Source organism: Leptopilina heterotoma, unplaced genomic scaffold, assembly GCF_015476425.1.
Source record: "Leptopilina heterotoma isolate Lh14 unplaced genomic scaffold, ASM1547642v1 Lhet_132, whole genome shotgun sequence".
Lineage (NCBI taxonomy): Eukaryota > Metazoa > Arthropoda > Insecta > Hymenoptera > Figitidae > Leptopilina > Leptopilina heterotoma.
In genome coordinates this window covers 693,401-765,489 of record NW_025110851.1, presented here as the reverse complement: position 1 = coordinate 765,489, position 72,089 = coordinate 693,401, and the positions used below count along the sequence as shown (strand labels likewise).

Genomic DNA, 72,089 nt, shown 5'->3' with positions numbered 1-72,089 from the left:
CCTTCGGAACAAAATTCAAGCCAAAAAAAAAGACTAAATCAAAAGGGTGTTCAGCGCCAGGTTCACGGGTGAACCACGTCAGCATCAAAATCTTTGCAAAACAATATTTGAAGCATTACTTCAATGGAACGAGACCACCAGGTTAATCCACTGACAATAATCGCAATTCAAATCAAATTTAACATTAACCAAATCATATTCAATCAAGATTCTATAAAACTCATAACTAAATATCTACAGAATTAGGCTTGAAAATTGTTTACCGGAATAAACTCACAACATCATAATTCGACTAGCAAATCATAAAGAACATTTGGGTTAGGGTTTTTTTTGAGAGAGTATTTTTAGCAAACAAAAAAACATTCTATTATTAACAACTAAATTTATTCAACTATTTATCGTGAATTTCCAAGAAACATTGTGACAAATAAAACATAAATAAAATCTTCAAATTTTACTACGCGACATTATATCGAGATTAATAGAAATTACAAAATAAAAAAATAACTCATAAGAAATCGACTAAATTTTAATTTCAAAACTTAGAAATCTCTGCTACTCGACAAAATTTAAATCATACGCAAAGTAATCTAAATTTAACTATAACTAACTCAATTTAAATTCGCTCATTTACCACACTAGAAATCCTAATCTAATTCATTATATCGCGACATTTTGAATTTTTCCTCTAATGAAAATGATAACGAGAGAAAAACGCAAGGCACTACGAAATTTTACAAACTCATCGGAAATACATGGTAAAATCACAAAATTGAAACATAGATTCGCTATGAAGCCTTTGTAATTGGACTTTGAATTAAACATTAATTGACAAAACCGAAAATTGTCGCAAAGAAAAGACCACGAGGTCGAAAAGTGGCGTCATATTGAAAAGAAAGAAAGAAAGAATTCATATTCTCTACGCAAAATAATCTAAATCGAAACAATCAAAACAAACGAAAGATCGAGAATATGTATTCTTTGAATATTACTGACGACTCACCAAATTATAAGAAACGAAGTGTTGACGGGAAGCGTCTCGGCAAAGGGTCGTCCTCTCGTTCGGAACACTTTTTACAATTATTTTGGAAAACGCAACGATCGGGTGCTCGGAAGCAATTGCCGGTGCTTGTCACGTTTCCTCATTAATTCGCCGGTAGCGTCGTGTTCCCTATCTAACCTGACCTACGGCGGTCGCGCGCGCCATTGTTTCGAGGCAGCGCCGCGGCGGCAAATTCATTCAAATTTAAAATTACAATTTTTAACAAAGTTATAAATAATTAACTTTCATTCTACAAAATATTCGCACAGCAAGCTAAATTTCTAAAATAGCATAGAAAATCTTATTTTCGATGAAATAACGTAACAATAATAGCGATAATAAAATTCAAAGCAATACTTAAAATAAGCGATATCAAAATCTCAACAATTAATATAATTAATGCCAAATTAACAATTTTACTAAAATAATTGGCAAAATTAGGTTAACGCGAAATTAAATTATCAAAATAGCAAAACATATTGAAACTAAGCAAAATACAAAACGAAAGCAAAATTAGAACGAAAGCAAAGCAAAATTAGTTTTAAAAAGAGTTTAAGCGAATTTAAACAAGCGATTTACAAAGACGACGATCAGGAACTCTTCTTTAGTTGCGGAACGGTAGATTGGAAAGAGAGATAGTATTCCAAAAGACGGAAACCAACCAGATCAAGGCTTTCGATCTTAAACAGCCAACTCGGCCAAAGTTGACAAATTAGTTGGAACATCCAACGACAATTGGTGGCGGCGACGAGAGGAAATGTCCTTCCACGTGAATGTGAGTGTGTGTGTGTCAAAACATCAAACAAAATAGGTTTGGTCCAAAACCAAACGCAAAACAGCATCCAAGTGTCCAACGAATAAACAGAGCTGGCACGACTGGAGGTTAAAATCGGGCGTCATACGTCCCAAATGCAGCTTCGAACAGCAAAATAAAATTAGCTTGGATCGCTCAAAATACGGCATCAAACAGCCAAAAGGTCGGCGTCAAACGGCCAAAATTGTCAAAAGTGTAATTGTGCGGCATCAAACAGCCAAACAGAGCATCGAACAGCCAGTGTAATGTGAGGTTGAACAGTCAGTCTCTCAAAATCCAAAATCGTTCCTCCTTCGGGTCTCACAGCACAAATCCAAAAGAGAATCGCTCGTGGCAAACATAAAAAAATAAAGCAGGGCAGTAAACAAGAATAGAATAAATCATAATTTAATCGTGGTCGAGTCGCGGAGCAGAGATTTTCGCAGAAAAGTGTCCAAAAGGAGAGAGCTGGAATTTCTCTAAATTTTATACTCAAAAAAAATTTAACTCGGATGTAACGTGCAAAATATTCACGTTACACTACCCTGTTTCTCATTGTATCTGCTACTGTAGCATTATGAGGATCCTGTCCTTCTGGTATTTCTCCCCTATTAGGCGGATGTTGAATCCCTCCGTTTGGCGGCCCGTTTCCGTTGTTCATTTTGTATATGTTTTTTTAAACTAATAAAAAAATAAACCTTCTTCTTATATGTTTAGAATTAGCAAAAATTCGCTTATACTGAAAGATGAGATATCCACCCTAAACTTTCGGCCTGTTTCCAACCTATTATAGCCTGATTAATATTTTCTATTGTTAAATCTAATGGTTCTATTACTTGAAAATAAGTTTCGTGTCCTTGCACATCAATTATTATTCCCCCTATGAACATAGTTTCTATTATGTTCTCGTTTACAACCATGAAAATATATAGATTGATAAGAAGTAAAACAACACTAACTCTAGATCCTCGACAAAAATTAATTACAACAAAAAAAAAACTAAAATTAAAAGCTTTCTTATAAACAAAGTTGATTTAATCTTCCAGTAATTTGCTCTATATCTTTTTTATTCACTCTTATTCTGTAGTCTGTTCCTCTAATCATACACTCTACTAGATTTAAAGACCTTTGTACTTTTTCTAATTTTTTGTTTAGCAGTAAATATTTTTTTGAAATTTCATGCAAGTTGTATACTGCTGAATCTAACCTATTATAAAGGTCCGTAGGATTTTTATGCAATAATTGTAAGAATTCTGGTGTCATATGATAAAAAAAAAATTATCCTAACTTTAAATTTTTGAATTCCGAAATTAAATTATTAATCTGATCTTGCTTAGCTAACAAATCGGATTTAATTTCTTTAATTGATTGTCTCTGTTGGTCACTGCAATCGCTTAAAGCAAATAACCATTTCACTAAAAATCTACCACGTTTCTCTACCCTTTCGATATTACACTCTAAAATTCTACACTGCAAAGACAGTCTTTGACTGAATTCTTCCACGGATTCTATTCTTTCTTTTATTTCACTTATATCGTCATGAGAGAAACCTGTTACTATCCTATTAATTGTTGGAAACATTAAAAAAATAAAATTAGAGTATTATTAATTTGTTATGGTTTTTTTAATAATTCTTAACTTATTATCTTTTTTTTTAAATGTATCTCAATATTATTCTTTTGAATTTATGCCTTTTGAATGACAAAGAACTACCTTGAACTTGTAATTTTACTCTTCTTGTTCAGTCAGCACTTTTTATTTGAAAGAGTAAATTTAATATTTCCTTATTAATTTCCTGTTTTTAATATGAGGCATTATTCCTGAACTGCCCCAAAAATAAAAAAAAGTTCTTAGATTTCCTTTATACTTTGGAAATATGTTACCCTAGTAGGTACAAGTTACTACACCAATTTACAGGTCCAACCCCCCAACCCCAATCAAAAGGGTGGGGGGTTGAAATTTCAGCTTCAACTCGAACATGCATTCTTTAAACATTTGTAGTTTCTACTTAAATTATTCAATTAAAAAAAGTAAGTAGTGTTTTAGAAAGGTTTTTTTGTGTACTTTTAAAATATTTTATTTATATAATAAAAAAAAAATTTTTTTGCAAAAATTTTTTAAAATAAATAGTTTTTTGCAATTTTGTGCAAGTTCGGTAGTTTTTATTTTCTTTTTAATAATCTCAAATGAAAGCTTGGGAATTCCCCTAAAAGAAGATATAAGTCTGAAAATGGGCCGAAACAATTTGCCAAAGATATAGTGTAATAAGTAAAATTTGTCCGTCCGCTCGCACACTCCAGCGCGATGAACAGTGGGATTTTTTTTAAACTTACTATTGAAAATTGTCTAGAAACTACAAATTTTATCGGATGTTGATGTTCTTGATTTAAAATTACTAAGAGATCCATCAAAGTCGATTTTTGAATTTTTAATTGTTTATTTTTTCTTGTTACTCAAAAATTTGACAAATTACAATATTTTTAGAAAAAATCATGTTAGTTTTTTTATTTTTCCATTACACATGATCGAAATCAATTTAAATTAGTCTAGTATGACCACCGGACAATTAATAAAGCATAATACAATTTATTTAAATTGTTGCAAACAATGTTAATTAACAAATAGATTACTTCGGACCTTCTTCATAAAAAAAAATTGGTTTTTTTGCAGACAAGTTCGAATTTATATCTAATTTAGTAAACAATTAATTTAAAGTTAAAAATTATCATTAATATTAACATTTATATAAACAATAATCAACTTCCTTTTGTATTTGTAAACATTTTCGTCATTTTTCAAACTTTAAATATTTATATCATATGTACATTCTTTCAAAAACTTAAAAAATTTATTTGCTTAAACAATTACATTTGTTATAAACAAATTTTTCATTTTTTAACAAATAATTAGCTTTTTTCATCAAACAAAATTTTTTCCTTTTTTATATTCACTATCATAAAAAAGAACTCCTTAATGAAATGGGAATACTATAAATTATTCATTTAATTTTAATAAACATTATAAGTTAACAAATATTTAACTTTGTTCTTTTTTCACAGAAAAAATATATTTATTTATATGCATTTAAATGTAAACTGTTTTAACTGAATAATGGTTTACTTCATTAAAAATATAAATATTTCTTAACCTATAATGTTCGTTAGAATTAAATGAATAATTTATAGTATTCCCATTTCATTAAGGAGTTCTTTTTTATGATAGTAAATATAAAAAAGGAAAAAATTTTGTTTGATGAAAAAAGCTAATTATTTGTTAAAAAATAAAAAATTTGTTTATAACAAATGTAATTGTTTAAGCAAATAAATTTTTTAAGTTTTTGAAAGAATGTACATATGATATAAATATTTAAAGTTTGAAAAATGACGAAAATGTTTACAAATACAAAAGGAAGTTGATTATTGTTTATATAATTGTTAATATTAATGATAATTTTTAACTGTAAAATAGTTTTTTACTAAATTAGACATAAATTTTAACTTGTCTGCAAAAAAACCAATTTTTTTTATGAAGAAGGTCCGAAGTAATCTATTTGTTAATTAACATTGTTTGCAACAATTTAAATAAATTGTATTAGGCTTTATTAATTGTCCGGTGGTCATACTAGACTAATTTAAATTGATTTCGATCATGTGTAATGGAAAAATAAAAAAACTAACATGATTTTTTCTAAAAATATTGTAATTTGTCAAATTTTTGAGTAACAAGAAAAAAATAAACAATTAAAAATTCGAAAATCGACTTTGATGGATCGCTTAGTAATTTTAAATCAAGAACATCAACATCCGATAAAATTTGTAGTTTCTAGACAATTTTCAATAGTAAGTTGAAAAAAAATCCCACTGTTCATCGCGCTGGAGTGCGCGAGCGGACGGACAAATTTTACTTATTACACTATATCTTTGGCAAATTGTTTCGGCCCATTTTCAGACTTATATCTTCTTTTAGGGGAATTCCCAAGCTTTCATTTGAGATTATTAAAAAGAAAATAAAAACTACCGAACTTGCACAAAATTGCAAAAAACTATTTATTTTAAAAAATTCTTGCAAAAAAAATTTTTTTTTATTATATAAATAAAATATTTTAAAAGTACACAAAAAAACCTTTCTAAAACACTACTTACTTTTTTTAATTGAATAATTTAAGTAGAAACTACAAATGTTTAAAGAATGCATGTTCGAGTTGAAGCTGAAATTTCAACCCCCCACCCTTTTGATTGGGGTGGGGGGTTGGACCTGTAAATTGGTGTAGTAACTTGTACCTACTAGGGTAACATATTTCCAAAGTATAAAGGAAATCCAAGAACTTTTTTTTATTTTTGGGGCAGTTCAGGAATAATGCCTCATATACCAAAAAATGATTTGTATTAAATATCAGAGAAACAAACTTTATTTTTTTGTATTTCTATTTTTCAAATCAAATGACAAATTTATATCTTTTATTCACTTATTCAAAATTTCTGTATATTCTAATAGTACTAGTATATTTATGTTACTATTTTGTTTTTAAACAAAGTTTTATATTTAAATTTTAAACCACATAAATATAAAAAAAATTGATTAGGTTATTATTCTCTTTAAAGAGAAAACTTAATTATTGTATATTTCTTTTTTAACTTTAATCAATTCATTTTAAAATTAAACTAAGTCAAGAAAGTATCGAATTTCATTCATAATTTGCTGACTTTAACTTGCTTCTTAATTCCCATATGATATCAATTCCATTATCAAAAAAAATATTTTATTAAATATTTATTTAAAGGGAAATATTTTTAATTATTAACTATAATAATCGTCGTATTCATTCTGTCCAGTCTGTCCACACCTGAAGTTAGTCATGATTATTCTTTTGTTTTTTATTCGTTTTGATAGAAAATAGAAATAAAATATAAAATAACGATTTTTTAACAAAATTCATGCTTTTGTTTTTTATATGTTTTGATAGATAATATTACATTTCTTTATTTTGTTTTTATTTTTTTATATTTAATAATATTATTTTTATTTCTCAAATAATTAAAAAATATTTTTATTAATCTAAAAAAATTATTAATATTATTATATTATTCATTATTTCCTTTGATTCTAAAAAATTAGCATTTTGTAACAAACATTTTAGAAAATTAACAAATGTAAATCCTGCAAAATATTTTCTTTTTTTTTAATATGAAAAACTTTATTACTTAACAAAATTTTGACTTTTTTCTTGACTCTAAAGAATTTTCTCATTCTCTCTAAAAATGATTAGATACTCCAAAAAATGTTTCATTACATCTATTTACGAATATCTTTAATTCTAAAATTATTTGAGAACATCAATTACTTCTTTTCTAAATAAATTTTAATCATTATTATTTTCCCACAGGAATAAATTATTTTTAATAATTTTTGAAAAAAGTTTTTTGAGAATTTTAAAATCCATTTGTTTACGAAATTTAAATTATTCAGAAATTCTTTAACTAACTACGAATTAAAAAATAAATACTTCAAATAATTTTAGAAAAAAATTCAATTAAACTTTTTTAAAATAATTAATTCTACAAAATTGTTAGTTATAAGTATGAAAAATACAAATTTTTAAAGAATCTGATTTGGAACCATTTTAAAATTTAATTATTTCCTAAAATTCATGCTATAATGCTTTTAATATTCAATTATTATGTAGAACTTTAACTGAAATTCATTTTGAAATAAATTTTTATTAGAGAATTCAATAATTTGAATGCAAAAATAAATAATTTATTGAATAATTAAAATTTCTTAAAATTTAAGTCTGATAAAGAATTTTATCAAGACATTTTTAAATTAATTTTTTAAAGGCACAAATATGAAATTTTATGCAAAGTTAGCAAAGCAGTGATATATTTTGTAAATTTCAATTTTTAACGAAATTTAAAAAAAAAATTTAATTATTTTTTGTGATAAAGTATAGTTAAGTGATTAAGTACCAGTTTTTATTGTTAATAGGCATTATTATTAATTATCTATTAATACTAGGAGAAACTACAAGCGCGTTTTTTTAGCTGTCACCTGTAATAATTTCAAAAGATAACATTTTTGTAATTTTTCATAAATTTTTCGAAGAATTTTTTATTGAAATTTTGTAAAGATAATCGAATTTCTTTTGAGTAATGATAATAATAATAATAATAATAAATTAAATACTTTGTTTGGCGGGCGTGACATTTACTACTTATTTATATTAATTATAAAAAAATTTTAAATACAAATTTCATAAAATTCAATTATTTTTTTAATTTTTAAATAAAAAATTATTCTAAAATAATTAATAAAAAATAATTTTTTCTCGATAGTTTTTCAAAAATTAAATTATTTAAGAAAATTAATTTTAAATCTGTAAAGTCTAATTATTGTTAAAGACAGGAAGAGTTTGAAATATATAAAACCTTTTCAATGCTCAAGAATAACATTCAGAATTTTCTTATGAATTCTTGAAATTGAATATTATTCCAGCACTTTTGACAAAATTTTCTGACTTTTTCCTGATTTCCCTGAATAAATTTAGAAAAATAGTGATTTTGTGTAGAATTCTTCTGAATAATTGAATTTTTGAATGTTAATGATATGAAAATAATATTAATTAATTTTGACTAGAAACCTATTAGAAACAAAATAACAAATAAATAATTAATTCTAATTAAATGTAATTTATTTTTGATAATTAATAAGTCAAAAATAATGTATTGAATATATTTTTCATTATCGGTTTATTGGCATTCACGCTTTCATTAATTTTCATGTGACATGTAATGTAAAAATTACATTATTGTTATATATATGTTAAAAGTGAAACAAAAAACTTCACGCGCGCTTTAGCGCGCGTTATTTGTGCTACTTTATTAATAATCAATTTTATGTTATTATTTTCTTTAAATTAAAAAAATGATTTAGTTCTTTATATATAAAGTAGTAATATGAAAATCTGATTTCATTCCTTAAACTTTTTTATATTATTTCATAGCTTTTCTTTAAATATTAATTAGATTAATATTTTACTTCTTTTCCGTGGAAGAAAACTTTCATTAACTTTAAAAATAATTTCTATAAAAAAAATGAATGTTGACTATAGCTAACTAATAATTTTAGTCCTCTCACTTGTTCAAGTGTCCTACGCACTTCCAACAAGGTTGTTTTTTTATTCGAGGAATAGGGGCCGCTTTATTGAGGAAACTACCGCTTGCCGATTGCAAGTGTAGTTACTGTTCCCTAAAAACTCGACTTTAGCGAGTATAAAAAAAATCTAAAATTCGCACTTTTCGCAGATTCAGTATATCTGAATAACAAAATTTTTTCTGAAAAGAAAGATTTCATTAACAATAATTTCATTTATATAAATAATTGGTGTATCAGCACGAAATTCAATTCAATGTATATTTGCGTTTTGTGTAATTGTATAAGTGTAAAAAAAATATTTTCCTCTAAAAATAACTATTTTCAACCTTTATAAATTTTTATTCTTTCAACAAAATATAAAAAAGAAATCCCACCGCTGCCACCATTAATGTTATGTTTGAATTCGATTGTTTATGATTTAATTATTATTAATTTGAAAGATTTTATAATTTAATCGAATTCGGACTTAACTGTATTAAAAAGAATTTTTAATAGTCTTAAATCAATAAAACACTCAGTATTTTATAGTAAGAAATGGATGTTAAATTTAATTCAAAATAAATACTGTTATTAAAAACTTAGGATCCCCCCTTTAAGTACGTTATTAGTTCAACGTCTCCGATTAGACGGTATATTTAGTTGAAAGAAAAAAAGGAAAAGGTGGCAATAGTAAGGTAGAATTTCAATAAAGACACTGAGTAATATGTGTAATATGATGTTACAGGAGTCTATTTATTTAGTACGTTTAAAAAGATTAATGTTAATTTTATTACAATTGATATTGTCTTATTATTATTACAATGTGTACCCTTTTTAAATTATGATAATTATGTCTTAAAAAAACATACCCTTTATAAGATTACATTTGATAAAATAAAGTCCAATACTTAGAATTGTGACAATAGATATTTTTCACTTTTAATTCTATTTATCTCTAATAACTTCTTTAATATTTCCTTTATCTTTATATTTTCAAATAAATCACTTTGTTTCAATTATAATCTTCTACAATCAAATTTAAATAATTATTATTTCACTCAATACTATATATTTTCACAATAGTAATCAATTAAATTCAATTAATTCAAATTATATAAAATCAACCCTTAAACTTTGGGAAATAAAATACAAAAACCTCCGCCTTTTTTCGGGAATAAATCACAAAATATAAAAAAATTGGTAACGTCCGCTCTGCGGGAAATACTCATTAAGACTCTTTGATTAATTAGCGTGGACAATCGGTCACACCCTGGAAAATCGACTTAAATCGGAAAAGTGGGAGAATCCGTTGCACACGGCCCACCAAACCTTGCTGTTGCCAAGCAAGCTTTTAGCAAACTTGCAAATTCCTCAAGAATGTCATGACATGGTTTGATACTTTATATCCTGTTTCGCCAATATGTATTCAATTTAGGTATTCTCCACAATATTATTTAAAAAAAGGAAACTCTTTCCTTTAGAGAAATGTCTTTTTAATTTAAGAAAGTCGATAAATTCCCAAGGGTTGTAGAAGATTTCCATACTTGATAACATTTATTTTGTATTTCCCAATCACCCAATCTTTAGGTAAAAACCATTAAAAAAATATTTAATTTCGAATTTTCTCAAATTCAGATATAATAAATAAAAAATTTGATAAATCTAAGTAATCAATTGATGAGAGAATCATATAAAGGATTCTTTTTACCCTTTTTTATGTGTATGTGTTACTTAATTTAAATTAACAAGTTTACCCATTTATTAGATTCTATATAATCTTAATAAAATTTAAAAAAAAATTAAAGTAGTTGCGTTTTGAACGTAACAGTTATGTTACAAACCAGAATTTATTTATTAAATTAAATATCGAGCTTTTGAGATGGCTCTAAAATTCTATTTTGGGGAGGCACCAAGCTGCCGAATTCCGTGGGGAAATCGTTTAAATTGTGGATCCGTTTTCCACTTTTAAAAGTTACCACTGCTTCTAAAGATGTGTTTGTTTGAGGAGTAAAGGTAAATAAAGAGAAAATTAATTAAGGAAATTAAAGAGGTTTATTTGTGTGGTGAAAGAAAATTTAGAACGATACATCTACTTACTCTACCGGCGACAGTGGTGTCACAATCAGCTGCCGTCGGGCGAAACAAACTTCTGTTGGTGTTGGCACACAACACGATTTTTTTTTCTTTAGTCTTTTGTTCAAGTAAATAAATTTGAACTTTAGCGTTTTCTTTAGTATTCAAAAAAAAACTAAAAAAAAAAATTATTTTAAAACAACAATTTTTTTTTTTTATCAAAGCCGTTGTATCGGAACGGCGCAGGCGCCACACGCACGGGCTGGCCGGTTTTCACATAAACAAAAATCTGCTATAATTAATTTAATAATGACAGCCGATTTTCATCCGACACAATTCTCGATGGACTCCGTCGGTTAGAAGAATTTAATTTAATTTTTCGTCCGCCTTTCGCGTTATACTTAAAAAGTTTTACACGGGGGTCCGACTCGCAGACGGGCTAAGTCGCGGCGTTCTTGTTTCTCGCAACACTTGCCAAGCTGAAGCCAGGAGAGGTGTTGCTCGAGAGAAGCAAGAAGTAGTACTGCGTTAATTAAAAGATTTTGACTAGCCTCTAGTCCTTGTTTTACCTCCAGAGTGGGACAATTTTGCAAACGAGGAAATTTTAATTTTTTAGGAGTAGGAAGGAATTCGCGGCCCATTGGACGCTGCAATTTTTCGCTGACTCTAGCATGCATAGACAGACTCGTGTGAACGGAAACGACTGTCATTTGATATTTTTTTTGAAAATAACTCCTTATAATTAATGAAAATTAATTTCATCATTTTATTAATTACAACAATTCCCAATTGTGATGGCTGTTTAAATTAATTAACAACCATACAACTGTGTGAATTGCTAATGAAATTGGTGGAGTTGTTTAGTTGTATGTAATTTCCGATCACAAGTTGATTGATTAGTGATGCGTAAAATCAACCAATTGTAGTGGTTGAGCACCCCTGTTGTAGGATCAAGCTGTCAAAACGCACGTGCGTTTGTTATTATATTGCAGCGTAGCTTGTGGGCCTGAGGGAAAAGGGGAGGGTTTTTATCAGAGGAAAACAGCGAGTAGAGGCGAGCATGGAGCATGTGTTGGTGTGCGCGGCTGCAAGTTCGTATGTCGTTGTGAATCCTATAACGAACGGAGTCCGTGAGAGCATCGGTGTATACTATATGCCGAGAAATCCGTGCATGTGTGCGTTATTATAATCATTCAACCACATGTGCACGTGTTTGTGACAGATATTATTTTGGTTTTATTTCCTCTTTCCCCTTTTTTTTTTTAGATGCATATTCCATAATTTCGATGTTGTATTTCATCAATTCCGATGTTGTTACAATGTTGGTTATCGCCATTTTGGCTTCGCAACATTGTCGCAACATTCCATAATTTCGATGTTGTTACAATGTTGGTTATCGCCATTTTGGCTTCGCAACATTGTCGCAACATTCCATAATTTTGATGTTGTATTTCATCAATTCCGATGTTGTTACAATGTTGGTTATCGCCATTTTGGCTTCGCAACATTGTCGCAACATTCCATAATTTCGATGTTGTTACAATGTTGGTTATCGCCATTTTGGCTTCGCAACATTGTCGCAACATTCCATAATTTTGATGTTTTATTTCATCAATTCAAATTCTGCAAAATAATTAAATTTTTGAGACAAAATTGAGAATTTTATTAATTTCATTTTTGTTTAGTGCTAGTGCGCGCTTAAGAGTGTAAGCACTTTTGCTGACAAGTCCGGCTTATCGGAGTGTCATATTTCAGCCTCGAAGCTTGCTACTTGGTGGCAAGTCTTAGGCTAGAAAGAATACTCCGAAGAAAACATTGGGCGTTGTTGCCATATATTAAATATTTTAATGTGTAACAATCCACCGCGAAATTCCGTTTTGGTCCCCAAAACAATAGTTTTTACTTAGTTTAGATAATAAACAATTTCAATAATTTTGTTGAATGGAATCGGCCTGTATACCCAGAGAAAAGTCATTTATTTTAGCATTTTAGCATTTTTATAGTAGAACAATAGATATTTTGCTTTCAATGGTTTACAGCGCATCTGGGTACAAGTTTTATTACAATCTCAAATTGCGTACTTAAAAATTTTTTCTTATAACTAGTTAGTGTAATAATTAACACATATCGAAAGGTGTTACAAAATATAGCCGTGATTGAGAACACAAAACGTCCAATGAAAATATAACTAAAATCCGGTTTTCATTTTAAATTTTCTGCACAATAAAATAGTTTTCTCGAAATTTCCTTTTCGTGTTGCAAAATTTATTATCATTATATTTTTTTTTTTTATTAAAATTAAAGTTAGAATTTCAAAAAAAGATATGAAGGTTAATTTTCTTCCAACGAAATTTCGAGAGTGTTTTCTTCGTAACGTCAATCGACATGCATTATTACGGTCACCGTTTTTCCTTTCTTGGTTTGTTTTAACTTTCCATCTAATTACTATTTATTTTAGTAATTATTATTAAATTAAGATTATCGGGTCTGTACAAGACAATTACATTAATTAATTCCATATTACCCATTACATAGTCAGTTACCATAAATAAGATCTACTGTAATCAGCAAATTACCTTATATTCGATAACACTGTTAAAATGTTCTGAATTTCCTTATAAATTCAGAAATTCAACAAAAAAATAAAATTTTTTTTTTTTGTGGTACCGAAAACATTTATAAGTTACGTTTAATTTTACTATACGATTCTTACGATCTTTAAATGTTATTCAAAATTCCAACTATATTTCCAACAGTGTAGCACACAAATCAAACGGAGCTGATGACCAATTAGAGTCGAATTTCAGCTGAGTTTGGCTATCTGCTTAAAAACAATTTGAGCTCTCAAAAGAAGTTCCTGTGGGTTAAAATTTTTTTTTTTTTTAATTTAAATTCATTTCAATTCTACTAGAATGTTACTAACAACTTTTGAAAATAATTAATTTCTTTTAGGGAATTTATTTTTTTAATTTAACGCAAATTTATATTATTCCAGAATTTTATATAACAAAATTTTCTTAAATGATTCAAGTTTTGCCAGAAACTTCATTAAAAAAAAATTTTTTTAAGAGACTTTTGAACTTAAAGGACGAAAATAAAAAGTTATTTGTTGTTTTCGAATAATTTTAAGTTATTAAAGAATTGGTAAATAAAGGAATTAGTAACGAATTCAACCTTAATGCTCATACTGTAATTACTGCTGTAGCTTTTGTTTGATATGACAACCCAGCATGATACATGGAGATGCGTCACACAACTGTACCCTTTGTGTCGCGGAGCGTGGTAGTTTAGTCTTATTGTCGGTACCGTTGAGCTACGACGTTGCTCCTTTTCATTTAAATCTTTCCTCCTGTTTATACGCGAGTGCGCCCAGTGGTTGACGGTGGTACAGTGCAAGTGAAAAAAAAGGGTGGCGTGTGGTCGCAGGATTTTTCCTTGTTTCTCAGTTTGTTATTCTTTTTTTTTTACAATTTATTTTTTCTATGTCTCTGCCGGAAGTGAGTGAGTGTGATGGAAGGGAGCTATATGGATGTATGGCTTTTTCCGATTCCGAATCCGAACCCGTGGACTGGGAAGATTTTCAAGATTCCCTTTGGCGGGTAGGAGAAATTTTCCGGCTTAATCCCGGGGAACAACGTAGGGCTAGGAGAGGCGCCCTTTTCAAGATACTCTTCGAGGGGATTCGTGACGTAAGTGCCACCAAAAGGGAAACCGACCAGGATGAACCTCCCGCCCTTATTTCGACTGAAGAACTCCGTCAGCAACAAGAAAGGGCTCACAGGGGCCCTTCACTGGAGGCGGTTGTCGAGTTATTAAAGTTTGATGCTGCTCTTCAGTCTTTTCGAATTTTAGCGGAACTGGATTCATCTCGCGGGTAAGTCAAAATAATTATTGAAATTCTAAATATTGCTCACTCTCCAAACCCGAATCAGTCAAAAATCAACCAATCGAACTAGCAAACCAAAATCTTACTAATGAATTAGTTAATTTCAGAAGTTTCACTAACAAAATAGTAAAATTAGTAACATTCGGTTATTACTAATTTAAATTAGTAAAAATATTTACTAATTCATTTAGCAATTTGTCGTTAGTTACCAATTGAACCAGTTAGTTAGATATAACCTCTATTTCTATGACAAAATATGTATATTTGTATAGCGGCAGAACAGCAGTTATAATTTTTTTTTTTGATTTGTTAAATTTTCTGTACAAAATATTACAGAAGAAGTGAAGAAAATGTGTTAAGAAAAGAGTTGTTAGTTAGGAAGTGTTATATTTCTACCTGTTTTTAAGTTGGAAAAACTATGATTGACTAAAATATTAATATTCATTTATTATGTTTTTCGTATCATGTGATATTACTTTACTTTATTCTGCTTAAAATAGTTTATCAACTATTTGGGCATACTACTATTACATTTGTTATACTGAGCATGAAAACGTTTATTATTTTTTATTATCTCTACGTTTCAAAAAAAAAAATCATTCATAGAATGATTTTTAATATTATTATTCCAAAACTAAATGTACGCAAATTGTACGAAAATATTTGCCAAAATTAATAAATTGCAATATCAATTTAGACTATAATAAAATCTCAATTCATTCACAAAAATAAACTGAAGTAATTTATAATAAAAAGGAACATGAAGATATTGATAACTTTCAACAATTTTCGAGAAAAAAAAGTTCCTTGACAATTTTTTTTTAAATTCATTTCTTTACAATATTCAGTTTTACGAAGTTTAAAATATTTGTAAATTCTTCAATTAAATATGTATTAGAAATAAATACTAATACTTTTGATATTCGATTATAATCCAAAATTTCAACTGAAATCCACCTTCAAATGAATTCCCATGAGAAAATTCCACGAGGATTTCATTATTCAAATACAAAAAAAAACAATTTCCCGAAAATCTATTGAATAATTACATATGTCTCTTAAAATTGAATTTCCTTTAAAGAACTGCATCAATCAATTTTTTTAAACAATTTGAATCCTTCTGCAAAATTTTATTAAAATAGTAGATATTAAAAATAATTAACTTGGACAAAATTTTTTTTTTAGAAAATAATTGAAATTTTGCCAAGAAATTTATAAAAATTTCTTTTTGAATAATCCAATTTTAGAGAAGAATTTTACTATTTGTAAGATAATTGATAATTTACGCAAAGAAGTGCATTAGAAGTTTTGAATGGAATAATGTCATTCTTTAAAGAAATTCAACTAAAAATTTATTAAAAACAGCATTTAAATTTTAATAAATAAATTGTAGGAAAGGTTCTTAAAATAATTAAATTTCTTGATAAATTTTAATAAAAAAAAATTTTTTTTTTAAAATAATTACATTTTTCGAGGAATTCGATTAAAATTGTATTAAAATAGTTAAAATTCTGCAATTAGCTTTATTATTTATAATTGAATTCCTAACAAGAATCTCACTATCTGACAAAACTAAATTCCTGCAAAAATTCCATCATTCATGAAGACAGCTGAATATTGCGAAGAAATTCATAGAAAATTTGGAAATAATGAAATTCCTGTAAAATTTTTTTTATTATTATTACCTTTGGATTTATTCAAATTTATACTTTTTCGTGAACAAGGGGAAATTATTTATAATAAAAAAAAATAATAACAAGTTAACAAAATATATTTCAATTTTAATTGTTTACTCTAATAAATGTTATTATTAAACAAATAAATAATAAAATGTTCCAGAGCAAATTTGTTAAAATTAATATATAAAAATTAAAAATAATTATTAGAACAATAATCATTTCTTCCTATGCAAAATTATGAAACATTATAATTATTATATTATTATATATTACATTATATTATAAACATAATATAAAATCGAGAGATCTGTCCTTGTGTGAAATTAGTATATATATATTTTTTTTTTTTTTAATTTTTATATACAATATATATACTCCAAACTGTTATGTCAGAGTTCTACGGTGAATTTGTAGTAATAAAATAAGTGAAAGAAGAAAATTCAATACATAAATCTCAAAAACTCTATAAACGGGTACACATATACAATTTAAAATAAATTATGTTATGAATTATTTAATTTTGTATCTATTTGAAAACTGTTTCACATTGAAAGTATTTCAGAATTTTAAGCATATAAAGAAAATGAGTATTGAAATCCTTATTTCACGAAATGATCTAAATTTGAAAGGTAATTTGAAATTTCTGAAATAGAATGGGCTTTTCAAAATATAGCTATCAACATTTTTTAGAGTACTTGAATTCCCTAAACATTTTCTGAGAATTGAAACAATTTGAAATTTAGTAAAATTTTTATATTTTAAAGAATTTTATCTTGTCGTATCGTTAAAACATAAATATAATTTATATTTTTCAAAATAGGTATATTATTCTACAGATTTGCAAGAAAACAATTTAATTCCCGCTGTTGAATTCTGATAAGAATTGATTTAATTTAATTTAATTTTTAATTTAAATTTTAATATCAAAATATAAAAAAATAACTATATATTTTTCTTATTGCCACCATTGTTACAAACCAGAATTAATTTTATTTAATAATACCGAGCTATTTTCATAAATAATGTCAATTTCTGGGAGGACTCAACCGTTCCGCAAATAGAAAGTTCCCTCACAAATACAACTAATATCCATACAATTTTAATAAGATTGAAAAAAAATATGATTGAAAGGAAAATTAAACGCGCCGCGTAGAAAATAGTTTCGGTAGAGTGTATTCAAGCTGAAGAACGATAATCTTATCGCGGTGTTGGATTTCCATAACCGAGCTTGCTACATTGTACGAGTATGCCTGGTTGAACGAGTTGATTTTTTTTTCTGGGGAATAGATTTTATAATAAATTAAGTATGCTGAGCATACTTAGATCATGATTTCAGGCATCACAGTACCTTTTATCCTCAAAAGGGGGCAAAAATATACTAAACAACAAATTAAAATGAGTTAAATTCTTATTCGATTTTTAGAAATTTCCAAAAATTTAATTTGAAGTACGAAAATGTTGTATTTCACTAAAACTTTTTATTACAAAATTCTTATTGTTTTTATTCTTAAAGGTTATTTTCATTTTTAATTATGTCGATTGTTTTTTTTTTTTAACTGAATGTAGTTATGTTATTATGCTGGTCTCCCTTTGTCAAAATTGCAATTATGCGATTATGCTTTCCATTATTTTCTACATTAATAACCATTTTAATGGATTTTTAGCTATTGAACTTTGAAGAGCAATATTAAATATATACAATCTGATGTTATCCCAAACCCGACAAAATGTCAGCCATGCTGCTATGCTTCTCCTCCACAGAAATTTTACCCTTAAAGATTTTCCATTCAAACTTTAATATAAATTTTATGATTATATATTGGCATATATTTAAAAATTTTATTTCTGATCAGTAAAAGGGAAAAAAAGGAGAAGGGGGCTAACTGTGATGCCTGTGATTTAATTTAATTAATTGTAACAATAATAATAGAGTACTAACTATAATAATAAACAATAAAGGAAGATTATAGAGATTAGTTTCAAAATTTTAGTTATTTATGATACTTATTAAACAGATATCTTAATATTACTAATGATAGTAATAGCTTTAATTAACAATTATTATAATTTTATCAGGTTATTACCAAAGCATACTTATAAAATGTGATGCAGGAATTCGGAATAACGTAAACCTAAGAGTGAAATAAATTCCTCTTTTTTTTTTTTTTTTTTTTTTTTTTTTAATCAATAACCAATTACTAATCAACTATTCTTGTTTATTTATTTCAAAATTTGAATAAAATTCCTCGAATAAACTCAATTATATATATATATATATATATATTTTTAATTCTTTGGAGTAATTAGATGGTTATTAATACATTAATTTCCAAATAAACATTAGAAATGAAAATTACAAAATAATGAAATTAACTTCAAGCTGCGAGCAGATTACCGGATCTAGCGCTTTTGTTAATATTGATTGTTGTTCCTTTCAAATTTTCAAATGAGACAATAAAACTCTCTTTTTTTTTAGATTCTTGATTAAATTTGGGTCTTGGAGACCGGCTCCTCGCCGAATGGATGAAACTGACGTGTGGCATCACGACGTGCGTTTAGTTCGTGACAGCCACCCCAAACTTTATTCGAGGACTCGGTGGTATCAAGAATATCGCTGGGATGAACTTACCCAGCGATATCTATGTCGCGGATTCTGGGCTCCGGTGAGTGTAAAATGTTTCGTGCTTGGCTGAGTACATAGTAGAAACTAAATAAGTAAGGAAATTCCTTCTGCTTTCATCTAATCTGTTTACGTTCCTTTTTAGCGGGAGTTTGTGGGCCTCTCTGAAGTTACGGAAGGGCAAGCATTTACTAAAATGCTTCACGGAGCTTGGCGAGTAGGCGGGCGCAATATCTTCTGGTAAGGGCGTGGAAGTAGTTTGTCGTTTTGATCTTATGTAGTAAAAAAAACGAGTAAAGAAATTTCCCCCCCTTTTTTTTTTTAGCTCCAAGCGCGCACTTCCAGCAATACCTCCTTCTACGGGATTCCAGCCCTTTGAAAGAATGTTAAGGCTGACGTTCTTACAAGCTTTCTTTTGGGATGCCAAGGGGCTGGCTAGGGGATACAATCGATGGGCTTTGGTAAGTTTTTTTTTTTTTTTTTTTTTTTTTAGCTGTCAGGGCGTCTGACGCTGTTTATTCCTTTTTCTTAAATTTAACGAATTTAGTTTATATAATTCCCTCATGACTTATCCCCTTTTTTTTTTTAGTCCTTCAACATAGAAAACGAGGAGCAATGGCAAGAAGTGGGTCCGGAGGGCCTACTCAGAAAAGGGGAGTGGACCAGAGGGGGGGATGATTGATTATTGTTATTGAGGGGCTACCCAGGGTTATTTGCCCCCTTTTTTTTTTCACTTAAGTAATTAATTCCCTTTTGTTTCTGTGAAGAGTAAAAAGAAATAAATAAATAAATTAAATAAAATTTAACCGAATAAACAACGACAAAATTATTCATACCATCACCCAGCGGCACCGCGGACAGTCGTGTGAGCAGAAACCCGGAAACTGGTTGTTAGATCAGCTAATTGATTAATGGTTAACCTTATCAAGAATATGGATCTGTTTGATTATATTTAACGATAATATAGATAATCCTTACTTGGAACATATATATACTGTTGATAATTAAAGAAGGTAAAGTTAAAATTTAGTATATAGATTCTGTTATTTAACTTATTCATGGTAAATACTGCGGTTTATTAATTATTGAAATCATTTAATATGTTCTTAATTCCGCAATTCCCTGCACAACGACCCGGAGTAAGTACAAATTAAAATATGCTAAGAAGGCAAACGGCTACTGATTGTATAGTGAGAACCGTCGCTGACCAGGCACTGACCCAAAACTCCCATAGCTCATGGGTGAACGCTCACATGCCAGGGGCATGCGCGCGTTCACCATGTTGACTAAATGGTAGAAAGGAAGTTTCGGCGATTTTGAGGGCGGCCCAAGTGGCTGCATAGTCGGTAAGACCACGTAAGCCTCCCTCATGAAAATTCTTCTCTCTTTCTAATGAAAGAGGGATTAAGCCGGAACCCGTCCCAACGGTGCTGACGTCATCGACGCCTCTCACTACACTGTATTCAACTCTTTTAGGCTTAATATTATAAACAATTGTTAGTATAGCAAGAACTGTCGATGACCAGGCGCTGACCCAAAACTCCCGTAGCTCATGGGTAAATATTCATGTGCAGTAGGCACATGAACATTCACCGCGTTGACTAAACGGTAGAAAGGAAGTTTTAGCGATTTTGAGGGCAGCCCAAGTGGCTGCATAGTCGGTAAGACCACGTAAGCTTCCCTCATGAAAATTCTTCTCTTTTTCTAATGAAAGAGGGATTAAGCCGGAACCCGTCCCAACGGCGCTGACGTCATCGACACTTCTCACTATAATATAGAGCTTTTACAAGCGGAACCATTATAATTATAGTATTATTATTAACTGAAGGTTATTAGATTATATTAAAACTATTATTCCTTATTAAAATAAAAGATTTTTTTTTGTAAAATTATATCTAGAATAGCTATCGTGTGTTTTTTTTTAGATAGTGAAAATCTTAATTGAAATAACTAAAAATACATATAAATGTATATATATATATATATATTTTTTTTTTTAATTCGTGTATTTGCTTTGAATATTGCATTTATTGATTCAATTTAATTTAAAATTCAATTCAACTTAACACCAACCGCGTCTTGTATTGAAACTAACCTTCTTCTGACGATCTTCGAGGTTGTGCTTGGAATAATGAGCCCTTAGTGGTGGGGCGTCTGATAGTTGTGGAGAGCTTTCCTTTTTTCTTGGTGCTGTCTTCAGTGAGGTTGTGGCAGGTCCAGGATTCTGGTCCTTCAATCAGTCATCTGATCTTCCGTTGCTGGGGCTCTTCAATTGTTGCAGACTTTTTATCACTGTGATCAACGATCGAGAGGGTAGAAGTTGATGTCCGTGTAGCTACTGTTGGTTCCTTTTTGGCAGAGACTGGTCCTTTTGAAGATGAAGCAATGTCTGCGTACAGTGAGTCCGGAATTTCCTGTTGGCCAACTGTGTGTTTAGTTTTCCTTTGTGTCGATACTGGTAATTCGAAACCCTCGCCCTTCGCCTTGAAGCGAAGTCCTTGAATAAGGTTGTTGACTCCAGTTTTAAATGGTGTGCGACATATATACAGTAAGAAGGCCGTGCACAGTAGAATCAATCCTCCATATGATCCATATGTCAAAATTCGATGTTCCCCTTTTAGGTGGCGTTGAAGGGACAGTTCCTGCAGTTGCTGCTCTAGGTCATCTAAATTCTTGGAATTCGTCTCGAAGATGGAAAGTTTGGGTTCAATTCCAAGGCCGGATTCAAATTGGGGTTCTGATTTTTTTTGTAAAAGGTTATATTCTGCCAGTAGTGGTGACAGTTTGGTTAGATTTAAATGCAATTCTGATTCAAAGATGTATTCAGATTTTCCAGTTTGGGAGGTAGTGGCTGGTATAATAGTGTCCTTGGTTTTTAAAGAGCAACCAGGGCCTAGTTTTATAATACCGGTGTTATTTAGTCCTATCTTAAGTGGACTAAAGGAATGGCATACGATCGTAGCGATTTCTGGGGTGGCAAAAGAGAACATCCATCCGCCAATGGTAGTTAGCGGTCTCCAATAAGAATCTCGGTTGCTAGTGATCCTTATTTCGCAGGACCTTAAGGCTTCCAAGGTTGGCTTAATTAAGAGTGAAGCTTCGCAGGACACTCGTTGTTGGAAATCAAAAATAGGAACACCTTGCAAGCATGCGTGGAATGAGGTCGTCGTTTTGCAACGGTTCCATTCTCGTTCCTTTAGCAAAAGGTATGTCCTTTGATCCTCATCTATGATTAGATAATCATATTTTGAGCTTATATATGCTCTTCCTGTGCCATTCTCAAAATTTTCTTGGATGGTGGGGAGCGAATGTAGCTTAAAAGCCTGATAATTATATTTTTCCAGTAGAGGAATGTCAATAAGCACCTTAAGTTGGTGATTCTCGCAGAGAATTGTGACCGTAGAAATGCGCATGAGTTCGTCGATGCTGATCCTGGGTCCTGTTAATGGGAATTTGACATCCTTGAGATTGTCCTGGACTTCGCGAAGGATTGGTTCCAGTTGCGCGGAGGTAATGAGGCCTGGATGCAGGTTTCCTTTTCTGGCCTCATGAACTGCATCTAGCATGGTGGATGTAGCTTGGATGCTATGATCAAGTCCCAGTCTCAGGGCTCTTGCTATTGCGTAGGTCAGGTTTCTTCTTTCCATCTCAGCCTTTGACTTGGTGAGGCCTTTGTCGAGCAGCGTCTGGAGTTAGTTCCTGTAGATGTTGCAGCAGGGAACCGTGTCGCTGCACTTGGCTATGTAACGAGTCAAGTTGTGATCTGACGACATGGGTCTGTTTTCCAACAAGGTGCGATAGGTTGGCCTGGGCTTCGTTCAAGTTTTGAATAGCTGCATTATATTTTTCTCCATCGTCGTACGTCATCACGCCAATGATTGGTCCTGCGATTTTCCCTAGGAATCCGAGTAAAGGAACCGCTCGCCTTGTTCGCAATTGAGAGGTCATCTTTCTAGGTGAGGTTGTTTTAGTGTTTTCTAGTTCCTCGATTTGGACTCGGAACTGTTCCTGAAGTTCAGAGGCCATTTCCCATCTATCTTCCCATTGGTATGATTCCATTACATCTAGGCACCATTCTTCTTTAGGTTCGCATTGTGCTCCCAACTTCCTCAGGCGCTGCTTCAGGTCGTCGAAAAATCGGCACTGCTTTCCAACATCCAGGAAGACAGCAATTCTCCAATTGCTAACCGATCTCCTGACTTCCCCGATGTACTCGAAGTACATCCCGCTGCTGGATTGGAAAGGGGTGATCTGGTACTGGTCACTTCCTGTAGGTATATCCGGTCGACTTAGAACATCCCGTCCGTTTCCTGTAGATATGATCGAAAGGAGACATAGTAGGGTTACAACAGCGATTCTCATCATAGTGGGTCCTTGGGCTCTCTGCATCCCTAAAACAATATTAAAATTAGCGATTGAAATCATATGTGGGCAACCATGATTTTGTCCCTATGCTTCGCGAATCTCGTGCCGTTTTCACTTTCCAGGATCACATTGTTATTTTCAGTGAATCCTGCAACAGTGAAAGGACCATCGGCTCGTTTGTCGAATTTATTTGTTCAAACTTCTTTATATACATAGACTTGATCGCCTAGCTTGGCGATCAAAGGCTTAGATTTTCTGTCGTAGGTTTGTTTCGACCTTTCCTTTGCATGAACCAGATATTTGGCTGCAAGACCTTGTAGTTCATTCATTCGAGTAATGAGGTCCTTTAGATAAGAGCCATAAGTTTCAACCTCCGGACCATGAGGCAACGAACTTGGCGCTCTTGCCAAGTGGCCGAACACAAGCTCGTATGGTGTAAAATTCGTAGCCTCATGAACAGATGTATTATAATTGAACATGGCAAATGGAAGCAGACGATCCCAATCGTCGAAATCCTTCGCATAATGTTTGATATAATCCGTCAGTTCAATGTGGCTTCTTTCAAGTGCACCATTTGTTTGTGGTCGATATCCGGAGGTGGTGAGCTGTTTGACGCCAAAAATTTTTTCTAATTTACGCATCAATGAACTCACGAAACTCGCTCCTCTGTCAGTCAGCACGCATCGTGGTGCTCCGAAGACAGAAAAAAGGTTAGTTGCCACTGCGTGGGCAATTGTTTTAGTCTCGATATTTGGGATTGGGACAGCAATACAATATTTGGAAAAATTATCCTGCATCGTGAGGATGTGACGATTTCCATTCGGGGTTGTTTGTAGTTTCCCAACCGTATCCAGCGAAACTTTATCAAAAGGCATTGCTGGAGTGTCGGTAATTAACATCGGCTCCCTAGTTCGTGCCCTTACTAATTTGTTCTCGAAGCAACTCTTACATCCGCGTATGTATTGTGTAACTTCGTCGCGCATTCGCGGCCAGTAGTATCGTTCCCGAATTCTACGGTACGTTTTGGAAATTCCTTTATGTCCACCGATTAGACTGGAATGGAACTCGGCAATGATGTCATTGCGCAAATTTACAGGAGGAACTTCTATTCTTCCGTGGCAGAGGGTGATAGTAATGTCGCCACCGCGGAAAATTCCTGTAACGAGTTCAGCCATTTTTCCTTGGGGAATTGCACCTAACAAATCTACAGTATTCGCTATTCTACAAGAATTTTGACCATTTGTTTCTAAAATTTTCCTTAAATTTGTAAGTCCCCTAATCACATCATCCCAACTAATGTCGTCGAAATGATACCTCTTTACTACAATCGAATAAACTCGATATTTTCCGTTACGGGTAATATAAATTTGTCCTTTCACGGGTTTGCTATCCCTAATCTCTCGGAGGTCAATCTTTTCCGTCGCAATTAGTAGTTTGGCGATCGGACTAGTAGGTTCGCAATCTTCAGAAATGAAATGTGCGTAATTGTCACGTCTGTAGGTCAAAGGTTCGGTCCACTGATTTTGGATAAATTCAAAAGGCTTATTATTTTGTGGCGAGGGTTCTTGGGGTACACCATCACTATCATTTTCACTTCCGATTTCACTGTCATCATCACTTCCTGATTGCGAAAGGGGAGGATCAATATAGGGTTCTTTAATGTCTAAGAGTGAGTTGCCCGATAGTACATTATTCGATCGCTCCTTATCGGTTATTTCCTGAATTCGTCTTGGTTTCGAGTTTGCTTTTCTATTGATTAAAGCTTCTTTAGAGGTGTCGAAGTTACTCTTAAATCGAGTGAAGGGGGTTGATTGTGCAAAAGGGGCTGTTGGAGTTCCTGAAAGTGATAGGTTTGATGCTTTTGATTGTTCATCCTTCGCAGCTTTGAAGACTTCTGGTATTTCTTTGAATCTAACGATGCTCTTTCTTTTGGGTCCTGGCGGGCAGGTGGTCAATGGAGTTTCTTGGGAATAGGCAGGGGTGTCAGTGGCTGGTCGATATTCGATAGGATCGTCGGTTTTTCTTCCGGATTGATCCTCAGCTCGGCTCTGGTTGTATTTATCCAGAAATTCCTTTACTCTCCTTGAAAGTCCATCGTCATATTCATCAACAGGATCCTGGGTCCTCAAGTAGTCCAAATGCTCTTGATCATCCTCACCATCGGAGACACACTGTCTTCTGGAAGCGTGGTCCAATCCTTCATAATCCCAGAATAGGGTGTTGTTCGTGAGATTAGAGACACCTGCTCCTGCGTCTGTGAAGGAGTTGAATTTATTAATGGATTCATTCACTCCTTGGATAAGATGTTGAGTTTCGGTAATAGGATCCTCCTGATTACTTGATTCACTGCTGCTGTTGCTGATCCTTCGTTGCCCTTTGATGATTACTTGGTCGGGAGGTAGTTCTTCTGATTCTGACTCCGAAGATGATGATGAATCAGGTTCGGGATCCTTTAATGTTCCTTCTCTTGCCAGTTGATCAGCATTTTCGTTTCCAGGAATTCCTTCATGACCGGGGACGTGTTTCCAAACTACATCCAAAGGTTTCAGAGTCTTGATCAACTTCTCGTAAACCTTTCGATTCTTTACAGGTTTGTTTTCAGTAGTCTTCCAGTCATTCTGCTGCCATCTGGGTACCCACTCTTGGACGCTCTGCACTAGGTATTTGGAATCAGTGTTGATCCTTAATTTTCGAATTCCTGCTTTTATAGCTTGTTTAGCAGCAATAGTTGCTGCTTCAATTTCTGAGGCGTTGTTAGTTTGCTTGCCTCTATATCGCTGCGAGACGTTGAGAGGGTGATTTTTACCAAACCAAACGCCGACTCCGGCTCTCGGGCTGGATCCGCCATTTTCACAACATGCTCCATCAACGTAGACGTCTGTATATGCGTCCAGGGTTTCGTCTTTGGAAGTGGAGGGTTGAGAAAGGGGAAGGTGAGGTGGAAGGTTGGGAAAGGCACTGTAGGCTTTCCGGAAAACAGGGGGATCAGAATCTTCTTCTGACAACTCTTTGATTTCCTTTTCTGGTTCTTCCTCCGAAGTTGCTTCAGTAGCAGACGATAGTGTAGAGTCAGTGTCGTCGGGGTCTACAGAAATGGCACCCTTGCGCGGGCGCAGGCGGTTGGCGATGCAGCTCTCGTCTGCCGCGTTTATTTTTATTTTTTTAGTGGGACGGAAGGTTTCGTCGCCTGTAGGTTTCGCTGAATTCGTGCTGCCTACTGGTCTTCCTCTGCCCCTGGGCTCAGATTTGGGTTTCGGTTCGGCCTTACGTGACTGCTTTTTGAGATTTATTTTAGGTGGGTCAGATCTGACCTCCAGGTTGCTGGGTCTCTTTAAAATAGTTAGTTGTCGTTGCTGTCCTTGACTCGTGGATGGTTGTCCAAGATATCCTCCCTTTGCTGCTGGTTTCCTGGGGAGGGTGGGGTCAATAACCTTTTGTTTTGTTCCGGCTTTTGCAGGAATTCCTGATTTTGATCCTTTAGATTTTAACCCTTCCTTTAGGCTTCCGGTTCGCTCTAATGATTGGGTAGGCCTTTGAAGTAACCTTTTCTTGTCTTTTGGATCGTTAGGATTCACTCGCGCACTTTCTTGTTCTTTACTAGTGGAGGAACGATTAATGGGTAAAGCTCGATAGGCTTTAGGGCTAGGGCTCACATCGTTCAATTGTTTCGACACTTTCGATATAGCGCCTAGGTTATCCGGATCAGAGGAGGGTAAATCCGACCAGTTGGAATCCGAACCAGCTTTAGGCTCACCTGAATGATCAACAGGATTGTTGGATAGTGCTTCAACAATTCTATTGATTTTTCCAGGTTTGCATTCAAACTTATATTGATAATTCTGCATACGAATCCTCCATCTTTGGATTCGGGCTCCAGGATTCTCAATATAGGTCATCTAGTGAACTGGTTCAAAATCGCAAGCCAAAGTAAAATCTCGTCCATAGAGATAGGGTCGGAAATGTTCCATGGCGTATAAAATGCCGAGACACTCCTTTTCTGCCTTCGGGTATTTTTGTTCATTGGCGTTCAAAATTTTGGAATAGTACGCGACGGGCAAATCGATGTTGTCCTTTTCTTGAGTTAAGATTGCACCTACCGCATACTCGGAGGCATCACACGTTAGTTTAAAAGTCGCGTTAAAGTCTGGATATTGGAGAACAGGTTCCTTGCATAAATACCGCCTCAATCGAGAGAAACTGTCCCTTTGTGGTTTTTCCCATTTCCACGTGACGTCCTTTTTTAACAATTCTGTGAGGGGCTTAGCGTGTTTTGCATAATCTTTTATGAATCTCCTGTAATACCCCGAGAGGCCAAGAAAACTCTTAATGTCTCTTGGTGTTTTAGGGGGTGGAAAATTTTTTATTGCGGTGATTTTATTAGGGTTCGGTTTTACCCCTTCTTCACTAATAATATGTCCCAGGTATGCTACCTCAGTTTTTAGGAATTCGCACTTGTCGGGTTGAAGTTTTAAATTAGCTTCTCTCAGTCTATTGAATAGCCGTCGAGCCCTTCTATCGTGTTCTTCTAAGGTAACTGAATAGACAATAATATCGTCTAAGTACACGAACGCTTCAGAATCTTGCATTGTGTTTAGGACACTATTGAGCAACCTTTGGAAGGTAGGGGGTGCGTTTTTTATTCCCATAGGCATTCGTTTATATTCGAAATGTCCGTTTCGCGAGGAGAAAGCAGTTTTGTGTCTGTCCTCGGGGTGGGTTTCCACCTGGTGGAAACCGCTCGCTAAATCAAACACGGTAAAGTACCGTGCACTTCCGAGTCGGTCAAATACGTAATTTATACTTGGAAGCGGAAACGCGTCACCTATAATACTGTCGTTTAAAGCCCTATAGTCTACTACGACTCGCCATTTCTTTTCGCCCGATGCATCCATTTTTTTCGGTACTATTAAAAGAGGTGCATTATAAGGGGAGTTAGAATGCCCGATGATACCGCTATCAAATTGTTTCTTTAACTGATTGTCAATTTGATCTAATGCTTCGAACGGGGACCTATACTGTTTTTTGTGTATGACTTTATTGTCTATAGTCGGGATTCTATGTTGTATCAGGTTAGTGCAGGTTAGCATTTCCCCATTTAGGTGAAATATATCTGCGTAGTCCTCTGCCCACTTAGAAACGATCTTACGCTCGTCAGGAGCTAGGTGGTTCAAAAACAGTGCATTTTTTACCTTTATAACTCTATCTGCATAAGTCGGGCACTGTCCGGGGTCAGGAGTGTCATTCTCTGAATCCGTTGGTTCTTCCCCCGGGAATTTACAAAAATCGAAAGGAATTAGTTCTTGGGGAGGGATGCGTACATCAATATCTTCCTCGGTGGTATTAATTGCCATTGCGTGACAGATGCCATTGTTATTTGTGACAAGGGCTTCACCTAGGTAGAGTCCAGTGGGAGTCTCTATTCGGGGAAGATATCCCTGCTTAAGGTCAGAGGTTATGACATCAATGGCCACAGGAGTTCGTGTTCGAGATTGAATACGCAGAATTCGCGTGAAAGGTTTAATTTCAGACCTCAGGGCTTTCCTGGCTTCCAGTGATTCCTTATCAACAAAGGGGATAGGGGTCACTGGGTTGGACACTGTTACCAAGGTATTGTGCCTAAAGGAAATTTGCGCCTGTTCTTTCCGTAAGTATGGTCTTCCGAGTATCCCATGTGTGGAAATAGGAAAGCTATCTCGAACCACATGGAATTCCACAGGGCTGCTGGAAATAGTTAAGCTAACCGTTCCCAGTGTTGTTACCACGTGATTTGTTATCCCGGAAATCTCAATGCACTTGTCCTTGACAAGTGTGAGTTCAGGGTTCAAAACACATAGTTTAACCAGATTCGAATCTGACCCTGGGTCTACAAGGAATTGAACCTTGTCACGCTTGAATTCTGGGGCCTGTAGTAGAACTACTGGGGAGTCCTGGGCCGCTGCTCCTGTTGTAGAGAACCGACAGTGTTCTCGGCGAACTGTACATTCCTCGGACGCTGGGGGGTCGGGCTCGCTGTCGCGTCTTGACGACGAGCCGGTTGATAGTTTAAATTCCCCTGGGGGCGCAGGAGAAGTAGCCCTTGGCGAGTGTGCTAGCACCGATGATACCCTTGATTTTGTCTGGAATATTGTCCAGGTGCTCGGACTGATTGTTGATTTGCTTGTGGGATTGGCTGTGGAATTGGCTGTTGGAATGTTGGATTAGGATAGTATGAGGAGTTATGAGATGGAATATTCATCGGGAGTGGGGAAGGGTACGGAAATGGGGGTGGGTATTGAGGCATCATTGACCTGTAGAATTGACCCAACTGTTCCGGAGTGAGATGGAGTACATCTGAGGACCGATGATTCGAAGAGGAGGGGGCATGGGACGCAGATCCTCGTACTGGGTCAGACCTTCTTTTTCCCTCCGAATTATGTTGTTCTAATTGTTTAGAGTACGGACTGGGGGGGGCGGGGTCTTTCTTCTATCTTGTTAATGTGATACGAAGTGGAACGTGGCTTTTCCGAATAATTTTCACGTTCCTCTGCATGGAGCGCATACTCCAAGGCCTCCTTCATGTTGTGGGGGTTACGGGCATCCACGAATTTTGATATTTCGGTGGGTAATCCCTTGACAAAAGCGTCAAGCGCGCAATCCCTAATCGGTTGGAGGATAATATCGCATTCCCTCCGCCTAATTTCCCTATCATCGTTTGTTATTTCCCGGAACAATTTATTATATTTTGGTTCCAGGGCATGTCTAGCCCCATTAATCAAAGCTTGGAGCCTATCATGGTAATCGTGCGCAGTTTCAGTTTGTTTTTGTTTTATCGTCACTATATGTTCAAAATACCACTGGTATTTCTTTGTCTGCGCAAATCTTTTTTTTAAATGCTCGAACAACTCGGTTAGTGAGTTAAACTCTTTATGCTCACAGCTAGCATGAGCCTGGCCATCTAACCTACTAAGGACTGCTCGGATATATTCGGGTTCCGCTACGTCGGTGATAAAAATTCCGGCTCGTTTCACTGCCTGCACGAAATCTCGCAGGGGGGGGGTTTTTCCGTCAAATATTGGTATGTCACCTGCGCTTGTGCGTAACGTAAGTCGGTCAATGGCCGAACTTGCGTCCGCACCCGCGGGGTTCATAGTTCCGTTTAGGACGGCATTTCCGGGTGGACCTCCACCCGGACGTCGTTCGTTATTCCTATCCCGTTCGTTGTTCCTATCCTGTAGATCGTCCGGATCAGAGTCACCGTGCTGAGACATGGTGTGTGCTGTTAATGTTGAGTAAAGAGATAGACAGAGAGAATTGTGTAGAATTAGAGATAAAATTAGTTCTAAAGGAGGAAAATGTTACTTGAGACTGTGGGCGTCGCCACCGCGGAAAATTCCTGCAGCTTGGCGCAGTTGGCTGTGTTCAAGTTTATATACTTGTTCCCTTTTTCTAATTCTGTTCTCGATCCTGCATAGCCCTTTTTATGAGTAAAGCTGTGATTTTTGCTTCGAGTTCCTTTTGAACTTCTGGGTGTTTGTCATTAAGGGCTCGGAACTTTATGCATAACCTACAATTTTCACCTTTAGTTATCCTTTCGATAGGTGCTGAGTATGGGGATGAATTTGATTGAGACAGGGGCATAATCTCTTTTTTTCTTAAGAACATTATAGTTTTAGGTCCGTTAATAACTTTTCCACTTTGCTTAAGGATTCGGTAAGCGAAATAGATTTGTCTTGTTCTTGTGTAATTAAGACGTGTATAAGGTTAATTTTTTCTTCCAGACATTCTATTTCCAATTGGAGGTGGAGATTGGTTCTCGCTAAATTCGCGCTTTCTCGGGAGTAGAATATTAATAGGGTCCTAATCTTCTGAATGTTCTCTTCGGAATTGTTAAAAAGGATATTTTTCCACTCTGGTGTCATTACTCTATTCTTATTCGATTTTTAGTTCGTCTAGTTTTTTAGTTAAAAAATCCATAGCATATTTTAGCTGACGTGCCCGTTTTTCGACACTTGAAACTAACTGGGATTGTGTGAAAGTAGCTTGTGAAAGAGTGGCCAGGGAGGTGTTGAGAAAATATGCTTGTTTTTCCAGATCAGCTGATCGTTTTAGTAGCTCTGAATTCTGTTTCACAAGACTTTCGTATCTTTCCCCAATTAAATCTATTCCTTCTGCTAATTCCGACCACTGGTCCTGGGAAAATCCAGTGACTATGGTGCTTCTGCGAGGGAACATGAATTATTTTGGAGGAAGGTTGATCTTGACAGTTTCTATTCCTTGGATTTTGAGCTTATTTCTTGGGGTTATGGAAACAATATGAGCGGATGTTATGAACGCGAGAGGGATGGATTTCAATTCCGATTGATTTGATAATTCGGGATTTGATATGGGGAATTTAGGACTATATTCTACAAAGTAGTAAAAATCAGACATTTACTCGGCTTAGTCCAATCGTTAGTTTGCATAGGGGTGATTTCGTCTTCGTTCCCGGATTCTGTTTCGAATGTTTTCCCTCATCTCATCGGTAATGGGAATCACTCCGGGGGGTGGGGGAATAAATTCTGGTGGGGGAATAAATTCTGGTTGCCTTGGGAGTAGATAAATCGGGGGGGGAACAATGTCCGGTATTTGCCGTTGATAGCACATTCGATAGGGTTAATCAATAATCATGACATCGCTATCGTATTCTAAGGTGGTATCTGAGTCGTCGTCAGGTTGCGTTGTATTTTGTCGTAGTGCGGGGACTACTCTAATATGATTTTCTTGGGCGTATGCTATGTGTCGTTGTGCTAGTGCTACTTCGACGTCCAAGTCAATTTCAATAATGGGGATTCGTGGTTGTACTAGAATTGGCTGGGCAGGTTCTGGCTGTCTGACCGTGGGTGCAACCTTACAAGTAGGTCTTAACTTTATCACGGGCTTGGTGAGGCGGTAATAAATTTCCGATTCTGGTGCCCTATTTGTTCTTAGTTCGATTGATATGTGTCGTTTTCCGGCGCGTTTTCCCCTTTTTGATTTTCCTGGGTTAGAGGACATTTCAAAGTGACATTTTAAGTGATACTTTAAAGTGACATTTTAACCCCAAAACAAAAGAAATCCTGACGGTGTCAAATTACAGATTCAGCACGGGAGCTCTCCTAGGCGGGACGATTAGTTATCACAACGGCGCTTCCTAGTATAAGGGAAAGAAGAAAATAAATTTCCTTCTTTCCGAATTCCGATAGAATTCTCTAGGATTCGACCGGAAGTTCTCCAATCATGCGGCCTTGTACCCACAACCAGCGATTCTGTTTTGCTAGTCGTTGGGACTAATTTCTACTAATCCCAACAAATACGCATTTAAACACTATCATATATTTTCTTTTCCTTTGGAAATATTAAATGGCAGGATTTTATACGGTCAATTAGAGGATAGCCAAATCGATGCAACTTACTCGCCCAAGTATTGCGGGGGCCACTGGCCAGGTGTGGGAATAAAAAGAATCTACTACCTGGAAACACACCGTTTGGTTTGCGACTTGGAGATATACGAATCCAAGAATATCCACATAGGTGTTATTGATATAATCTGCACTTGGATGACCTAGGATAGGGGAGTGTAATTTTAGAACACTTTCACAAACGTAGTTATGTTTATAACAAAAATCTATAGAGACGGTAACTATTTCGCCTTGTAGAATTTCCGAAATGGCAAAGGTACTACCAAAGCGATAGGAATTTTCGGGAATAGTCATTGAGAAAAAAAAAACTAATCAATCTTTTAATTCCCGTTCTTCCAAAGCCACCCTTACACGCCTTTCGATTTCACGACGTTTATTGTTCTTATTAATTTCGGCCTCAGCTTTATTTAAAAGGTGTTCAAAATAATTGGAAAATTCTTTCCAATCATTTAAGGGTTCCTTTTGCTCCTTTTTAATGGGTGCAGAAGGCTTCTTAAAAATTTCCTGTGGAGTACTAATCTCCGCCTTAATTTTCTCTTCCCGTTCTGGAATTCGAACCCTTTTGGGTCTGTCCTTTCTTCGATTTCTTTTTCCTCTTTGTCGGAAATTACCAGGCATTGTCGTTCATTGTTGAAATTAACTTAAGGCAATTTCCCTGAAGTAACAATTAGAATTTTCCGTCCTTTAAACAAGGCTATGCAAAAGAATTAACTGTGAAATTTCGGAGCCATGTCATCCAGTGAGCGAATCACGGAGACTTGTCTTCACGGACTAATCACAGAAAATTAAATTCAATTAATTATATTAATAGAATATTCTGCACAGTTTTGTTAACTGACGGGAGTTCACGCCACGTTCAAGGTTTATATGCTATTAGTCGGAATTAGTACTAATCATCAGTAGTGAAGTTTCGGAGACATGTCATCCAGTGAGCGAATCACGGAGACTTGTCATCACGGACTATTCAAAACCAATAAAACGTAAATTAATTAACGTATTTTTTTTTTACTATTCCTCCAATAGCAAAATTTTGTATTTATTAAAAGAGGCAACCAACGACAGCGACCAAAGTAGAAAGGACAGACAGAACCTCAAAAACCAGAACACTCGAAAATTTGGCTACTAGAATCGAAAACAGTAGAACAGAAAAGAAATAGTCAAAAATCATCATGGAAAATTAAACTATAGTTACCCGTGAGGGGTAGGAACACCAGCGACTAACCAGTGCTCGCAAAAGTTTTGTGATAATAAAATAAATTGGTGAAAAGAAAATAAATTGGCGCCACTGGTAACAAGGTTACCAGGTAACGAAGCAGGGCGGTAACGCGTGGATAGATCCCACCGCTGCCACCATCAGCTTGTTACAAACCAGAATTTATTTATTAAATTAAATATCGAGCTTTTGAGATAGCTCTAAAATTCTATTTTGGGGAGGCACCAAGCTGCCGAATTCCGTGGGGAAATCGTTTAAATTGTGGATCCGTTTTCCACTTTTAAAAGTTACCACTGCTTCTAAAGATGTGTTTGTTTGAGGAGTAAAGGTAAATAAAGAGAAAATTAATTAAGGAAATTAAAGAGGTTTATTTGTGTGGTGAAAGAAAATTTAGAACGATACATCTACTTACTCTACCGGCGACAGTGGTGTCACAATCAGCTGCCGTCGGGCGAAACAAACTTCTGTTGGTGTTGGCACACAACACGATTTTTTTTTCTTTAGTCTTTTGTTCAAGTAAATAAATTTGAACTTTAGCGTTTTCTTTAGTATTCAAAAAAAACTAAAAAAAAAATTATTTTAAAACAACAATTTTTTTTTTTATATCAAAGCCGTTGTATCGGAACGGCGCAGGCGCCACACGCACGGGCTGGCCGGTTTTCACATAAACAAAAATCTGCTATAATTAATTTAATAATGACAGCCGATTTTCATCCGACACAATTCTCGATGGACTCCGTCGGTTAGAAGAATTTAATTTAATTTTTCGTCCGCCTTTCGCGTTATACTTAAAAAGTTTTACACGGGGGTCCGACTCGCAGACGGGCTAAGTCGCGGCGTTCTTGTTTCTCGCAACACTTGCCAAGCTGAAGCCAGGAAAGGTGTTGCTCGAGAGAAGCAAGAAGTAGTACTGCGTTAATTAAAAGATTTTGACTAGCCTCTAGTCCTTGTTTTACCTCCAGAGTGGGACAATTTTGCAAACGAGGAAATTTTAATTTTTTAGGAGTAGGAAGGAATTCGCGGCCCATTGGACGCTGCAATTTTTCGCTGACTCTAGCATGCATAGACAGACTCGTGTGAACGGAAACGACTGTCATTTGATATTTTTTTTGAAAATAACTCCTTATAATTAATGAAAATTAATTTCATCATTTTATTAATTACAACAATTCCCAATTGTGATGGCTGTTTAAATTAATTAACAACCATACCACTGTGTGAATTGCTAATGAAATTGGTGGAGTTGTTTAGTTGTATGTAATTTCCGATCACAAGTTGATTGATTAGTGATGCGTAAAATCAACCAATTGTAGTGGTTGAGCACCCCTGTTGTAGGATCAAGCTGTCAAAACGCACGTGCGTTTGTTATTATATTGCAGCGTAGCTTGTGGGCCTGAGGGAAAAGGGGAGGGTTTTTATCAGAGGAAAACAGCGAGTAGAGGCGAGCATGGAGCATGTGTTGGTGTGCGCGGCTGCAAGTTCGTATGTCGTTGTGAATCCTATAACGAACGGAGTCCGTGAGAGCATCGGTGTATACTATATGCCGAGAAATCCGTGCATGTGTGCGTTATTATAATCATTCAACCACATGTGCGCGTGTTTGTGACAGATATTATTTTGGTTTTACTTCCTCTTTCCCCTTTTTTTTTTTAGATGCATATTCCATAATTTCGATGTTGTATTTCATCAATTCCGATGTTGTTACAATGTTGGTTATCGCCATTTTGGCTTCGCAACATTGTCGCAACATTCCATAATTTCGATGTTGTTACAATGTTGGTTATCGCCATTTTGGCTTCGCAACATTGTCGCAACATTCCATAATTTTGATGTTGTATTTCATCAATTCCGATGTTGTTACAATGTTGGTTATCGCCATTTTGGCTTCGCAACATTGTCGCAACATTCCATAATTTCGATGTTGTTACAATGTTGGTTATCGCCATTTTGGCTTCGCAACATTGTCGCAACATTCCATAATTTTGATGTTTTATTTCATCAATTCAAATTCTGCAAAATAATTAAATTTTTGAGACAAAATTGAGAATTTTATTAATTTCATTTTTGTTTAGTGCTAGTGCGCGCTTAAGAGTGTAAGCACTTTTGCTGACAAGTCCGGCTTATCGGAGTGTCATATTTCAGCCTCGAAGCTTGCTACTTGGTGGCAAGTCTTAGGCTAGAAAGAATACTCCGAAGAAAACATTGGGCGTTGTTGCCATATATTAAATATTTTAATGTGTAACATTGGGATCAGATCGACCTGTTCTAAAACATTTTCTTCGAATCTGCTAAGTCCCACATCCTCAGAATTTTTTATTTGGCTCCCTCCAAAATCCTTGGAGCCGTCTGCACCGACTACCGGGGCTTGAACCCGATCAGAATCGGTGACGGGATTACCCTCATTTGAGGTACCCGCTTGGAGTAATTTATTTGAATCTTTATCCATTTCATTCATTTTTTTGGTTTTAGAATCAGGGAACCACCCTGTTGGTTGCCCTTTAGTGAAAAGCCCCGCCACCACGGCAAGGTCTACCGAACATATCCATGATGTCAATCATGTCTGGCAGTGGATAAGCATCCACTTCTCCCAGCACATCAAAGACATCGATGATGTTCGGTAGTGGACAACCATCGGCGGGGATTATTATTATTATTATTATTATTATTATTATTATTATTATTATTATTATTATTATTATTTTTTTTTTTTTTTTTTTTTGCTTAGGGAATTTTGGGAAATCTGTTTACAGATACCTTGGATTCCGCACTCCAAGGTTATGTGGGGTTGGTAAAATAAAAAAAAGGGAATTTAAAAAAAAGGATAAATAAATAAATGTTATAATAAATTTAATAAACTGGCGACCTACTACCAGCCCGACCCACTAAAACCCGTAACCTTTCTTTTGGAGCCCTTTACCCTCCCTCGGAACTGTCGTAAGACTTTAGCCTTCGAGGGAGGCGCTCCAACTCTATCGCTGCTGCGACTTTGTTCTGTGTCTGCGGTTCTCCTGCGTCAATAGTTAAAAAATTTAAAACTATTTCAATATAAAAGCGGAATTAACAGCACAACAACAATAAAAAACAAAAATTTTAAGAAGTTTAAAAAGTCAAAAGATAAAATTATAAACGGATATATAAAAAAAAATAAAAATAAACGCGTATAAAATATTGAAAACATAAAATTGTACAAAGATGAATAAAAAAACAAAACAAATTAAAAAAAATGTATAGGGACAAATAAATCACAAAATAAATTAATAAAAAACAAACAAACAAATTAAAAGCTGTTTAAATTACGCTTTTTGGCGGCCGTCGAGATCCTTCCTCGACATAACCGAGATTATGAAGTTCTCGACTTGCCGCCAATTCTCTTCCGACTGGGTCATCAGCGATACCATATTCTCCGGTGTAACTTGACTGTTTACACCTTCGAACATGGCCCGCCTCTCCAAGTCCCATTTCTTGCATGAGAAGAGGGTGTGCTCCGCGTTGTCCTCAGGGAACTGGCAATATGCACACACCTCGTTCTCGCGTAATTTAAAGCGACACAGGTACGAGTTAAAACACCCGTGACCTGTGAGCGCCTGAGTCAAATAATAGGAAACCTGACCGTGTTTCCTATTTATCCAGGTGGCGAGTGCCGGGATAAGGCGATAGGTCCATCGACCTTTTCCCTCACCATCCCATCTTTCCTGCCATCTTTCTATGAGCCTGTGCCTCGCTTCTTTGCGGATCAGGCCCTTGCTTGGTCTTAATTCCTCATCCCAGGAACTGCTTTCTTTAGAAAAGAGAAACATTTCTTCCCTTTCCCTCGCCAAGAGATCTGCTGGCGGGACACTTGCAAGGACCTGCACAGCACTCGTAGATACCGTCTTATATGCAGAGATGATACGCGTTGTTATCGATCTCTGCGCCGACAGTATCTTTTCACAGATGGTAACACATCTTTTACTCCTCAGGGATGGGGCCCACACTGGTGCTGCATAGAGCATTTTAGCGTGGGCGACACTCGCCACCAGTCTTCTTTTTTGTTCACGGGGTCCGCCAACATTTGGCATTAACCGTGAAAGATTAGCCGCACGCTCGATCGCCTTATTCGACGCCGTAGCCATGTGGTGGTGGAAGTTTAACCTTCCATCCAACTCCACACCAAGGTATTTAATTTGTTTACTCCACTTGACCTCGAATCCGTCTATCACGATTCGTGGGAGCTCATAACCACGTCTGTCTGTGACTAGCAGTGCCTCGGTCTTTTCCAGGGCCATTTCAAGACCTCTGGTATCCAGCCAGCTTTTTGCTAGTCGCAGACATTCGTTTACCAATGTCCCAAGAGCCTCCTCACTCTCGGCAGTGCACACGAACAACGCGTCGTCCGCAAAGCCGATGATCATCGCACCTTCGGGCAGATCCATTCGCAGAAAATCATCGTAAGATACATTCCATACAAATGGACCCACCCTCGAGCCTTGAGGAGCCCCACGCTGCATCTCTTCCCTGAGAGTGCAGGTGTCTCCCTCATATATAACCCACCTGTCGCTAAGATAATTATCCATTATCCGCAACAAGTAGGGCGGCATGTTTTTCTTTTCCATCGACTCGATGAGATCTTTCCATCTTGCGGAATTAAACGCGTTGCGTATGTCAATTGCTACCAACGCGCAGAAGCTCTTCTTTTTCCCAGGTCCCAATTTGTTTTTTCCTGCTTTGGCTATGTCCACAACTGCCTGGATGGCATCAACTGTGGACTTGCCTTTACGGAAACCAAATTGGTAATCGGATAGACGATTCTCTTCGGTCAAGTGGCCCTGCATTCTCTGGAGAACCATATCCTCTAGAAGTTTACCCATCGTATCTAGCAGGCATATAGGCCTGTACGATGAAACCTTATCTAGAGGTTTTTCACCTTTCCTTAGGAGGACTAACCTCTGTCGCTTCCAGTCGCGGAAGAACTCTCCTCTCTCAAGGCAAAGATTGAAGCATCGAAGCAGAATCTGGGGTGAAGTGTCGATTACCAACTTTAGGATCTCGTTACTTATCCCATCGATTCCAGGCGCCTTGCCTGTTTTTAATCTTTTGCCTGCTTTTTTCAGTTCACTAAGTGTAAAGAGTTCTTCCTCTTCGACTTTGCAAAAACTCCAGTCCCTTCTAAGGTATGGTTCTGCAGGAGGAATTATTATTATTATTATTATTATTATTATTATTATTATTATTTTTTTTTTTTTTTTTTTTGCTTAGGGAATTTTGGGAAATCTGTTTACAGATACCTTGGATTCCGCACTCCAAGGTTATGTGGGGTTGGTAAAATAAAAAAAAGGGAATTTAAAAAAAAGGATAAATAAATAAATGTTATAATAAATTTAATAAACTGGCGACCTACTACCAGCCCGACCCACTAAAACCCGTAACCCTTCTTTTGGAGCCCTTTACTCTCCGTCGGAACTGTCGTAAGACTTTAGCCTTCGAGGGAGGCGCTCCAACTCTATCGCTGCTGCGACTTTGTTCTGTGTCTGCGGTTCTCCTGCGTCAATAGTTAAAAAATTTAAAACTATTTCAATATAAAAGCGGAATTAACAGCACAACAACAATAAAAAACAAAAATTTTAAGAAGTTTAAAAAGTCAAAAGATAAAATTATAAACGGATATATAAAAAAAAATAAAAATAAACGCGTATAAAATATTGAAAACATAAAATTGTACAAAGATGAATAAAAAAAACAAAACAAATTAAAAAAAATGTATAGGGACAAATAAATCACAAAATAAATTAATAAAAAACAAACAAATTAAAAGCTGTTTAAATTACGCTTTTTGGCGGCCGTCGAGATCCTTCCTCGACATAACCGAGATTATGAAGTTCTCGACTTGCCGCCAATTCTCTTCCGACTGGGTCATCAGCGATACCATATTCTCCGGTGTAACTTGACTGTTTACACCTTCGAACATGGCCCGCCTCTCCAAGTCTCATTTTTTGCATGAGAAGAGGGTGTGCTCCGCGTTGTCCTCAGGGAACTGGCAATATGCACACACCTCGTTCTCGCGTAATTTAAAGCGACACAGGTACGAGTTAAAACACCCGTGACCTGTGAGCGCCTGAGTCAAATAATAGGAAACCTGACCGTGTTTCCTATTTATCCAGGTGGCGAGTGCCGGGATAAGGCGATAGGTCCATCGACCTTTTCCCTCACCATCCCATCTTTCCTGCCATCTTTCTATGAGCCTGTGCCTCGCTTCTTTGCGGATCAGGCCCTTGCTTGGTCTTAATTCCTCATCCCAGGAACTGCTTTCTTTAGAAAAGAGAAACATTTCTTCCCTTTCCCTCGCCAAGAGATCTGCTGGCGGGACACTTGCAAGGACCTGCACAGCACTCGTAGATACCGTCTTATATGCAGAGATGATACGCGTTGTTATCGATCTCTGCGCCGACAGTATCTTTTCACAGATGGTAACACATCTTTTACTCCTCAGGGATGGGGCCCACGCTGGTGCTGCATAGAGCATTTTAGCGTGGGCGACACTCGCCACCAGTCTTCTTTTTTGTTCACGGGGTCCGCCAACATTTGGCATTAACCGTGAAAGATTAGCCGCACACTCGATCGCCTTATTCGACGCCGTAGCCATGTGGTGGTGGAAGTTTAACCTTCCATCCAACTCCACACCAAGGTTAGTTAGGGAAAAAGTCAAAATTTTGTCTGTCAATCAGAGAAAAGTCAGGAAAAAACAAAAATAAATTTTTGTGGCACTCTGTAGAATTTTTTCATCACTTGTTAAAAACCAATTATTTTCAATATTTAAAATAAATATTTTCAGCATTAAAATATCTACAAAACATAAGTACTAAAAATGTATTTTAATAGTTTTCTAGATTATATATCTGATTTTTTATATAGGAACACTCCATTATAAATTAGAAGAAATTATGTATTTTCATCTTTGTAATTAAAATTTTTCAAAACCTTGATTATTTAATAATTTTTAAAAATTTTATAAAAAAATTGTATTACATCGAAAGAAATGTACTAAATTCTATTTATGTAAAAATTGTTTAATTATACACAATTAAAAATTCTATTCGCTATTAAAACTTGATTTATATTTTTAAAAAATTAATTTTTAGAAATTTTTATTACACTTTCTTTAAAATCAATTATTTTCAATATTTTTAAATTTTCAGCTTGAACAAAGATTAATTTTTAAATAATTTTAGTTTAAAAATTAAAACAATTCACTTATTACGCTCATGATTAATTATTTTTAATAATTTTTTTTGAAAGAAATAAATTTATGAATAAATATCGTATTTGGGGTGATTTATTAAATTTATTTTTTTTTTAACTGAATATTTGTTAGAAAATTGTAGGAAAATTCAATTATTTAAATACAAAATTAAAAGTTTATTGAATAATTGAATGTTTTTTAAAATCAAATTTTCATAAAGTTTTTTACAAACAAATTTTTAAATAATTGAATAATAATTATATTTCATGAGAAATTCGATTAAAATGTTTTTTTGAAATAATTGAAGTGGTGCAATGAGTTGTTTTATTTACGAAAATAATTAAATTCCTAAAAAGATTTTTATTATTTATGAAAATAATTTAATTATTGCGCAGAAATGTATATAAAAGTAGTAAATAATTGAATCTCCTGCAAAATTTTTATTTTTTATGAAAATAATTAAATTTTTTGGTAAAATTTTATCAAATTGTTTTTAAATAATGGAATTCTTTTAAAATGCTAAAATAGTAAATATTAAAAATTATTAAATTGAGAAAAATTTATGAAATAAATTCAAATTTATCTAAAACTTTTATTAAAATTTTTGAAAATAATTGAAATTTAGAGGAGAATTTTGTTATTTGTAGAGAAAATATCATCTTTTACAAAGATCAATGAAATTTTGATAAGAATTTAATAAAATTTTTGAACATAATTAAATTCTTACACATAATTCCAAAAAAATTATATTATTTAAGAAAATGAATGAATTATAGCGAAAAAAAGAAATAAATAGTTGATTTTATGTGAAAATGTTATTATTTATGAAAATAATTGAATGTTTGAGTAGAACTTTATCAAATTTTTTTTAAATAATCTACTTCTTTTTGAAATTTTTTTTAAAATTGTAGATATTTAAAATCATTGAATTGTGATAAATATTTACAAAAAAATTTAAATTTTGACGAGAATATTATTAAAATTTTTGAAACAAACAAGTTTCATCAAGACAACAAATTTATCAAGAAGATATTATTTTTTATAAGAATCAATAAAATATTAATGATTATTTGAAAGAATTTTAACGTAATTGAATTTCTACGATGAATTTTATTACTTTTGAAAATAATTGAATTTTTGCAATCATTTTAAACTTTTGCAAAAATTTCATTTTTTAGTGTTTTTAATTAAAATTCTTCTATAAATACATTTTTTATAATTAATTAAATGTATGTTAAACACTTTAACTTACTTTAAAACAATTTGAATTATCAAAATTTTTATAAAATCTACGTATCTACGTAATCTAAATATATCTAAGTAGAATTGTTTGTTAAATAATTTATAAGTAATAATTGTATAATGGTTTTTAAGGCATCAAATTGTTTAAAAAGAAATTATCGTTAGAAATAGAAAAATTTTATGGTTTTGTATTAGAATTCATGTTAAATGTATTTTAAATAAATAAATAATTTAAAAGTTTATGAGGCACACGAAAGAGACACGGAAATTTAAAATTTTCTTATGAATTCTAAAAAATTAATTTTTTCAAGTATTTTCATAAATATCCTTGACTTCTCTGACCAGTGGCAACCCTGTTCTAATAATTACTTTTTCGAAAAATATTTATATATAATTTTTATGCTGCTTTTTAGCTATTTCATTTTTAAATTTTCAATTGACAATTTTTTTTTATTTTTAAGAATTTTTTTTTTAAAGCACTTACGTTGTTCTCATTTTTATTATATGATTGCCGATTGATGGTCAATGGCGGCCTCGGTTTTTCCTCTTTTACCTCCTCCTCCTCCTCATTAATTGGCGGTGACAGCGTATCCTGCGGCACATTTTCCTTCTGCAGCCGTTTCCTCTGCTCCTCAATCTGCAGTTGCTGTTGCTCAGTTTGCTGCCTCAGCAGTTTCAGTTGTTCCTGCAACTGCTGATTTTGCATGTATTGTTGCTGCTCAATTTGCTGCCTCTGCTGCAGTATTTGTTGCTGCATCTGCTGCAATTGTGGCTGCCACTGCGGCAATTGTGGCGGAAATTGATGCTGCGCATTTTGTAGTTGTTGTTGTTGTAGTTGTTCTCGCTGTTGTTGTTCTCGTTGTTGTTGTTCTCGTTGTTGTTGTTCTTGATCAGTCGGATTTGGGCCAAGACTCTAAAATAAAAAATTACAATTACATACACTAATTGTCAGAAACGTAAAATAGTATATTTCGTAACGAGTGAGAGCAGTTGCTAATTTTTGAATGAGCGCTTTTTTTGGAACGAACTGTAGGCGAACAGCCTACAGTTCGTTCCAAAAACAGCGCTCATTCAAAAATTAGCAACTGTTCACACAAGTTACGAACGATATTTTTCATAACAAGGTGCAAAAAAGTGCCCTTTTTTGCACCGCGTTATGAAAAGAATATTTTTATTGTACTTACTCCCTTTGAATTCCTACCTCCTGCACTTCTGACCATTTCTAAAATGAAATATAATAATAATTAAGAATAAAATTTATTAAAATTACGAATAATCAAGTATTTCTTTATTTTTCAAAGTTAATTGAAATTTGTAAAAAATTAAATTTCTAACATTCCATTTATTACTATTAAAATAAATGATTAAAAAATATGTATAACCAAATATAATGAAAATAATTTATTTTTAAACAATTGTTATAAAAAATTATTTAAAATAATATTTTTTGTTAAATTTGTAAAAGATAATAAAACTTTTATATTTAATTGAACAATTTTGAAATAATTGAAATTGATAAAATTTCTAGAATTTTATGTAATAGTTAAAATCTAGTATTTTGTATTTTTTAAATTTATAATTGAGAAATGGAAATAATTAAACGTAATAAATTAACAATAATTTAAAATAAAAATTTAATTTAATACAAATAAAAGTCAACAATTTTGACCAAAAAAAATTTCAGGAGACTGTATAATTTTTTTTTTAATTGAAACAAATAAATATGAAATACATTCAAAGAATATTAAAAAACAATTGTAACATAGTTTGGGTGCAGTTCCGAAAGAGGTCCCCCCCCCGATTTTAATGAAACTTGGTATACTTACGTATTTTGGTGCCCTGATTACGAAAATTATAGTAAAAATTGGCGACTAGGTCATCTTCATGGTAAAAACCATAAAAAACGCCATAAAAATGCGGTTTTTGCATTTAACTTCTAAAAAACGAAGAATTTAAAAAAATGTTATATACAAAAGTTGTAGGTCTTAACAAAATAAATATTTTATGTTCTATACATTTTTGCCCAAAAGTTAATAGTTTTTAAGAAAAATGTAAAAAACCATAAAATACCATAAAATTGTCAAAATATAAATTCTAATAAAAACAAGTAAGTATTAAAGAAAATCAGTAACATTTGTGTAATTCAGGTAGATGATTATAAAAATCATATTAAAAATTAGAATTTTATGGTAAAAACCATAAAAAAAACACCATAAAAATGCGATTTTTGCATGTAGCTTTTAAAAAACTCAGAATATGAAAAAATATTTTTTACAAAAGTTGTAGGTCTTAACAAAATAAATATTTTATGTAATACACAATTTTGCCCAACAGTGAATAGTTTTTGAGAAAAACGTAAAAAACAATAAAATTTATAATAAAATTCTCTTTCTAAATTCATTAATTAATTAATTTAGAAAGAGAGTCAAATTTACTTCACATTTGGTACTAGAAGGTACTGAATACAGAACCAATGCCCCTTACAACAGTAGAATAAAGACTTTTTTTTGCCCACTCAACGAAAGAACGCTTCGGCGGGCGAAGCCCGCCGCATCTGCTGCTGTTGTATTCTATGTATATTATTTAAAAAGCTATTCAAATTTACTTTCTAGTTGGTACTAAAAGGTACTTGATCACAGATCCAATGCCCCTACATTGAATTAATTTAGAAAGAGAGTCAAATTTACTTCACATTTGGTACTAGAAGGTACTGAATACAGAACCAATGCCCCTTACAACAGTAGAATAAAAACTTTTTTTTTGCCCACTCAACGAAACAACGCTTCGGCGGGCGAAGCCCGCCGAATTTGCTTTTGTTGTATTCTATGTATATTATTTAAAAAGCTATTCAAATTTAATTTCTAGTTGGTACTAAAAGGTACTTGATCACAGATCCAATGCCCCTACATTGAATTAATTTAGAAAGAGAGTCAAATTTACTTCACATTTGGTACTAGAAGGTACTGAATACAGAACCAATGCCCCTTACAACAGTAGAATAAAAACTTTTTTTTTGCCCACTCAACGAAACAACGCTTCGGCGGGCGGAGCCCGCCGAATTTGCTTTTGTTGTATTCTATGTATATTATTTAAAAAAATATTCAAATTTACTTTCTAGCTGGTACTAAAAGGTACTTGATCACAGATCCAATGCCCCTACAACAGTAAAAAAAACCTTTTTCTTCCCCCGTAACGAAACAACTTTACACATTCCACTCCTGTTCTTACCATTTCATTACTGGAGGTACTCCTGCTCATATCAAGTCTGACTGCAATATAGACATTATCTCTGTGACTTCTACTATTGCCTAGTATTGTTTTCGCTGTTATACGATTTGTAAAGGTGTAGCTTTTAAAAAAATGGATCAGTCGTATAACATTTTTAGGTTGTGTTCAATATTACAAAGTCGAGAAAAGACTCTTGAATGGCTTCGTGATATTGAACTCATACCTAAAGAAAAGTACTGCTTAAAGCACAAAAAGAAAATGAGCTTAAATGAAAACTAATTAGTCTGTGGCAACTTTATTTGCAAAAAGAAGGGCAAGTACGATCATAAAAAAAGTGTTGCAATAAATACATGGTTTCAAAGCAGCCATGTTTCTGCTGCAACTTGCATAATGCTCACGTATAGCTTTGCCGTCAATTTTAATTTTGAACAAACTATACGTGAATGCAGTGTAGTTGAGAATCAGCAACTGTCTCGCGAAACAGTTGCTGACAGATTTTCATATTGTCGGGAGGTCTGTATGCTCGTACTTGACCATAATTTCGAAGAAGAAGGTAAAATTGGTGGAGTAGGTGAGGTGGTAGAAATCGACGAATGCAAGATTGGTCGCCGCAAGTATGAAAGAGGACGTGTGGTTGAAGGTTCGTGGATCTTAGGAATGATTCATCGGGGCCATGCACATAAATATCGTTTGGAGATCTGTCCTGACAACAAACGTGATCAAAACACGTTAATCGAACTTATAAAGAAACACGTTGTTGTTGGGACAGAAATCCATACAGATTTGTGGAAAGGGTACAACAATTTAGAAGAGCATGGCTATGTGCATGGAACCGTAAATCATTCCGAAGAGTTCGTGAACCACGATACAGGAGCCCACACGCAGAATATCGAGTCCTCTTGGAGGTGGATGCGTCGGTTTCTATCACGAGGAGGAGTTCACAAAGATGGCCTTGCAGACCATCTATGTGAATTTCTTTGTCGCCGAAGAAATAAAAAACTGCAAATTGATCCCTTCTCGCAGATACTAAAGGATATTAAAAGCGTTTATCCTGGTTCCACAGACTAATTGACAATCAACCCTTTTTAGGGCTACATTAAAAATGAAAGATTGCAAAACTTTCACAAATCAATCAGCCCTTTTAAGGGCTTTTAATTCTGCGTTTTTTAAAAGCTACATGCAAAAATCGCATTTTTATGGTGTTTTTTTTATGGTTTTTACCATAAAATTCTAATTTTTAATATGATTTTTATAATCATCTACCTGAATTACACAAATGTTACTGATTTTCTTTAATACTTACTTGTTTTTATTAGAATTTATATTTTGACAATTTTATGGTATTTTATGGTTTTTTACATTTTTCTTAAAAACTATTAACTTTTGGGCAAAAATGTATAGAACATAAAATATTTATTTTGTTAAGACCTACAACTTTTGTACATAACATTTTTTTAAATTCTTCGTTTTTTAGAAGTTAAATGCAAAAACCGCATTTTTATGGTGTTTTTCATGGTTTTTACCATGAAGATGACCTAGTCGCCAATTTTTACTATAATTTTCGTAATCAGGGCACCAAAATACGTAAGTATACCAAGTTTTATTGAAATCGGGGGGGGACCTCTTTCGGAACTTTATCCCATAGTTTTTAATAAATATAGAAAAATGAGTATTAACACAACAATAAAATAATAATAAAAACTATTATAAAAATTACAAATTTAATATCTATTTTTGTGTGAAATTATTACGATAACATTGAGTATTCAATAATCTTATTGGACAATTCAATTCTTTTATCTAGTAATGGATTTCAACATTATAAAGTAAATTAATTTTAACTTACCACTCAAACAATCCTTCGAAGAAGGCAACGACAGGAGAAGAGAGAACCTAAAATAATCTCCAAAGACTATAGTGACCAACAGACTATACTCCTAGAATGATACTTCAGCGAAATGCGTTCAAGACTAGAAAAGAAGAGAGAAATGAAAGTAGTTACACGTAAAAATACAATAATAATTTAAACTAAAAATTTAATTTAAAAAAAGTTTATAATGTTAAAAACAAAAAAATTTGAGTGAATTGTATTTTTTTCAAATTGAGACACATAAATTTAAAATATATATGTGATATGGTCAATGAAAAGGGACCTTACGTGCGAATACAAGTTTTTGAGAAAACAGCAGTTAACGTTTTACTTAGAAAAACACTTGTAACTTTTTTAGAAATTTATATTTTTTAATCAAGTTAGGCTTATTTTCTTCACCGTGGATCACAGTATGAAAATAAAAAACATACAAGTAATGAAAATTTTTTTAAAATAATTTTTTATATAAATTAATAACAAACTCCCCAAATACAGAAAAAAATCTAAGTTTTCTAAATTGCAACATAAATATAAATAAGTGACACACGTTTGTAAGGGTTTTCAAGGCCGCTGATTACGAATGTGATGTTAAATTGACAATTTCACAGCTGACAGCTGTCAACTTCTCTTAAAAATGATCGTTTTTTATAAAAAAGAAAGTAGTAAGGTTTTTGAGGTCGCTGATTATGAATATGATATCAAATTTGAATTTTAACTATTGACAGTTGTCAAAGAAACTGTCAACTTTTCTAAATAATAAAAAATTATCGTCTTCGTTATTTTAATTTTTATAATAACAAAGAAATCAGTTTTTTCGTATTTTTACTCTTGTTTCTTTTGACTTTAAAAAAAATTTTAAATAACTTATAATCATCTTATGACTTTTTGGTTTTCACAGAGCGTTTCAAACTATCCAAATCAATAAAAAAGTGAAAAATAATTTAATTGACACGTTAGGTCCCTTTTCCTAGACCCGGTCACATATACAAAAATACTACAGGGTTGCCACGCTTTTCCTCATTTCAAATTCCCTGACTTTTCCAGGTTTTCCAGGTTAAAAACCGAATTTTTCCAGGTTTTTAAAACTACATTTATATTTTACCAAACTCCTTGATTCCCAGACAAAACGACTTTTTCCCTATTCTATTATATTTATTTACGAATTTCTTTAATTGTAAAATTACTCGAAAATATCAATAACTTTATTTTTAAATGAACATTTAATCATTACTATTTTTTTAAAAAAAAATTAAGATTTTCAAAAATTTTAAATTTAATAACATATAAGATAGAGGTGTGAAAAATTCGAATCGAAAGAAAATTCGATTCGAACTTGCAAATTTGAAATTCTAAGGTTCGAATTTCGAATTGCACAACTCGACTCAGTCTACTTTCTATTCGAATCGGCCAATTCGAAGTTTCGAATTGCGAATTGCTCGACTCGATTTTTGAATAAAGTCGGCCAATTCGAAAATCGAAATTAGACTTTCGAATTACTATGCAATGTGCTATGATGTGTATGCAGTATGTTATGTTTCGAATTGGCCGACTTGATTCGAAAATCGAGTCGAGTCGAGCAATTCGAAAGTCAAAACTTCGAATTACGAATTAGCCTATTCGAATCGAAAGTTAACCGAGTCGAGTAATTCGAAACTTCAAATTTAGAATTGACTGTTTCGAATCGAATTAACTCCGATTCGAATTTTCTGCTGTCGAGTCGATTAATGTTCGGTTCGCCCCGATTAACAGCATGTGACTGTTACAGATATGAATGTTAATTTTTTCGACCACTTTTCTCTTAAAATATTAAATAAATTAAGCTAGTTTTTTGTGAATAACTCTAAAATATAATAAAGAAGAGCAGTGATGTGTAAAAGTTTTAATAATTCTAAAATAAATTATAAAAAAATACTTTGAAATCGGAAAAGACGAGAAATTGATTAAAAGTGATTTTGAGAACTGATAATTTTAAAGTTATTTTTTAATAAATAATTTTAAAGATATTAAAACTTTTTCACATCACTGCCCTTCTTTATGATATTTTAGAGTTATTCACAAAAAACTAGCTGAATTTATTTAATATTTTAAGAGAAAAGTGGTCGAAAAAATTAACATTGAATTCTGTAACAATCACATGCTGTTAAATGCACACCTCTAATAAAGAATATATTATTATAAAACATGCAGATATTGATCACTCCGAGTCTTCGACTTGGAGTAATCGCTTTCTTCATGTTTTATAATCATTAAAACTTGAAACTATCATTATTTAATATTATAAAAATATTGTTACTGTAATTTCTTCAAAATTATTTTCATTTTATACTAAAATTATTCTTGAACTAAATTTTTTTTATAATTTTTGAAAACATTCTTTGAGAATTTCCCAATCCTTTTGTTTAAAATTTACGTAATTTCGATTATCTGACATTCTTCAATTAAATAAATATTAGAAAATAAAAATTTGAAGAATTCAAAAAAATTCAATTAAACTTTTTAAAAAAAATTAATTCTACAGAATTGTTAACCAAAAAGTACGAAAAGTTAAAGTTTTCAAAGATTTTAACTTAAAATCGTTTCAAAATCTAATTATTTCTAAATATTTACGCTATTAGCTTTAAAAATTCAATGATAATTTAAAATTTTAACGGAAATTAATTTTTAAATCAATATTTACTAAAAAAAAATCCACGAGAATTCAATTATTAAAATACAAAAATCAATAATTTATTGAATAATTGAATATTTCGTAAAATTAAACTCTCAAAAAGAATTTTTTCAACAAAATTTTTAAATATTTAATTTCTCTTGACAAATCTTAATAAAATTTTTAAAAATAAGTTCTTTTTCGGAAATTTGATTAAAATTTTAATTAAAAATAATTGAATTTCTCCAAAGAATGTTTCAAGAGTTTTTGAAAATAATTGAATTCCAGAGAAAAATTTATAAAGATTATTAAAATTTTGACGAGAATTTTTGTAAATTATTGAACTCAATTAAATTTCTGCGAGGATTTATATTAATTTTTGAAAATAATTGAAATCTTGAGACGAATTTTAAAATAAAAAAAATAATATAATAATATATAATAATATAATCTTTTTAAATAATTAAATTCTTTAATGAAATTTTATTGAAATATTAGACATTGAAAATAATTGAATTTTGATAATTTTTTGAAATTATTTAAATTTCTACGAAAAAATTTATTAAAATTATTTTGAAAAAAATTGAATTGTTACAAAGAATTTCATTACAATTTTTAAAAATATTTTAATTTTTTCAAGAAATTTCATTAAAACTTTATAGAAAATAGAACATAAATTATAATAAATAAATTGTAGCAAAGGTTTTTAAAATAATTGAATTTTTTTGATGAGTTTTAACATTTTAAAGAATAATTTTATTTTTCGAGGAAGTATATTAAAATTGTATTAAAAATAATTAAAAGTCTGTGATGAGTTTTATTATTTACGAAAATAACTGAATTACTGTAAAAAAATGTTATTATTTATGAAAATAATTAAACGTTTGCGTAGAATTTTATTAAAAATTTCTTCAAATAATTGAATTCTTTTGGACAATCTTATTAAAGTAGTTGATTAATTAAAAATCATTGAATTCAGGAAAGTTTTTTAAAATAATTGAAATTTTGCCATAAATTTTATTGAACTATTTGAAAATAATTGAATTTCTAAGAAGAATTTTACTACTTTTGAAAATAATCAAATTTCTGCAATCATTTGTAATTGCTTCGAAATTCAATTTCTTTTAGTGTTTTTAATTAAAATTCTTCTGTAAATCCAATATTTTTAATAATCAATTAAAAATATATATTACAAAATTTAACTAGTTTCAGAAGAATTTGAATAATTAAAATTTCTCAAAAAGCTACGTTCTTTAAGACAATTTCTAAATAAATTCATTCAAAATTGAAATTTTACAAAATTTCAAATTATAAAACAATGATAATTAACACAATAAAATAAAAAAAAATATTTAAAACTATAATAAAAATAATAAATTTAATATCTATTTTTATGGCAATTTATTGTGGTAACATTGAGTGGTAATTTTATTATTATACAATTTTTTCTTTTACCTACGTTGTGGAATTCACCCTTATGAAGAAAATTAATTATAAATAAAAATTTTTGAGAAAATAAGAATTCGATTTTTAAAAATATTTTTGTGAATTTTTTCAAAATGGTTTACTTACCTATTAAACAATCCGTCTAAGAAGGCAACGACTGAAGAAAAGGGAACCTACTAACGTTCTTCACAGGAAAACTAAAATGGTCTCCAAAGACAAGTGACCGACAGATGAAATTCCTAGAATGATTCTTCAGCGAATTGCGTTCGAGACTAAAAAAAGAGAGAAATGAAAGTAGTTAAACGTAAAAAAATAATAATAATTTGAATTAGAAATTTAATTTACGGCTTCGCACTCATCTACTAAAACCTACTATTTACTACTTTTTTACGTTATGCTACTATTAGGGTACTTTTTTAGATTTCAGCAACTAAAAGCTACTATTTCTTTTTCTCTTTTTTTTGAATTTCCATTATTACTTTAAATCCGCTTATTATTAGAGATCAAAGAACTATTCATAAAAATTATAATAAAATTTTTTAAAACTATTCAATTAATTTCCAACAAATACTCGAAATTCAATTATTTTCAATATTTATTATTTACTTGAAATTTCGCAAAAGAATTCAATTATTTAAATGATAAAATTTCCATAGGAATTCAATTATTTTCGTATAAATAACTATTAATTCATTGGAGAAAATCAATTATTTAATTATTTTAAATTCTCGTCAAGAATTAAATTATCTTTATAAATAGATATCGAAATTCTTCTGAAGAATTAAATTTATTGTCAATAATTTTAATAAAACTTTTGGGAAAATGTCAATTATATTTAAACAAAATTCTATAAAATTCTTCGCATGAATTCAATTTTTTTTATAAATTATTATTTAAATTCTTCGCATGAATTCAATTATTTTTATAAATTATTATTGAAATTCTTCTCAGGAATTCAATTATTTTTAAAATTTTAAATAAAATTCTTCTTATGACTTAAATTATTTTAAAAAATTGTTATATGATTTTTTAATATAATAAATTTCAGTAAAATTTTAATTAAATTTCTTTAAAGAAATTAGTTTTTTTTAAAGTTGTTAATAAAATTCATCATAAAAATTATGTATTAAGAAATAAAAATTTATTTTCAAAAATAATAAAACTAATCGAAGAACATTAATTAATTTTAAATTTACAATTTAAAATTAATTAATAGAAAAATTGTATTTGTTTTGAAAATTTTAATAAAATTCTTTGCAAGTATTCAATTATTTTTAATACTACATTTTTACAGGAACTATGTGCGAAAAATAATGCAATTATTCTTAAAAATTTAATTTTAATTCCCCGAAGAATTCAATTATTTAAAAAAATATTTTTTTAATTCTTTGAAAGAATTCAATTATGTAATCATAAAAAAATATTACAATTTTTCACAGGATTTCAATTGTTTTCAAATATTTTAATAAAATTGTTTAAAAGAAATCAGTTATTTTCAATATACAATATCAAGCAAATTTTTTTGAAAAAATTCAATTATTCTTTTCAATTTTAATAAAATTTTTCCTAAAGTATTCAATTGTGTCGATGAATAACAAACTTGTTCCCAAAAATAATAAAGGACGACGCACAAAAAGTACATAAATTGGTTCCCGGTCAAATTTGTTAATATTTATTGGTTATATTTGTTCCAAATTACTTTAACTCAAACATAAATCTAAAATCCAAAACAAATTTGACCGGGAACCAAACTCTGTACTTTTTGTGCGGGGTCCTTTCTTCTTGGAAATTCAATGTTTTAAAAAAAATTTAATAAAATCGTTCGCAAGAATTTAATTATTATCAAAATTTTAATTATTCTTTGTAAAATTTAATTACTTCAAAAACTTTTCGCAATACAAAGATTTTTAATATCTACCATTTTTCATAACATTTTCAAACAGAATTAAATTATTTAAATTTTTTTGGTAAAAATCTTCCTAAATTTCAATTCTTTTCATGAATAATACAAATGTCTTAGGAATTCTATTATTAAAATTAAAATTTATATCAAATTAGTCGAGAGAAATGAATTTTTAAAAATTTTTTAGTTGAAAGCAACTTTTGAAACTATTTAAAAATTAATTATCGAGTGCGAAGTCTGAATTTAAGAAAAATAAAAGTCCACACTGTTGACAAACAAAAAAATCTGACTAGACTGTCCTTTCTTTTTTTAATTGTGACGAATCAATTCAAAATATATACAAAGATACTAAAAAAAGTTTTTAATAAATATACAGTAATGATAATAAACACAATAAAACAAAAATAAAAAAATAATTACAACCAAAATAAAAATAATAAATTTAACTATTTTTATGACAATTTATTGTGGTAACATTGAGTAATAAGTTTATTATAATACAATTTTTTTCTTTTACCTGCGTTGTGGAATTGAACTCTATAAAGAAAAATAAATATAAATAAAAAATTCTGAGAAATAAGAATTCGATTTTTAAAAATATTATTGTGAAATTTTAAAAATGGTTTACTTACCTATTAAACAATCCGTCGAAGAAGAAAAGACAGAAGAAAATGGAACCTGACAACGTTCTTCACAGGGAAACTAAAATGGTCTCAAAAGACTAGTGACCGACAGACGAAATTTCTAGAATGATTCTTCAGAGAAATGCGTTCGAGACTGAAAAGATAGAGAAAGAGAGAGAGAAATAAAAATAGTTGAACGTAACAAAATCTAAAAATTTAATGTACTAAGAATAAGAATAAAACGAAGTTGAAGTCGACAACGTTAACCAACAAAAAAATTAAATAGACAGTGTAAATATAATTCTCAATAAATATACAACAATGATTATTATTAATACAACAATAAAAATTTTTGTTTTTTGAATATATATTTTTGCATCTAATTGTTGCGGTAACATTAAATTCTATTTTTATTGGACAATTTTCTATTTTATCTACGCTGTGGACTTCAACTTGATAAAGTAAATTAATTTAAATTACTGAAACAATGAAAGAATTTTGAGGAAGATTTTTAAAAACATATTAATGTTTTTTCGAAAATGATTTACTTACCAATAGATGAATCTCTTGAAGAAAGCAGCGACAGAAGAAGAGGGAACCTGCCAACACTCTACACTAAGAAACTAATATGGTCTCGAAATCCTTCTGATCGAAAGACGAAAATCCTATACAAAGATGCTTTAGAGAAATGCGTCGAGACTGGAAAAAGAGGGATATTCCCTTCAACCACCAATCACTGTTAGGCGTTAGGGCCAACAATGCGTGCGCGCGCCTAACTCGTGGTAACATATAAGAGTAAGAGAGTCAGAAAATTCAAATTAAATGTTTTTTCTCCCTTACTCTCATTGCGCCTGCCTGTGCAGGCAGGCAGGCAGTAGTTTTGTTTTCAAACGAAAAGGTTGTCAAAATGAAAACAAACATCAGGGCTGTATAGAAAAAATGTCTTTCTTTATTCCTCAAAGCCGGACATTTTTTCTCAACAAAGTCTTATTTACTTCTAAACAAATGAACCGATTTAAAAGAATACGTAAGAAATAAAATATTCTTTCATTTAGAATTAGAAGATTTTTCTAAAAAGTTTATTTTTTAAATAATTGTTTTATAAATTGTTTATAAACAATTTATATTTTTTAATGTTCTGTACTTTTAAAAAATTGGAAAAAATATCTCAACATACAATTAAAATTCCTTAAAGAAATTTATGAGCGATAATTATATTAAACGTTAATATCGAAATCTCTTGTCTCCGCGTAATAAATTTTCATTATAATTTTTAAAATAATTGTCATTCATAATTATTTACAACGAATTTTTTTCTTTTTAGTTTCAATTGCATGTTGAGGTTTTTTTCAATTTTAAAAAACGCAAAATATTGCCAAAAAATTGTTATTATAAACAATTTATTAAATAATTATTTAAAAATAAGCTTCATTAAAATTTTCTAATTCTAGACGGGAGTATACTAAAAAATACATATTATTTTTTGTGACGAATTCACGAATTTTGACCCACAATTATTATTATTATCGCAATTAATGTATAATAGTTATTTATGATACAAGGGCGTAAAGTTATAATCAACTTTACGCACGAGTGTCATACAACATTTTTTGCAACACTCACCTGCACCCTCCCCCTCTAATACAAATATTTAAATAAATAAAAATAAAATTTTTTTATACATGTATACATACATTACATATATTTATGTAATCATATAACTGAAACTTTCAAGGTTGAACTATGACGAAAAAGAAGTATAGAAGTACAATAGTAATACTATACCAGAGTAGTGCTATACTAATTATAGTAGTCCTATAGTAGCGCTATACTAACTACAGTAAATCTATAGTGGTACTATACTAACTATGGTAGTACTATAGTAGCACTATACTACCTATAGTAGTACTAAAGTAGAACTATACTAATTATAATAGTAGTACTATACTAACTGTAGTAGTACTATAGTAATACTAACTATAGTAGTACTATAGTAATACTAACTATAGTAGTACTATAGTAATACTATACTATAGTAGTACCTTTAGAGGTTAGTGTTACAAAAAACATTTTATTGTTAATTACAAAAAAAATATTTATAATCGTTTATTCTCACACTATCTTACATATAGGTGACAAACATCAACGTTTGGTTCCACGAGAAATAGATAATAAGGGAAATAAAGAATTGAGGAGCCGGGAAAGAAAAATCGCGAAGCGCGCGAACGTACCCTCTCATATCAGTCGGGGAGTAGTGAGTGCCTCTGGGCCTGTCACTGATACCCGACTGGTATTAGCGCATGCGTTAGAGCGTTCGGCGAGTTCTTGTTCAATTAGAAACAAACGACGATTCAGGGGGTCGCCGGCCTTTGTACGTATAAGCAGCGATCGCTCATATGTGTTTATGGTGAAATTGCCTGTTTGAACGCGTGCAAAAACTCGGATCATAATAAGGTCTACTTTTTCAATATTTATATATATAATATTGATATTGGGTAGACTTGAAATTCAATTTGGTTTTAAAAATACCACATAATAGAATTGTGTATTATATTTTTTTTAATTGTGAAAGTGACAAGAGGACAGGAGTTTTTTGCGTGGTGTTTAGTGAACAATGGAAGAGATGGAAGAAATTGCGGAGATTGAGGTGATTGAGGAGATCGAGAACATAAACAATTGCAAGGAGAAGAAGGAAATGTTAAATAAATGTTACAAGAGGAAAAGTGGGCAGTACCGTCTTAGCGGCAGGAGGCTTTCAAAATCAAAAGCAGCAAGAGCAAGGTAAGATATTTAACAATTTATATTACTTTTTAATTATGTATGTATGTATGTATTATATTAAGTTACAAAGTTGCGTTTAAAATTTTCATAAATAGATGAACTTTAAAAAGTTTAAATTTGAAATTTTAGAAACTTTTAGTTTTCAGTAAAAATTTAATTAAAAATTTTTAAAAACTTAGATTTTTAGAAAATTTTAATAATTCAAATTCTTCTGAAATTAGTAAAATATTTAATAAAAATTTAATTAATTATTAAAAACAATAGATTTATAGAAGAATTTTAATTCCAAACAATAAAAAAATTGAATTATGGAGAAGTTACAAAATGATTACAGATATTCAATTACTTTTAGCAGTAATGACATTCCTCGCAATAATTAAATTGGGTTCAAGAATTTTTTTAAATTCTCGTCAAAATTTCAATTGTTTTTATAAATAATAAATTTTTTTTCCGACATTCAATTTACAAAAATTCAATTATTGTTTACAAATTGTGTTATAAACTTTCCAAAAATTTAATTATTTTCGTTAATAATTCACTTTTTTACGAGGATTCAATTGTTTTTACAAAATAATAAAATTCTTTTTAGGAATCCAATTATTTTCATAAAAAAAATAAAACTCATCCCAGACATAAAATTAATTTTTAATGGAATTCCTCGAAAAATGTAATTGAAAATTTTATTAAAATTCATCAAAAGAATTCAAATATTTAAAAATTTGTTGATAACATTCTTTATGAGAATTCAATTTTGAGAAACATTCAATTATTCAATAAATAATTTATTTTTGTAGGTATTTAAATAATAATAGAATTTTCTAATAAAAATTAATTTCATTAAAAATTTTAGATAATAATTGAATATTAAAAGCAATAATTTTTAGATATATTTGAATTTAGAAAAGATTTCCAGGGTGTCTACTAACCGGGAAATCTGGGAAAACCGGGAATTTAACTTGACTGGGAAAAATGGGGAATTTTATACCAAACCGGAAACTTTTTCACCAAAATTAAAAAAGTTTTACTATTTTAATTTGTTTTTAAAAAATCACGTTTTATTTCAATTTTTATAGATATTTATACTGTTCTTTAAATTTTAATTAGTTAAAAATAATTAATTTAAGGGCATTTGAACCTTGATGACGTCACACATGCTTTGCACAATCTGTAACGTCATCAAGGTTCAAATGCCCTTAATAGTAAAAAATCAGTCACCAACTCAAACATATTATGTAAATAAATTTTAAAAATGATGGAGTTAATAGAAATGTTGTGAAATTCGACTGAAAATACGTAATTAAATTTGTTTAAGAATTTCATTAGAATCTTTTCAAAAGTTTTCAAGGTATTTTAATATAATAATTCGAGTAATAATTGAATGTTATAAAGAGTCATATTCTAATATATTCATGTTTCGAAGGGCGAAGATTAATAATTAAAATTAATTAAAATTAATTTTTAAAAAATATACATACTTAAAATTAACTATAATAATCGTCTTATTCATTCTGTCCACACCATTTTGTTTATTATATGCTTTTTTATAACAAATTTCGTTTCACTGATCTAAATCATGCAAATTTTTATTTTCTTTATTTATAAAAAATAGAAAATTTGTTAAAAAATTATGATTAAGAAATAGTAAATAGATAAACATTTTATGCATAATTTTTATTTCTCAATAACAATATTGTTCACAAACTCATTCTTTTATTTTGGGGAAAAACATTACATATTCCCGTTTCTTAATATTTTTTTAGAAAATTGTCAATTTTCATAAGGGAATAATTTACATTATTTCAATTTTTTAATTACAATTTGTAGACAATACAGGAAAAAATTTTACTCAAAAAAGTGATCCGTTACATTTTAACGAATTTCTTTAATTGTAAAATTATTCAAAAACATCAATAATTTTTTTTAAAAATAAATATTTAATTATTATTATTTTTCCACAGGAATTACGATTTTCAAAAATTCTAAATTCAAACCTTTTTTAAATTAAACAACTTATAAAAGTAGTTTGCTATAAAACATAAAGATATTGATTGCTCCGAGTCGAAGACTCGGAGTGATCGATTTCTTTGTTTTATAATAATTTATAATAAATAAAAATTTATGAAAATAATTGAATTATTGCTAAGAAATTTATAAAAAATTGTCAATAATTGAATTCTTGTGCAATTTTTAATATTTTTGACAATAATTAAATGTTTGTGTACGATTTTATTAAATTTTTTTTTAAGTAAATGAATTTTTTTCGAAAAATTTTATTGAAATAGTAGATATTGAAAATAATTGAAATTAGGACAAGAATTTTATTGTCATTTTTGAAAATAATTGAACTTTAAAAAAAAATTTTGTTACTTACAAAGATAATTGGGATTATGACGAGAATTTATTTTAAATTTTAAACATAACTGAATTTTATAAGAAGAATTTTATTACATTTGAAAATAATTGAATTTCTGCAATAAATTATTTTCAATTTCTGCAAAATTGAATTACTTTAGTAGTGTTTTCAACAAAAATTTGAATTTAAAATTTTAAAATTCTATAATTCTATTATTCTATTATTTTTTTTCTGTTGCTTTTAAATTGATAATTTTATTTAAAAAATGAAGTAAAGAGTTTGCCGCGCGAATTATTGCTAATTAACTACAATAATCGTTTAATTCTTTCTTTTATTCTCCCCAGTTTGATGTTAATTTATGGGTATACTTTTGTTTTTTTTCTTTAAAAATATTGTTTGACAAATCGAAAAAATGCAGGTATTTTTTCATGATTTATAATAAAACAATATTTGAAATTAGAAAATATAAAGAAATTCTGATTAACAAATAAATTTTGTTTATTATATGCTTTTTTCTATAACAAATTTCGTTTGACTGATATAAATTATGTAAATTTTTCTCCTTTTTATTTATGAAAAAATTTGAGAAAATTGATAATTGTTAAAAAATTATAATTAAGAAATAGAAAATATACCCATTTTATGAATAATTATTTATATTTCTCAATAACAATATTGTTCACAAACTTATTCTTCTCTTTTGAAAAAAACATTTCAAATTTTAATTAAAAATGAAATTGAAACTTTTTAAATTTTTAGAAAATAAAGGAAAAAATTTTACCCAAAAAAATGTTCTGTTATGCATTTATTTACGATTTTTTTTAATTGTAAAATTATTCGAAAACATCAATAATTTTTTTTTAAATAAATATTTAGGTAATCAATATCATTTTTTCATAGGAATTAAGAATTTCAAATTCAAATATTTTTAAATTCAATAACTTATAAGAATATTTTTATAAAACATGAAGATAACGATTGCTCCGAGTCTTCGACTCGGAGTGATCGATTATTATGGGAAGATTTTTATCACTTTTGAAAGTAATTGAACTTCTGCAATTATTTGTAATTTTTCCAAAATTGGATTTTTGTTAGTGTTTTCAACAATAATTTTAATTACAAAATTTTCAATTCTATTTTTTTTAAATTTCTAATTTTATCCTAAAAAGTTAGCCACGCGCTTTAGCTCGCGAATTTTTGCTAAGTGTTTAATAAAATTGAACTTTCGCAAATTTTTTTTTCAATTCTATTGCTTTCAGATAATTGAATTTTTCTAAACAAATAATTGAAAATTTTTGAAATAATTGAAATTTATTAACATTTTTTGAAGAATAATTTAATTCTTGAATTTCAATTTAATTTTAATTTTATTTATTGAATAATAATAAAATTGAAATTGAATTTCTATTATTATTCAATACCGTCAACCGGGGCTATTTTGTGCACCAAATAGCTTTTTTTTATTCAAAGATTTATTTAAATTTAGAATTAAGAGAATAAAGAAAATCAACTTTTGATATATGTTGTGGACATCCTTCTGAAGGTTTCCTATAAATTTGGCAAAGAAAAAAATTTTTTTGTCTTAGTTATAGTCATTGAAAGTCGTGCACACAATAACTCCCGGGATGGGGCTATTTTGTGCATCGAACTTTGTTTTTCTATAATGTTGCGTAAACATTTTTTTTAATCGTTTCTGCTTCATGAAATCTTTTATGTATATATTTGAGAGTAAATTAAAAAAAGAATGACCTAGTAAAATTTTTTTTGTAGATATATTATACAAAAAATGTAAAATAAAGCACTAAAATTTTGCTAAAATCTGGATTTACTAAAAATTAACAATCTTTCTTTAAATTGTATATTGCGCAGATAGTAAATAACATCTTTCTCTTTTTTAATATATATTTTATAATAATATACTAATATAATTAAAAAATGATCGTTTAAACACTTATAAATAACTTAAAAACATCATTTCAATAGGAGCTTTTTTAATGGTTTTGAATGATATTTTTAAAAAACTTGAAATAAATATTTTTAAGGTTAAATAGATAACAATTTAATATCTAATATGCTTTTCAAGTTATTTTAAGAGAAACGAGAAAATAGTTTTAAAAATAATTTGAAAAACTTATACATATTAATTAATGTTCATTTTTTGAGGTTACGTTGTGCACCGGTTGAGCTTTTAATCGTTTTAATGATTTTAATTAACGTATTTACAGTTTTTTGACAGAAAAATAAGACAAAAATGTATAAAAATGATAAACAGAATCTTCTTTACTTACTAAATAAAACATTTATGAAAAATATTTGATTTTTTTAAGTGCACAAAATAGCCCCATGGAATCCTGTTTTTTCAGTTTTTTCCACTTTTCTCTTAAAATAATGAATAAAAAGTTAGTGCATTACGTATGTATCATCACAACACAATTGACAACAAATATCTAACTCAGTTTATGAGACACATTAAAACTCTAGAAAATCTGGTATAATTTTTCCGAACTTTCAAAATTTTTTAAACAAATTTTCCGTTTTTAAGAATTTTTTTCTCTTAATTGACAAAGAATTAAATAATAACATTTAGTGCTCTCTATTGTAATGTAATCAAACTTTCATTTTACAAAATAGCAGATTAAAATAATTCATTTCATTAATTTTTTTCATTAAAAAACTCGCGTGCGCAAAATAGCCCCCGGATGCACAAAATAGCCCCAGTTGACGGTAATTATAATTGTTCAACTTCTCTTTAATTTTTATAATTTCCAATTTCTGAATGCTCAAATAAATGATATTTATTTATTTCTTGATAAAATTAAATGTTTATTACTTATTAAGTAAATAATTAATTATTACTGCTTATTATTTTCCAAAATTTTTGATAAAATTCTTCACAAGAATTAAATTATTTTCATAAATAATAGCATTCTTTGGAAGGATTCAATTATTTTTATAAATAGTAAAACTCTTTGTAGAAATTCAATTATATCAATATAATTTTAATAAAATTGAAAAATCAAATTTTTAATTATAATTAGAAGGAGATAAATTATTTTTAAAAAATTGAAAAAATTTCTTGTTTAATTCAATTATTTTTTAAATTTTCAATTAGAATTATTGAAAAAACATTATTTTCAAAAAATTTACAGATTTATTTATGTTCGAAATCAAATTCAAATTTAAATTTGATGAGAAAAAAAACCGGGAAAACATTAGGATATAACCGGGAATTTTGTTGAACGAAAATAGTAGACACCCTGGGTTTACAATTAAAATCTATGAAAATTTTTTATACTTTTAACTGACAATTCATTAAAAATCATTTTTTTGAAAAAAATTAATTAAATTTCTTTTTAAGTATTTTTAGTTTCTATTTTCTAATTGTATTTAATTGAAGAATTTCCGAATAATCAAAATTAAGTAAAATTTAATTGTAATCAAATAGATTTGAAAATTCTCAAGGAAATTTTTCAAAAATTATTGAAAATAATAATTGAGTTGAAATGATGAAAATAATTTTGAAGATGTTAAAATAACAATATTCTTATAATATAAAATAATTATTTAATCACTCGGTCATCTTTCATTATTATAAAACATTCTTATAAGTTATTTAATTTTTAAAAAGGTTTGAATTTAAAATTTTTGAAAATCTTAATTCTTAAATGGTAAAATAATAATGATTAAATATTTATTTAAATAGAAGTTATTTATGTTTTCGAATAATTTTACAATAATTAAAGAAATTTGTAAATAAATGTAATAGAACATTTTTTGAGTACTTCATAATTTGTATAGCAAATCTGAATATTCTTTAAGGTCTGGGAAATAGTCACAGTTCTGTCTGGAAATCAGGGAAAAATGAGGGATTAAAAAATAAATTTTTGTGGTAACCCTGATAATTTAATTTTCGCGATGAATTTTTCTACTTATGAAAAAAATTGAATTGTTTAAAAGGATTTATTAAAATTTTAAAAATGAATTGAATTTTGTCGAAAAATATTATTCAAATTGTTTTATAAATTGAATTCCTTCATGAAATTTTATTACAATTGCTTTAGAAATAATTGAAATTTTGCAAAGAATTCTACTATTTGTAAAAATAATTGAATTGTTTCGAAGGATTTATTACAATTGTAGAAAATATAAACAATAATAATATGTTGATATTTTTCATGATTAATATAATATTATATTTGAAATTGGAAAATAAGAAAATTTCAAAAAAATTATGATTAACAAACAGATTTTGTTTTTTATACGCTTTTTATTTATACGCTTTTTATTTATACAAAATATTAGGAAATTGTTAAATGTTTCTCTCTACAACTGAATCAGTGAAATTTTACTGAGTCAGTGACTATTTTCTCGCGACTTGAATCAGTAAGATTTCACTGAAGATAAGTTAAAAATGATTGAAATGTCAGTCATTTTTCACTGATTGTCCAATTAAAAAATAACTGAAATTTTCAATATATGTGACAGAAATTTTCAGTAGTTTTTTAATTGGCGAATCAGTGGGAAATGACTGAAATTTCAGTTATTTTTTTACTGATTTTCAGTGAAATTCCACTGATTCAAATCGCGAGAATAGAGTCACTGATTCTTAGTTGAATTTCACTGATTCAGATTTAGAGAGCAGGAAATATGTCCATTTTATGCATAATTTTTATCCATTTTTGAAAATTTAATTTTTGCTAGCAATTTCTTCCTTCTCTCTAAATCTGAATATGTGAAATTTCACTTATTGTACGTTATAAGTCGTCCTCTCGATCAATAAGTGCATATACACTTATAAATAAGTGAATTTTTCACTTATTCTAAGTGAAATTTCACTTATTATAAGTGTATATGCACTTATTGATCGAGAAGACGACTTATAACGCACAAATATGTGAATTTTCACATATTCAGATTTAGAGAGTTCTGATTTTAAAACTCTATTTTTTGGGAAAATGATTTGACTCTGAGCAAAATCAAAAAAATAATTACTATCAACACAAATTATTCTAAATATATTCCCAAACGGAGAACGACACAAATGTTCCTAACATTGTCTATTTTTGAAAAATCTCATTTTTGATACCATTTTTTCCTTCTTATTTTAAAATAATAATTTTTGGGAAAGTGATTTGTCTCAGCGAGTAAAAGTAACGAAAGTAATTTCTTTTGGCAAAAATTTTCTGTATGTTCCACACCTTAAACTGTGACAAAAAACCTGAAATGTTAACATTTTTCAAATATTTAATTTTTGTTAACAATTTTTTCCTTATAATTTTAAAATTAAATTTGTTTGAAAAGTGATTTGACTCAGTGAGCAAAATCAAGTAACATTATTTTCTTTCTGTAACAAATTATTCCGAATATATTCTATAACATTGATCGAGACGAAAAGGGGTCGTCCGTACACCACGTGGACAATTTTTCATAGGTTTTTAACCTCCCCACACCCCTCTTGTGGACACAAAAAAGTACATGGGATCTTGCACCTTCTCAAACCTTTTTAAACCCCCTCTCCCTCCCAAAAGTGTCCACGTGGTATTTAAGAGACCCTAAAAAACTCAAATGTCTATTCTAGAAAAATCTTAGTTTTGCAGCCCATTCTCTCCTTTTTTTTAATTATAATTTTTGGGATTTGGATTTTTCTCAGTAAGCATAATCGAGGAAAATAATTTCTTTCAGTAACAAATTATTTTGAATATTTTCCAGAACTTAGACCGCGACGAAAAACCTGAAATTGACAATTTTTACGTTTAAAATTTAAAATTCCAATTTTTTGAAAAGTGATTTATATCAGCGAGCAAAATCAAGAAAAATAATTTCTTTCGACAATAAGTTAATTAGAATATATATATGACGGGTTCCACGTCAAGTGACCCAGGTCAAAAATTTACATGGAATATTTGAAAAATTTGTAGTTTCTGTAAAACAAAACGAAAATACGTTTTCTATTTTGGGTTTTGCTGCTGTTTTTCAACACTTTCTAATGGTGTAAACAAATGTAGAGAAAAAAAATGTTTGACCTTGAAAAATTAAATTAAAAAATAAAATTTCATTTTTTTATCAAATGGGCAGTTTTTATTTTTTTTTTTTAAATTTTATCATAAAGGTGAGGTTTTTTCCTAAAAAAAATGTATAGGTCAAAACGTGGGACAAGAACTTTTAACTGGTCAAATTAAGCATTTACTTCTGCCGTGCACCGTCCCACAGTGGAATTTTTTTTACAATTTACTATTAAAAAATGTCTATAGCTTACAATTTTTAACCGATTTGAGTGTTCTTTGTCTTAACTTAAAGAGGAATAAATTCTTAAGACATCCTTCGAGGCCGATTTTGGAGATTATAATTATTTATAATTTTTTTTAAATCAAAGTTAACAAATTAATACACTTTTTTAAAAAAGGAGGTTTATTTTCTTATTCCGTTGATGCACATGATCTAAATAAATTTAAATTCATCGAATATGACCACCAGATAATTAATAAAGCATAAAATAATCTATTTCAATTGTTATAAACAATATATAGCCCAACAACGAGCAGGGGCGGTGGATTGCAGAAGTAAATGTTTATTTTGACCAGTTAAAAGTTCTTGTCCCACGTTTTGACCTATACATTTTTTTTAGGAAAAAACCTCACCTTTATGATAAAATTTTTTTTTAAAAATAAAAACTGTCCATTTGATGAAAAAATGAAATTTTATTTTTTAATTTAATTTTTCAAGGTCAAACATTTTTTTTCTCTACATTTGTTTACACCATTAGAAAGTGTTGAAAAACAGCAGCAAAACCCAAAATAGAAAACGTATTTTCGTTTTGTTTTAAAGAAACTATAAATTTTTCAAATATTCCATGTTAGACCAAAAATTTAAACTTTGACCCCCTCCAGTTTTTATATTTGTTTAAATAAATTAATAATATTTGGTATTTTTAATTGTATCTAATAGGACTACTGTTTCTGCAAAATTTTTACCCGATCCCAAATATTTAAAATTTTGACCTGGGTCACTTAACGTGGAACCCGTCATATATATTCCACGACTGAGACCGTGACGAAAATAAGATGAAATTTTTCATTTCTTAAAATACTAATTTTTGTTTTCTATTTACTTTCAATATTCAATTTTCCTTTTTATTTTGTAATTACAATTTTTAGGAAAATGATTTGACTCAGTGACCAAAATAAAAAAAGAAAATGTATATCGGCAACAAATTTTTTTGATTATTTTCCACCACTTAGACCGAAACGAAAAAACAAGACATATTATGCACTTTTCAAAACTCTAATTTCTGTTGTCAATTTTGTGACTTTTAATTTAAAAATTTCAACTTTTGGGCAAATGCTTTGACTCAGGAAGCAAAATAAAGGCAAATAATTTCTTTATACAACAAATTATTTCAAATATATTTCACAACTTGGAACACGACGAAATAACCTAAAAATTGTCCATTTTTAAAAATCTAATTTTTGATGTTAATTTTTTTCTTCTTATTTTAAAATAACAATTTTTAAAAAAAATTATTTGTCTTAGCAACGAGATCAAGAAAAAATAAGTTCTGCAACAAATTATTGCAATTACATTCCACAACTTAGACCGCGACTGAAAAACCTGAATATTGTCCATTTCCCTATACTTGCTGTCAATTTTTTCCTCTCAATTTTAAAATTGCAATTTTTTGGAAAGTTATTTGTCTCTCCTAGTAAAATCAATTAATATAATTAACATTGTCAACCAATTTTTTGGAACATATTCCACTTTATGAGCAGATTCAAGCAAATTTAATTCAACAACAAAGCATTCAGAATATACTTCACAACTCTGACCGAAATAACCAGAAATTGTCTCAACAAACAAAACCAATGAATATCATTTATATTACACTGCAAAAACAAGTGTCTCATTTTGAGACGTTTTGTCCCATATTTGAAACACATAAGATGTCTTAGTTCACATATTTGAAACAGATATGTGTCTCATTTTAAGACGTTTCAAAGTGTCTTACACATTTAGCAATGCATTTTAAGACACGAAATGTGTTTCGAGTATGCGTCTCACACTAAGAAGACGTTTTACGTGTCTTATACGCATTGAGTTACCTTTAATGTCTTAAAATGAGACACGAGATGAAATTAAATGTCTCAATATAAAACAAATTTTGTACCTCAATGGTTTAAACACTTAAAGCAACTCATTTTAAGACACGAGTGAGATACCAGTTTTTGCAGTGTAGCAACAAATTATTCTGAATATATATCGCACAACTGAAACCGAGACGAAAAAACCTGAACTTGTCCATTTTTGAAAACTCTATTTTTTGTTGCTAATTTTTTCCTTTTTATTTTCAAAGTTCAACTTTTGAAAAAGTGATTTGACTATTATTGAGCATAATCTAGGAAAATAAAATATATAAATTAAATGACAACATTATGAGTATTTTCCACAACTGAGTCCGAGACGACAATAACCTAAAATTATCCATTTTTTTTTTGCAAAATTTAATTTTAGATATTCAATTTCTTCCTTTATATTTCAAAATTCCGATTTTTTGAGAAAGTATTTTGTATCAGCGAGCAAAATCAAGCAAAATAATTTACTTCGGCAACAAATTATTTTAAGTATTTTCTACAACTGAGATCGTGGAGACAATACCTGAAATTGGTCATTTTTAAAAAAATTTCTTCCTTATTTTTAAATTACAATTTTTGGAAAAAAGATTTGTTTTTACTATCAAAATCAAGGAAAAAAATACATTTTCAATAAATTACTCTGCATATATTCCACAACTGAGACCCAGACGAAAATAACCTCAAATAATCCATTTTTAACCCGTCAGCAGTCGCGCCTTTTTTAGTGTCTCACTTGCACTCTAAGAGCGTCCTATAGGTCGAGTAGTGTTGTGTGAGACTTTTTCTCACGGCGCGACTGCTGACGGGTTAAAAATATAATTTTATCCCACATGCACAAAAACGGCGCTTTCTGATAGCAGACGACAGGGAGGAAAGTCATTCATTTCTTCGATCGTATGAAAATGGCGGCCGTGTTCTCCCAAGGGCAAGAAAATTAGCTGTTCACATGCATTTTTCTTGCCCAAGGGATAAATCGGCCGCCATTTTCATACAAATCGAACAAGTGAATGACTTTTACTCCCTGTCGTCTGCTATCTGAAATCGCCGCTTTTGTGCATTAGGAATAAAAAATATCGTAAGTAACACGAGAATAAAGGCAGCCAATTTGTTTACGATGATTTTTGTGACACTCGTTCCGGTCTCGGGGCGCCCTCGACCTCCACTCGTGTCACAAAAATCACCGTAAAGAAATGGCTGCCTTTATCCTCTTGTTGCTTAATATACTATTTTGTTTTAAAATTTCTTCCTTTTTATTTTAAAATTCCAAATTTTTTAAGAAATAATTCCTCTTAGCGAGCAAAATCAAGGAAAAAAAAATACTTTCTGCAACGAATTACTCTAAATATATTCCAAAATTTAAGCCTACACGAAAATGAATTCCAAAATTTAGATCAAACCAAAAAACGCCTAAAAATTGGCTATTTTAAAAAATCTAGTTTTTGTTCATAATTTTTTCCTTTCAATTTTAAAATTCCTATTTTCTGGAAAGTGATTTGACTTAGCCAGCAATATCTTGGAAAATAATTTCTTTCGGCAACGAATTTATTTATAGTATTTACGACAAACCAGTAATTGTCTATTTTTGAAAAATATAGTTATTGTTGTCAATTTTTACCTTTCAATTTTAAAATTCCAATTATTTGGAATTAGATTTGTCATTATGAGCAAAATTAAGAAAAATGTACAACTTAGAACGACTCGAAAATAAACATAAATTTTCTATTTTTAGAAAATCTAATTTTTTCCTTCTATTTTTAAAATTCTAATTTTTAGGAAAATGATTTGACCACCATACTTTGACCGAGACGAAAAAATCAGAGATTATTTGTTTTTGAAAAATTTAACGTTTACTGTCCATTTCTTCCTTCTCATTTAAAAATTCAATTTTTTGGGAATCTAAAAGTGTCTCAGTAAGCATAAACAAGGAGAATAATTTCCTTTGACAACATATTATTGGAACATGTTCCACAAATTATATCTCGACAAAATAACTTAAAATTGCCAATTTTTGAAAAATCTAATTGTTTCAATTTCTTTCTATTTTAAGTTTATATTTTCTCAGTTTTGTCTGAGCGAGCAAAATAAAGAAAAAAGTACTTTCTGCAACAAATTACTCTGAATATATTCCACAACTTAGAAGAAGAAAATACCGAGTAGAAGATACCTAAAATTATCCATTTTTGAAAATTGTAGTTTTTGTTTTTCAATTTCTTCGTTTATATTTCAAAATTCCATTTTTTTGGAAAGTGTTTTGTCCTAGCGAGCAAAATCAAGCAATATAATTTCTTTCGGCAACAAATTATTCTAAGTATTTTCCGCAACTGAGACCGTGGAGACAAAACCTGAAATTGGTCATTTTAAAAAAAATTTCTTCCTTATTTTTAAATTACAATTTTTGGAAAGAAGATTGGTTTTTACGACCATAATAAAAAAAAATACATTTTCAATAAATTACTCTGAACATATTGCACAACTGAGACCCTGACTAAAATAACTCTTCAATAGTCCATTTCAAAAAAATAATTTTTTTTTAAATTTCTTCCTTTTTATTTTAAAATTTCAATTTTTTGAGAAATATTTTTTAGCGAGTAAAATCAAGGAAAAAAATACTTTCTGCAACACATTACTCTAAATATATTCCAAAATTTAGGCCGAGACGAAAAAACCTAAAATTATACACTTTAGAGAAATCTACTTTTTGCTGTCAGTTTTTACAATTTTTATTTTCAAATTCCAATTTCACTAAAAGAATTTTGGGCAGGTTGTAGGCTCTACATGAGTGCCGCTAGAGCTCGCTGCCTCAAGCTCACAGTTAACCTAAAAAACGCGAGAATCTACTCCCGAAAGGTTAGCAGCAACTCATCAGGGGCAGCTGCTCACTTTTCGGGAGTAGATGCTCGCTTTTTTGACGTGAGCTGCGAGCCCTGAGTAAGGAGCACTAATTTCGGACATGAAAAGCCAGCAGCCTGCCTAAAATTCTTTCAGTGTTCTATTAAAATGGTTTGACTCAGAGAAAAAAATCTACGATAATAATTTATTTCGTCAACATATTAATCTGAGTATTTTCCACAAACTCAGACCGAGACGAGAAAACCATAAATTAACAGTTTTTGAAAAATCTAATATTTGCTGACAATTTTTTCCTTTTTATTTAAAATTTCCAATTTTTGGGCAAGTGATATGAAACAGCTATAAAAAAGCTAGGAAAATAATTTCCTTTAGCAACAGAATCATTTTTTTTTGATAAATTTAAATTTTGCTTTTAATTTCTTAATTTTTTTTAAATTCTTAATTTTAATTTATTTCGACAACAAATTATTCCGAAACAATTCTACAATTTAGAACTCGAGCAAAAAACATATAATTGTCCATTTTAAAAAACTGAATTTTTGCTATCAATTTTTTCCTTTTTATTTTAAAATTCCAGTTTTTATAAAAGAGATTTTTTTCTTTTTATTTAGAATATCCCATTTTTGAGAAAGTGATATGACACAGCCAAACAAAAGCTAGAAAAATAAATTTTTTTTGTGAAAATATATTCCACAAACTTAGACTAAGGCGAAATTGTCCATTCTTTTAAAATTTAATTTTGGCTAACTATTTTTTCCTTATTATATTAAATTTCCAATTTTTAGGAAAGTGATTTGTTTTAGTGAGACAAATCAAGGAAAGTAATATCTTTCGTAAACAAATTATTCTAAGTATTTTCCACAAACGGTGATCGAGACAAAAAAACAAGAAATTATTCGTTTCCGGAAAATTTAAATTTTACTGTCAATTTCTTTCTTCTCATTTTAGAAATTTCATTTTTTGGGAAAGTGACATTGTCTCCGCGACCAAAATCGAGGAAAAGAGTTTCCTTCGGCAATAAATTATTCCCAACATATTCCACAACTCATACCGTGACGAAAAAACCTAAAATTATCCATTATTTAAAAATCTAATTTTTGCTGCCAGTTATTACCGTCTTTTTAAAAATTCCAATTTTTGGGAAAGTGAATTTTTTCAGATAAAAAAAAAGGAAAATAATTTTTTTTGGCAACAAATTATTCTGAATGTATTCCGTAAATTTGACCGCGACAAAAAACCTGAAATTATCTATATATTTGAAAAATTAAACTTTTGTTAACTATTCACTTTCTATTAATTTTAAAATTCCATTTTTTAAGAAAGTGATTTGACTAAGCGAGAAAAATTAAGGAAAATTATTTTCGTTCGGCAACAATCCAGGTGAAAAGGTCTGTGAAGCTGGCCGAACCACTTTTATAAAAATGAATTTAAATTATACCATTAATTAGTGCTCAATTAGTGCTATTTTTGTACCATATTGCCGAATTTAGTGCTCAATGTTTATTTAAAAAAAACAATGGTTCTGCTGAGTGAACGTTCCGCTGGCCGGACCATAACGAAAAACGCTTTAAAAACGCCAACAGAAT

The 72,089-nt window shown here is 30.7% G+C and overlaps 2 protein-coding genes across 2 annotated transcripts; one reads left to right on the top strand and one right to left on the bottom strand.

Annotated features, from left to right (window-relative positions):
* The first annotated feature begins 14,156 nt into the window (after positions 1-14,156).
* On the top strand, positions 14,157-21,024 carry LOC122513066. Its single transcript, XM_043629301.1, has 3 exons — positions 14,157-14,913; positions 19,081-19,685; positions 19,814-21,024. The coding sequence occupies exons 1-2, from the start codon at positions 14,522-14,524 to the stop codon at positions 19,295-19,297; spliced, it is 609 nt and encodes a 202-aa protein (XP_043485236.1). The 5' UTR covers positions 14,157-14,521; the 3' UTR covers positions 19,298-19,685; positions 19,814-21,024.
* A 15,192-nt stretch (positions 21,025-36,216) lies between these two features.
* LOC122513077 (ataxin-8-like) lies at positions 36,217-52,092 on the bottom strand. Its single transcript, XM_043629311.1, has 5 exons — positions 51,994-52,092; positions 47,751-47,874; positions 43,861-43,898; positions 43,161-43,589; positions 36,217-36,228 (listed from the first exon to the last, which is right to left on the bottom strand). The coding sequence occupies exons 3-5, from the start codon at positions 43,894-43,896 to the stop codon at positions 36,217-36,219; spliced, it is 477 nt and encodes a 158-aa protein (XP_043485246.1). The 5' UTR covers positions 43,897-43,898; positions 47,751-47,874; positions 51,994-52,092.
* Between the last annotated feature and the right edge of the window lie 19,997 nt (positions 52,093-72,089).

Coding starts and splice junctions, on each gene's coding strand:
- LOC122513077 (XM_043629311.1), bottom strand. CDS start 43,896: ATGGTCAGAAGTGCAGGAGGTAGGAATTCAAAGGGA. Junction 43,590..43,860: donor GAGGTAGGAATTCAAAGGGA/GTAAGTACAATA, acceptor TTTTTATTTTAG/AGTCTTGGCCCAAATCCGAC.
- LOC122513066 (XM_043629301.1), top strand. CDS start 14,522: ATGTCTCTGCCGGAAGTGAGTGAGTGTGATGGAAGGGAGCTATATGGA. Junction 14,914..19,080: donor GAACTGGATTCATCTCGCGG/GTAAGTCAAAAT, acceptor CTTTTTTTTTAG/ATTCTTGATTAAATTTGGGT.